Here is a 72,089-nt window from a genome sequence, read left to right on the forward strand (position 1 = left end):
ATTCATCAAATGAAACCTAATTTTCTCTGATTTTGAGTATACATTTGTGCCCCTTCCTGATTAATCTACTCTTTATCCTCTTAAGTCCCAATACCTCACGCTGATATCGGTCACATCTTTCCATTTGACATGGTTTTCCCTCAAGCTTCATACCGCCCCGAGATCATACAACTTTTTGTCCCCTCTCCACTGCTTCCTTGACAGCCATCTTGTCCTTTACCACACCACGCATCCCCAGTTCTTTACTCTCCAAGTGGAAAAGACCATAAATCCTGCTTTGTTTTGAGGCATGTATTTCTGTGTTGCCCCATCCACCAAACGCAATCCATCATTGACCAAATAACACAACATGTTAACAAATTTTTATTCTTTGAGAAAGAATAATCCATTGGAAACGATACCAGGATTCATAGAAGACCTGAGGTATCTCTGACAAAACACATTCCCAAAGAGAGAATTAAGTCTGCCCCTCAAAATCTGAGAATTTCACTTTAACAGATCTTCACCAAATCATAGACATAGATATGGAAGTCATTATCAAACTTGATGAAATACACAGAAGGTTTGTTGGGAACTTGGCAAATAATTTTACCTATCTCTTGGGTTCCATCTTTTTTGTTGTACTGCACTCTTTTGCCCTCCAAGGAATCCCTGCCTAATTCCAAAGTCACCTCTACTGGAGGACATTCAGGCGTGATGTGGAGGTTGCCTTCAATGGAATCATCATGATGGTGGTAAAGGTACAGGACCGGATCATTCTCGTTGACAATGTAGAAACAGGTCGTTATGGTCTGCACCTCACCTGGGACCACGCCACTCCACTCTTCCTTAGAGCCTGGCATGATGTGGAGGTTGCCTTCCAGGTAGTCATCCAGGAGGTGGTAAATGTACAAGACGGGATCTTTCTTGTAGGTAATATAAAACCAGGTCTTCATGATTGGCACCTCTTCTAGGACCATCCAGTTCTAGTCATTTTAGAGCCATTTGTGCCCATGAATGTATGTTTCACTGCTCTGCCAACTATGGTGTTTGAGAGATGAGTGTCTGTCACCTGAGGAAATGGCACATTATTAGGCAGGATCTTCAGGTTTAAAATCCTTTCATCACTATGAAGGCCAAGCCATAGACACAATCAATCCCATCATATTTCAACAAATAGAGAGAGGGATATGTTGGCAGTTGATCTAGAATGATGGCTTTCCAATGGGTGACTGGTTCATTGGCTTCCTTCCAGCCATGAGAAATTCTGCGGCCAACAATATTCTCCAGGGCCTCAAAAGGCTTACTAAGTTTTGCTTCTGGTGCGATGGCCCATTCTTCTTCTGGAGATGTGGCATGCAACTCATACTAAGAGGCATCTTCATCATGGCGGGAGACTTTCTGAGATAGGCCACAGCACTCCTGTTCCACTGTCTCTTGGCTCTGTTTCTGTGCTTGGGCTTCATAGCTGCCAATCTCTGCATAGGAAGAACTCTTCAGTTTAAATCAGACACAAAGTGGTTTCCTCCAGCATAAGTGCCTGCAAGGATAAGAAGGTGAGGATGTGAGGTCAAGGCTCTTTTTAGGAATAACTTTGGAGCAGGTGAAAAAGGCAGGGCTGAATAGATTTGGATACCTAAATGTAATATGTTCTTAAGAAATTAATAGGAAAATTATCAAACTCTTGTCTACAGCTCAGTATATGTGTATCAGAAACATATTCCTGCTGCAAAATGCAATTGACCTCTACTGAGAAACCTACTTCCTGACTTACTATATCAATGAGAGATGATGCTATGCCTATACCTAAAATGAGGAAGAAATATCTGAACAGATGGCAAAGAATTCAAAGAACAGCCACTCCTCTCCTTACCACTCAAGCTACTGGTTAGTTGGCTGATCTATAACCACCTGCCCAAGGTCATGGCATTCCAGTCCACTGGCTATCTCTATTGTGTCTCCTGATCCAGATCCAGGTTTATTACATAAAGATATTCTGTATCTTCATTAGAGAAGTGAGTACTGTGAGTCAAACTGCCAAAAGAAAGAAACATTAATCTGTGCAACAGCACCTATTAGAAATAATTATCTTTTAAAACACATATGGACAAAGAGGATCTTTGCCATTTAAGTGGACTGAGGAATTGGACATTTTTAGCAAAGATAGAGTGGGGAGAATACCTGACATTAACCGTCCCCCAGCTATCAAATATAGGAGCAGTTAACAACATAAATTTAGGACCCAGAGCAGATTTGAAAGAAACCTTTCTTTGACTACAGAGGTCCTAGTTGCTTCCTAAACATATTTACCAAAAGAAAATATCTTGGCTCTCTAGATTCCAACTTCTGGAAATTCGGTTGAACAGTTGTGGAGCCCAAGAGCTGAACTGACCTCCTCAGCCACCGTGAAGATAGTAAGCCCACCTTAACAGAAGACTAGTGCTTCATGTGGAACAGAGTTGCCACCCCCAACCAAAGCTTTGTGACAACATCAAGGCTCTACTTATGTCATAAAACTCCTCCTAGCCAGGTTTCTTCCCTACTAACCCACAGAAATATCCAGTATTCAGGTCCTAAAATGCTGCTCATACAGCCCCATGAAGACCCAAAATAAAAACCCCCATCTTCTTTCCAATTACTTGAGTCATATTTTCCAAGTAACTCAACCCCTTTATGTGTTTTTATTTTTTCTGTAAAATAATTTTTGGTCCGAATCAACATCTTCCATGAAGGTTTTTTTTGTCCTAGCTCCAATGTGCTCATTGGTTATTTTCTATTGATTTTTCCATTACTTCATAATAATAATTATCAAACTTTCCACTTCTCTTCCTCCTCCCACATTCTTCTTGCTCCTCAAATAAACCTCTCCACTCAAACACCAGTCCAAATAGAGGGCATGGTACTTTAAGCTGTGGGAAGTCCAAGCCCACCCTTCATCCATCCAGATTTAGCAAGGTATGCATCCACAAAAAATATGATCACAAAAAGCCAGTGTATGATATGCAGACAATTGCAAGTGCCATTATCTTTGGCTTCTCCGTCTGCCCCAATTGTCAGCCACATTCAGAGCTTCCAGTTTGATCCCATGTTTTTTCATTCCCAGGTCACTGGATTAGTTGAAATCCCCTTAGTTCAGGCACAGTGTCTCATAGTGTGGACCAAGCCCTTATATTCCTGACATCCTTGCTCTTTTTCTCCATCCATCTGCTCTTCCACTGGAGTTTGGAAGCTCCATCTAGTTTTCTGATTTTGACCCTGACTTGATCTCCATCATTTGCCAAACAAAAGTTCCATGGTGGTTTTCAAGATAGTCAGTCATCAGTCTGACTATGGGACAAGGCACACATAGTTCCTAGGGACATGTCACAGTGCGGTCAACTTCTCCTCTCTGCTTAAGTACCTAGAGAGGGTCACCCTATGGCCTTCTGAGAACCACTCGAGAGATATCGATCTTGACATCCCCAGAATGGCGCCATAAATTGAGATATCATCAGTGTATGTGCATTAACTTGTGTGTGTTTGTGTGTGTGTGTATTTAAATCACAATAACAAACGGATTGTAATATTGAAGTTTCTTCTCATCTTGAGAAGAATATTTGCTACAGAAACACTCTCACAGTAATAGTGAGAGTGTAAACTATCTAAGAAAGGAGAAATAACTGGAGGAATCCCCCAGGAGTTAGGCTCAGTGTCCCAGGAATTACGCCCAAGGAAAGTCAATGAACTCAGTGATGGAAGATAAAACCCAGCCTAAATAAAACCCTAAATCATTTAGGTAAAACATGAGATACTCTTACAACAGTTAGAAGAGGTCTAAAATGCCTGGACTCGAACAATGACGTGGAGCTGAGAGTGCATGGCAAAACTGATTGGATCTGGAAAAAATTATGTAAGCATACCAAGGAAACCACCAGTGGGACAAAACCCTAAGAAATCTGTATGACAACATATCATGTTGAACATAATGAGATTTATAGACAAAGGAAAGATCTTAATTATGTCACTGTCAAACAGGTGATGATGAACCAGTTCCATCGTAGAGTGACTCCCTGCTGTGTTTAAGATAACCTGTCAATTCTGTCTAGTCAGTTACAAGGAAATTTGCATTAATTGCACAGATTAACTATCAGCATCATTTACTGCACAATCAAAGGCAAGGCAAAGAAATCATAGACTTGTTGTTGAATGCTGATGATGTTATTGGGAGTTTTGATGGGTTTTTTTCTTAAAGGGAAATCATCGGTGACTCTCATGCATGAAGCAGATCCTTTCTCTGTGATGTTTCCTGAATAGTCACTGAGATACCAGCCCATTGAGTTGTGGTCTCTCTCTCTTTTAAAAAGCAACTTCTACCTTCAGCTTGATCTCTTGCTTGAGCTTCCCTTCCGGCTACTAGGCTCCTTTTCTGATCCTGCAGAGGGCTTTTGTAAGGGATTGTGATCTCTAAGTTTTTCCCCTTTCAAGAACTAATCATTCTTTTAATCACAATTCTAAACTGCTGTGGGAGTTTGTTTGTGACTTATGCCTTCACATGTGATACAAGCGACCTGTGTGTATAGGGTCTTCTCTCTGTTCATTTGGGGAAGGCATTGCAGCAGGAGTAGATGGCTGCTCATTCTCTGTAAGGAAATCAGTAAACAGTGGGGACCAAGTACAAGGATGTCCTGAAATATTAAGTCTTGTCCTTTCAAGGCCCCAAAGCCTCCAGCTAGGTTCAGGATCACGACAATCTCCAAAACCCACCGAGCATGAAGTATTCAGAACCAGAAGCCTGTGTGTGCCATATCACATAAATTCATCGTGAGTACACCAATATGTTTTTTTTTAATTCTAAATTATTTTGTCCCATCAGAATGATCTATATTACCAATTAACCAAATTTGCTGCATCTTTGGTGTCCTAGAATTGCTTTAAATTGATGCTGGGACAGTCTTACAAACCTTCCTGTGCTGTTATGAGACCTTAAGGGGACAGCACTTATTTCAGAAATCAAAGGCAGTTGGGTTCAATCCTATGGTTAGCTGTTAGCTAGACACTGGAAGGATGGATTTGACTAAGAAAGGGAGACAGCATACATGGAGGCATGTAACCTTTCCTTTGCAAAATGACCCATTTTGAGGCCTTATTTCAGGCTCTTCTCTTCTCCTAATCTTTGTTTCTTAATAGTTTAGGAGAAGAATTAAAACTCCATTTACAGTATCTGCGAACCCAAATGAGTTAAGTATGTGTGACCAACTTGATGTCTGCCTGTCTGTCAACAGGGCCAGAGTTCAGGGGCATCTGATGCATAGCACAGGGATGTCAGCCATCAATCTCTGGTCCACCTAACTCTACAGCATTAGAGTTGTCATGGTTGCTCATCTGATCTTCCTCATATGTTCTCCATCCACAGAGATGTCAGAAAAATCCTCCCCTGAGAGTGCAAGTTCTTTACAAATGAAAGATTATCCAACAGAAGACACATGGGAGATTTATATGGGCAAGCTGTTGAAAGGACAAAGTGACAGAAGAAGTTTATTGATTAATTAAAGAAAGAATCCGCTTCAGCTGATAGGTTAGAACATAGGAGGTGGAGTAAACAAAATAGAATGCCGGGAGGAAGAGGTAGTGAGCTCAGAGAAGCCATGCTCCCCTCGCCTCGGCAGATGCCATAGCTCTGCTCTCTGAGGCAGATGTCGATGCAGCCAGCCACCATGTCAGACATGCTGAATTTTTCCTGGTAAGTGCACCTCGTTATACTACACTGATTATTAGAAATGGGTTAAAATGCTGAATCTAATGGGCCAGCAGTGTTTAAAAGAATACAGTTTTTGTGTATTTATTTCAGGCATAACCTTCATGCGGCCGTGGTGCTGGGGACACAGCCTCGCTGCTCAAATAACTACAGAATGGCTTGCAGCCTTGTGGACAACTGAATCCACTGAAAGCCTGAGAAAGCTTGGGAAAGAGTAAAGCATGTTTTCTTGGTAGCAGCGATTTCTCGGTCTGCTCTGCTTGCTAGAAGAAAGCAAGGGCTCTCATCTAAAAGAGGCTTGCTGACTCAGCTTCAGCTGCAAAACCCTGCAGCCCTTAAGAGGTCCTGCCACAAAACATTTAAATGGGGTTGATAAAAGCCAACTGAATGCTTGTATGTTTTCAGCAGTAGCAGGAAAAAAAACTGTGTTGTTTTAAAATGCCGGGTTTCTGGGCCATCCTGCCTGGGCAAACTCTGACTGTTTGAGGAAGGAGGGCCAGCTACAGAAAGAGGGCTTGAGTGTTGTCTGTTGCAGCCTCTTTGATGGCACGGACCTTGAAACACTGTAGACTTGTGGCACTGAATGCGGCTCTGTTCGGTACCTCAGCCACAAGATTGGAATGGCAGAAAGCTAAGGAATGGGCTACATCTGGCCAGCAAAGCCACGGCTTTAGTCATACTGAGATTGCTTGGTAAATGAAAGACTCATGTGGTCAGAAAAACAGAGAGAGACATAGAGTAAAGAGAGATTCAAAGACAAAGAAAATTTTTAAATGATTTACAGTGTGTTAAAAATATGTGCAGGCTAAAATTTGAAGTTCTTAAAGTTAAAAAAAGGAAGAGAGTTGTTGGGTGTGGTAGTACACACCTGAAAACCCAACACATGGGAGGCAGAGGGAGATTGACCTCTGTACCTTCAAGGAGAGGTAGCACACGCCTTTAATCCCAGTGCCTTGAAGGCAGAGACAAACAGATCTTTGTGAGTTCAATGTGTAGTAGCATTCACCTTTAATCCCAATGCCTGAAAGACAGAGAGAGGCAGATCTCTGAGACTTCAAGGACAGACAGGTATACAGAGTTATTCCAGGTCAAAGATACAGATAACCTGTCTCAAAAGGCAAAAAATAAAAAGGAAAAATAAACAAAATAGAGGTTAAATTGAAGCGCACAAAGGTGGAAAATTCACAGCGAATTTTGATATTGTATGCTATTATGCTCTTTTTGAATCCTTTGAATTTTGAGTCAGTAGCAATAGCTGCTAAAAGATGTTTCTTTGTAAAAGCTGCTGAAATAATCCAACATAGATATTTTTAAAATGCCTTGACTTTGAAATTTGGATCTAAGGACATGATGCTTTGGAAAGGAGTTTCTATTTTGTTTTCACAGAGGGTGATAGTCTGTGGATGCCTCTATCCTAATATGGTAGGATGGACCACGCCCTACTTAAAGGTTGCTGTGAACACCTTTAAAAAATTGCTTCGCTCAACTGCCAACTGAGATAAATCAATAATCATGCCACCATTCAGCAGGAAGCATTTTGGAGAGAAGAAACTGCACCCATGTTCCCAATATGGCTTATAAACATTCTTTTACATTTAAAGTGGGTTGTGATATAGATATTAATATTTGCATTAGTATAGATTTTGCTTTACTGATAGAGATTTTAGGTCAATTTTGTTATATGTATATGCATTTTTGATCTTCATTAAGGTATTGTGATTGTGTAGTTCATTTAAAAATTTAATGTATATAGGTTATTAATGGATAATCATTAATAATAGTCAAGTTTGTAGTCATGTTAGTTAGATTTTCTAGCTACATAGATATATATATTTCAGTTAGATAGGCATTATTCATATCTCTCTAGACTACAAAATAGGCTATTTAATGTTTTAGTACCTTAGGGTTTTTCATGACAGTGAGACACTCTACTCTTGGCAGCACATATCTACTTCAGGAAGAAGATGGGCATCAAAGAGGATCCTTATGGAGTTTGATAGCCATTTGGGGAAGAAACTGCTCTTGCCTGGATTGTTGCATAAACTGTACACAGAAAACACTCAGAGAGAGGACTACTGAACTTGCCTAAAGGCGAGATGATCTTTTCGTGTTCCTGATTCAGGAAAGGGTCAGCAAAACATTCTTCAAGACAAGCAGATAGTGACTGGCTTTGAAATTTCCTGCTGCTTGGAAATGTCTGCTGGAAACTATGGGCCTGTAGGCTGAGGATGGAAACACCAACGGTACAGAGGAACTTTGGGTGACTGTCCAGGCAGCGAGATGTCTCTGTCATTTCTAGAGTTTGAAAATGGCTTACTTTTTGTTTGCTTATGTAATACTGTATTATTCTGGAGTCTCTGATGGAGTTGAAGGATAGATAGATAGTTATAGTTTTCCATTGTTATGATTAAAGATAAAATAGATATAAATATTGTAACTGTAATTCTTGCTTGATAACTGTTTTGTTATATGTAATTTTGCTATGTTAAAGTTAAAGATTCCGTTCTTGTTTAAACAGAAATAGGAGTAATGATGGAGTATATGTCATTGGTTAATTAAATAAAGAAACTGTTTGGCCTGAAAGGGTAGAACATAGGTGGGTGGAATAAACATAAGAGAATGCTGGGAGGAATAGGAATTGAGCTTAGAGATGCCATGCACCTCTCCCATGGGCAGAAATGGTAGCTCTGCACTCTGAGGCAGATGGCGATACAGCCAGCCACCAGGTCAGACATGCTAAATCTTTCCTTCTAAGCGCACCTCGTGCTGCAACATACATTATTAGACATGGGTTAAGAGGCTGAAAATAATGGGGCAGGCAGTGTTGAAATGAATAGTTTTGTGTTGTTATTTCGGAGCATAACCTTACAAGGCGGCCCAATGGGGATGCAGCCCTGCTGCTCAAATTTCTACATTCAAGGGAGAAATGGAAGAAGGGAAGAAAGAAGAGAGAGAGACAAGGAAGAATGGATGAATTCAATCATTCCTTGGAAAAATGAGTGAACCAATGAATGAGGAGACCTAGTAGGAAAAAATGTGCTGCATTCCCTCAGAGAGTCAGGTCAAATTAAGGATTGACAAGGTTTTCCACTAAGGAAGAGGCTTATTCCATTTTACCTTCTTTGTGCTCCAGGCCCACCCACAAGAGTGATGGTGAGGACAGGGAGAAGAAGAGGAGAGGGTGTACCAGAATTCCCTGGTACAATTTCTCACCCAAATTGTAGCCAAATCACCTGACCTGGGACAGCTGATCTACATGCTGGACCCTAACTCCCAGTTTGACAACTCTCACATTTTAACCAAGTTTGTGAAGATGAAGGAACCAAAAATAGCCCAGTTACAGGATGGCAGGTTCCTTACAGGATGGGAGTCAGACATCAGTACCATACTGGTATTTGGTGGTTTGATGGGTGTGTGGGGTCTTTGCCAGACTCCACCTAGCATCATGGATTCCCTACTTTACTGATATTATGGAGTTCGGTGCATTCATCATATGTGTGCATGTCACACACTAGTGGGCATCATATGTATATGTTTATCCTGTGTGTGGGTGAGTGTGTTCATGAGTTTTATAGCCCAAGTACTACAGAACATGATCAATGAAAGGGAACACTGTTTTCCAGATATGGCAGGGCAATTATTTAAATGAACTGACAAGGGTTGGATGGCATGGATAAGACCTATGAGAGTTCAAGGCATACCGAATCCAGGCATGACAAAGTAGGTGGCAGACAGAATTCTGGCAAAACTAAGTAGGTAGCTTGATGTCCAACTTACTGGAAAAGAGCAACTGAGCGGTGACACTTTTCACTAAGCAACATGCTCTAGTGGAGATCAAACATCCTTTGACTTACAGCCAGTACGAATTAAACCATTCATCAAATGAAACCTAATTTTCTCTGATTTTGAGTATACATTGTGTCCCTTCCTGATTAATCTACTCTTTATCCTCTTAAGTCCCAATACCTCACGCTGATATCGGTCACATCTTTCCATTTGACATGGTTTTCCCTCAAGCTTCATACGGCCCCGAGATCATACAACTTTTTGTCCCCTCTCCACTGCTTCCTTGACAGCCATCTTGTCCTTTACCACACCACGCATGCCCAGTCCTTTACTCTCCAAGAGGAAAAGACCATAAATCCTGCTTTGTTTTGAGGCATGTATTTCTGTGATGCCCCATCCACCAAACACAATCCATCATTGACCAAATAACACAACATGTTAACAAATTTTTATTTTTTGAGAAAGAATAATCCATTGGAAAAGATATCAGCATTCATAGAAGACCTGAGGTATCTCTGAAAAAACCTATTCCCACAGAGAGCATTAAGTCTGCCCCTCAAAATTTGAGAATTTCACTTTAACAGATCTTCACCAAATCATAGACATAGATATGGAAGTCATTATCAAACTTGATGAAATACACAGAAGGTTTGTTGGGAACTTGGCAAATAATTTTACCTATCTCTTGGGTTCCATCTTTTTTGTTGTACTGCACTCTTTTGCCCTCCAAGGAATCCCTGCCTAATTCCAAAGTCACCTCTACTGGAGGACATTCAGGCGTGATGTGGAGGTTGCCTTCAATGGAATCATCATGATGGTGGTAAAGGTACAGGACCGGATCATTCTCGTTGACAATGTAGAAACAGGTCGTTATGGTCTGCACCTCATCTGGGACCATGCCACTCCACTCTTCCTTAGAGCCTGGCATGATGTGGAGGTTGCCTTCCAGGTAGTCATCCAGGAGGTGGTAAATGTACAAGACCGGATCTTTCTTGTAGGTAATATAAAACCAGGTCTTCATGATTGGCACCTCTTCTAGGACCATCCCGTTCCAGTCATTCTTAGAGCCATTTGTGCCCATGAATGTATGTTTCACTGCTCTGCCAACTATGGTGTTTGAGAGATGAGTGTCTGTCAACTGAGGAAATGGCACATTATTAGGCAGGATCTTCAGGTTTAAAATCCTTTCATCACTATGAAGCTCCAAGCCATAGACACAATCAACCCCATCATATTTCAACAAATAGAGAGAGGGATATGTTGGCAGTTGATCTAGAATGATGGCTTTCCAATGGGTGACTGGTTCATTGGCTTCCTTCCAGCCATGAGAAATTCTTCGGCCAACAATATTCTCCAGGGCCTCAAAAGGCTTACTAAGTTTTTGCTTCTGGAGCGATGGCCCATTCTTCTTCTGGAGAGGTGGCATGCCACTCATACAAAGAGGCATCTTCATCATGGCGGGAGACTTTCTGAGATAGGCCACAGCACTCCTGTTCCACTGTCTCTTGGCTCTGTTTCTGTGCTTGGGCTTCATAGCTGCCAATCTCTGCATAGGAAGAACTCTTCAGTTTAAATCAGACACAAAGTGGTTTCCTCCACCATAAGTGCCTGCAAGGATAAGAAGGTGAGGATGTGAGGTCAAGGCTCTTTTTAGGAATAACTTTGGAGCAGGTGAAAAAGGCAGGGCTGAATAGATTTGGATATCTAAATGGAATATGTTCTTAAGAAATTAATAGGAAAATTATCAAACTCTTGTCTACAGCTCAGTATATGGGTATCAGAGACATATTCCTGCTGCAAAATGCAATTGACCTCTACTGAGAAACCTACTTCCTGACTTACTATATCAATGAGAGAGGAAGCTATGCCTATACCTAAAGTGAGAAAGAAATATCTGAACAGATGGCAAAGAATTCAAAGAACAGCCACTCCTCTCCTTACCACTCAAGCTACTGGTTAGTTGGCTGATCTATAACCACCTGCCCAAGGTCATGGCACTCCAGTCCACTGGCTCTCTCTGTTGTGTCTCCTGATCCAGATACAGGTTGATTACATAAAGATATTCTGTATCTTCATTAGAGAAGTGAGTACTGTGAGTCAAACTGCCAAAAGAAAGAAACATTAATCTGTGCACCAGCACCTATTAGAAATAATTATCTTTAAAAACACATATGGACAAAGAGGATCTTTGCCATTTAAGTGGACTAAGGAATTGGACATTTTTAGCAAAGATAGAGTGGGGAGAATACCTTACATTAACCGTCCCCCAGCTATCAAATATAGGAGCTGTTAACGACATAAATTTTGGACACAGAGCAGATTTGAAAGAAACCTTTCTTTGACTACAGAGGTCCTAGTTGCTTCCTAAACATATTTACCAAAAGAAAATATCTTGGCTCTCTAGATTCCAACTTCTGGAAATTCGGTTGAACAGTTGTGGAGCCCAAGAGCTGAACTGACCTCCTCAGCCACCATGAAGATAGTAAGCCCACCTTCAAAGAAGACCAGTGCTTCATGTGGAACAGAGTTGCCACCCCCAACCAAAGCTTTGTGACATCATCAAGGCTCTTCTTATGTCATAAAACTCCTCCTAGCCAGGTTTCTTCCCTACTAACCCCCAGAAATATCCAGCATACAGGTCCTAAAATGCTGCTCATACAGCCCCATGAAGACCCAAAATAAAAACCCCAATCTTCTTCCCAATTACTTGAGTCATATTTTCCAAGTAACTCAACCCCTTTATGTGTTTTTTTTTTTTCTGTAAAATAATTTTTGGTCTGAGTCAACAACTCACATGAATGTTTATTTTCCCTAGCTCCAATGTCCTCATTGGTTATTTTCTATTGATTTTTCCATTACTTCATAATAATAATTATCAAACTTTCCACTTCTCTTCCTCCTCCCACATTCTTCTTGCTCCGCAAATAAACCTCTCCACTCAAACACCAGTCCAAATAGAGGGCAGGGTACTTTGAGCTGTGGGAAGTCCAAGCCCACCCTTCATCCATCCAGATTTAGCAAGGTATGCATCCACAAAAAATATGATTACAAAAAGCCAGTGTATGATATGCAGACAATTGCAAGTGCCATTATCTTTGGCTTCTCCGTCTGCGCCAATTGTCAGCCACATTCAGAGCTTCCAGTTTGATCCCATGTTCTTTCATTCCCAGGTCACTGGATTAGTTGAAATCCCCTTAGTTCAGGCACAGTGTCTCATAGTGTGGACCAAGCCCTTATATTCCTGACATCCTTGCTCTTTTTCTCCATCCATCTGCTCTTCCACTGGAGCTTGGAAGCTCCATCTAGTTTTCTGATTTTGACCCTGACTTGATCTCCATCATTTGCCAAACAAAAGTTCCATGGTGGTTTTCAAGATAGTCAGTCATCAGTCTGACTATGGGACAAGGCACACATAGTTCCTAGGGACATGTCACAGTGCGGTTAACTTCTGCTCCCTGCTTAAGTACCTAGAGACGGTCACCCTATGGCCTTCTGAGAACCACTCGACAGATATCGATCTTGACATCCCCAGAATGGCCCCATAAATTGAGATATCATCAGTGTATGTGCATTAACTTGTGTGTGTTTGTGTGTGTGTATTTAAATCACAATAACAAATGGATTGTAATATTGAAATTTCTTCTCATCTTGAGAAGAATATTTGCTACAGAAACACTCTCAAAGTAATAGTGAGAGTTTACACTATCCAAGAAAGGAGAAATAACTGGAGGAATCCCCCAGGAGTTAGGCTCAGTGTCCCAGGAATTACGCCTAAGGAAAGTCAATGAACTCAGTTATGGAAGAAAAAACCCAGCCTAAATAAAACCCTAAATCATTTAGGTGGAACATGAGATACTCTTACAACAGTTACAAGAGGTCTAAAATGCCTGGACTGGAACATAAGGGGAACACAATGACGTGGAGCTGAGAGTGCATGGCAAAACTGATTGGATCTGGCAAAAATTATGTAAGCATACCAAGGAAACCACCAGTGGGACAAAACCCTAAGAAATCTGTATGACAACATATCATGTTGATCATAATGAGAAATTTAGACAAAGGAAAGATCTTAATTATGTCACTGTCACACAGGTGATGATGAACCAGTTCCATCGTAGAGTGACTCCCTGCTGTGTTTAAGGTAACCTGTCAATTCTGTCTAGTCAGTTACAAGGAAATTTGCATTAATTGCACAGATTAACTATCAGCATCATTTACTGCACAATCAAAGGCAAGGCAAAGAAATCATAGACATGTTGTTGAATGCTGATGATGTTATTGGGAGTTTTGATGGGTTTTTTTCTTAAAGGGTGACTCTCATCGGTGACTCTCATGCATGAAGCAGATCCTTTCTCTGTGATGTTTCCTGAATAGTCACTGAGATACCAGCCCATTGAGTTGTGGTCTCTCTCTCTTTTAAAAAGCAACTTCTACCTTCAGCTTGATCTCTTGCTTGAGCTTCCCTTCCGGCTACTAGGCTCCTTTTCTGATGCTGCAGAGGGCTTTTGTAAGGGATTGTGATCTCTAAGTTTTTCCCCTTTCAAGAACTAATCATTCTATTAATCACAATTCTAAACTGCTGTGGGAGTTTGTTTGTGACTTATGCCTTCACATGTGATACAAGCGACCTGTGTGTATAGGGTCTTCTCTCTGTTCATGTGGGGAAGTCATGGCAGCAGGAGTAGATGGCTGCTCATTCTCTGTAAGGAAATCAGTAAACAGTGGGGACCAAGTACAAGGATGTCCTGAAATATTAAGTCTTGTCCTTTCAAGGCCCCAAAGCCTCCAGCTAGGTTCAGGGTCACGACAATCTCCAAAACCCACCGAGCATGAAGTATTCAGAACCAGAAGCCTGTGTGTGCCATATCACTTTAATTCATCGTGAGTACACCAATCTGGTTTTTTTCAATTCTAAATTATTTTGTCCCATCAGAACGATCTATATTACCAATAAACCAAATTTGCTGCATCTTTGGTGTCCTAGAATTGCTTTAAATTGTTGCTGGGACAGTCTTACAAACCTTCCTGTGCTGTTATGAGACCTTAAGGGGACAGCACTTATTTCAGAAATCAAAGGCAGTTGGGTTCAATCCTATGGTTAGCTGTTAGCTAGACACTGGAAGGATGGATTTGACTAAGAAAGGGAGACAGCATACATGAAGGCAGGTAACCTTTCCTTTGCAAAATGACCCATTTTGAGGCCTTATTTCAGGCTCTTCTCTTCTCATAATCTTGGGTTTTTTATTAGTTTAGGAGAAGAATTAAAACTCCATTTACAGTATCTGTGAACCCGAATGAGTTAAGTATATGTGACCAACTTGATGTCTGCCTGTCTGTCAACAGGGCCAGAGTTCAGGGGCATCTGATGCATAGCACAGGAATGTCAGCCATCAATCTCTGTTCCACCTAACTCCACAGCATTAGAGTGGTCATGGTTGCTCATCTGATCTTCCTCATATGATCTCCATCCACAGAGATGTCAGAAAAATCCTCCCCTGAGAGTGCAAGTTCTTTACAAATGAAAGATTATACAACAGAAGACACATGGGAGATTTATATGGGCAAGCTGTTGAAAGGATAAAGTGACAGAAGAAGTTTATTGATTAATTAAAGAAAGAATCCGCTTCAGCTGATAGGTTAGAACATAGGTAGGTGGAGTAAACAAAATAGAATGCCGGGAGGAAGAGGTAGTGAGCTCAGAGAAGCCATGCTCCCCTCTCCCCGGCAGATGCCATAGCTCTGCTCTCTGAGGCAGATGTCGATGCAGCCAGCCACCATGTCAGACATGCTGAATTTTTCCTGGTAAGTGCACCTCATTATACTACACTGATTATTAGAAATGGGTTAAAATGCTGAATCTAATGGGCCAGCAGTGTTTAAAAGAATACAGTTTTTGTGTATTTATTTCAGGCATAACCTTCATGCAGCCATGGTGCTAGGGACACAGCCTCGCTGCTCAAATAACTACAGAATGGCTTACAGCCTTGTGGACAACTGAATCCACTGAAAGCCTGAGAATGCTTGGGAAAGTGTAAAGCATGTTTTCTTGGTAGCAGCGATTTCTCGGTCTGCTCTGCTTGCTAGAAGAAAGCAAGGGCTCTCATCTAAAAGAGGCTTGCTGACTCAGCTTCAGCTGCAAAACCCTGCAGCCCTTAAGAGGTCCTGCCACAAAACAGTTAAATATTGTTGATAAAAGCCAACTGAATGCTTGTATGTTTTCAGCAGTAGCAGGAAAAAAAACTGTGTTGTATTAAAATGCCGGCTTTCTGGGCCATCCTGCCTGGGCAAACTCTGACTGTTTGAGGAAGGAGGGCCAGCTACAGAAAGAGGGCTTGAGTGTTGTCTGTTGCAGCCTCTTTGATGGCAGGACCTTGAAACACTGTAGACTTGTGGCACTGAATGCAGCTATGTTCGGTACCTCAACCACAAGGTTGGAATGGCAGAAAGCTAAGGAATGGGCTACATCTGGCCAGCAAAGCCACGGCTTTAGTCCTACTGAGATTGCTTGGTAAATGAAAGACTCATGTGGTCAGAAAAACAGAGAGAGAAATAGAGTAAAGAGAGATTCAAAGACAAAGAAAATTTTTAAATGATTTACACTGTGTTAAAAATATGTGCAGGCTAAAATTTGAAGTTCTTAAAGTTAAAAAAAGGAAGAGAGTTGTTGGGTGTGGTAGTACACACCTGTAAACCCAACACATGGGAGGCAGAGGGAGATTGACCTCTGTACCTTCACGGTGAGGTAGCACATGCCTTTAATCCCAGTGCCTTGAAGGTAGAGACAAACAGATCTTTGTGAGTTCAATGTGTAGTAGCATACACCTTTAATCCCAATGCCTGAAAGGCAGAGAGAGGCAGATCTCTGAGACTTCAAGGACAGACAGGTATACAGAGTTATTCCAGGTCAAAGATACAGAGAACCTGTCTCAAAAGGCAAAAAATAAAAAGGAAAAGTAAACAAAATAGAGGATAAATTGAAGCGCACAAAGATGGAAAATTCACAGCGAATTTTGATATTGTATGCTATTATGCTCTTTTTGAATCATTTGAATTTTGAGGCAGTAGCAATAGCTGCTAAAAGATGTTTCTTTATAAAAGCTGCTGAAATAATCCAACATAGATATTTTGAAAATGCCTTGACTTTGAAATTTGGAACTAAGGACATGATGCTTTGGAAAGGAGTTTCTATTTTGTTTTAACAGAGGGTGATAGTCTGTGGATGCCTCTATCCTAATATGGTAGGATGGACCGCGCCCTACTTAAAGGTTGCTGTGAACACCTTTAAAAAATTGCTTCGCTCAACTGCCAACTGAGATAAATCAATAATGATGCCACCATTCAGCAGGAAGCATTTTAGAGTGAAAAAACTGCACTCACGTTCCCAAATATGGCTTATAAACGTTCTTTTACATTTAAAGGGGGTTGTTATATAGATATGAATATTTGCATTAGTATAGATTTTGCTTTACTGATAGAGATTTTAGGTCAATTTTGTTATATGTATGTGCATTTTTGATCTTCGTTAAGGTATTGTGATTGTGTAGTTCATTTAAAAATATAATGTATATAGGTTATTAATGGATAATCATTAATAATAGTCAAGTTTGTAGTCATGTTAGTTAGATTTTCTAGCTACATAGATATATATATTTCAGTTAGATAGGCATTATTCATATCTCTCTAGACTAAAAATTAGGCTATTTAATGTTTTATTACCTTAGGGTTTTTCATGACAGTGAGACACTCTACTCTTGGCAGCACATATCTACTTCAGGAAGAAGATGGGCATCAAAGAGGATCCTTATGGAGTTTGATAGCCACTTGGGGAAGAAACTGCTCTTGCCTGGATTGTTGCATAAACTGTACACAGAAAACACTCAGAGAGAGGACTACTGAACTTGCCTAAAGGTGAGTTGACCTTTTCGTGTTGCTGATTCAGGAAAGGGTCAGCAAAACATTCTTCAAGACAAGCAGATAGTGACTGCCTTTGAAATTTCCTGCTTCATGGAAATGTCTGCTGGAAACTATGGGCCTGTAGACTGAGGATGGAAACACCAACGGTACAGAGGAACTTTGGGTGACTGTCCAGGCAGCGAGATGTCTCTGTCATTTCTAGAGATTGAAAATGGCTTACTTTTGGTTTGCTTAGGTAATACTGTATTATTTTGGAGTCTCTGATGGAGTTGAAGAAGAGATAGATAGTTATAGTTTTCCATTGTTATGATAAAAGATAAAATAGATATAAATATTGTAACTGTAATTCTTGCTTGATAACTGTTTTGTTATATGTAATTTTGCTATGTTAAAGTTAAAGATTCCGTTCTTATTTAAACAGAAATAGGAGTAATGATGGAGTATAGGTCATTGGTTAATTAAATAAAGAAACTGTTTGGCCTGAAAGGTTAGAACATAGGTGGGTGGAATAAACATAAGAGAATGCTGGGAGGAATAGGAATTGAGCTTAGAGATGCCATGCACCTCTCCCATGGGCAGAAATGGTAGCTCTGCACTCTGAGGCAGATGGCGATACAGCCAGCCACCAGGTCAGACATGCTAAATCTTTCCTTCTAAGTGCACCTCGTGCTGCAACATACATTATTAGACATGGGTTAAGAGGCTGAAAATAATGGGGCAGGCAGTGTTGAAATGAATAGTTTTGTGTTGTTATTTCAGAGCATAACCTTACAAGGCAGCCCCGTGGGGATGCAGCCCTGCTGCTCAAATTTCTACAATCAAGGGGGAAATGGAAGAAGGGAAGAAAGAAGAGAGAGAGACAAGGAAGAATGGATGAATTCAATCATTCATTGGAAAAATGAGTGAACCAATGAATGAGGAGACCTAGTAGGAAAAAATGTGCTGCATTCCCTCAGAGAGTCAGGTCAAATTAAGGATTGACAAGGTTTCCCACTAAGGAGGAGGCTTATTCCATTTTACCTTCTTTGTGCTCCAGGCCCACCCACAAGAGTGATGATGAGGACAGGGAGAAGAAGAGGAGAGGGTGTACCAGAATTCCCTGGTACAATTTCTCACCCAAATTGTAGCCAAATCACCTGACCTGGGACAGCTGATCTACATGCTGGACCCTAACTCCCAGTTTGACAACTCTAACATTTTAACCAAGTTTGTGAAGATGAAGGAACCAAAAATAGCCCAGTTACAGGATGGCAGGTTCCTTACAGGATGGGAATCAGACATCAGTACCATACTGGTGTTAGGCGGTTTGATGGGTGTGTGGGGTCTTTGCCAGACTCCACCTAGCATCATGGATTCCCTACTTTACTGATATTATGGAGTTGGGTGCATTCATCATATGTGTGCATGTCACACACTAGTGGGCATCATATGTACATGTTTATCCTGTGTGTGGGTGAGTGTGTTCATGAGTTTTATAGCCCAAGTACTACAGAACATGATCAATGAAAGGGAACACTGTTTTCCAGATATGGCAGGGCAATTATTTAAATGAACTGACAAGGGTTGGATGGCATGGATAAGACCTATGAGAGTTCAAGGCATACCGAATCCAGGCATGACAAAGTAGGTGGCAGACAGAATTCTGGCAAAACTAAGTAGGTAGCTTGATGTCCAACTTACTGGAGAAGAGCAACTGAGCGGAGACACTTTTCACTAACCAACATGCTCTAGTGGAGATCAAACATCCTTTGACTTACAGCCAGTACGAATTAAACCATTCATCAAATGAAACCTAATTTTCTCTGATTTTGAGTATACATTTGTGTCCCTTCCTGATTAATCTACTCTATATCCTCTTAAGTCCCAATACCTCACGCTGATATCGGTCACATCTTTCCATTTGACATGGTTTTCCCTCAAGCTTCATACCGCCCCGAGATCATACAACTTTTTGTCCCCTCTCCACTGCTTCCTTGACAGCCATCTTGTCCTTTACCACACCACGCATCCCCAGTCCTTTACTCTCCAAGGGTAAAGACCATAAATCCTGCTTTGTTTTGAGGCATGTATTTCTGTGATGCCCCATCCACCAAACACAATCCATCATTGACCAAATAACACAACATGTTAACAAATTTTTTATTCTTTGAGAAAGAATAATCCATTGGAAAAGATACCAGGATTCATAGAAGACCTGTGGTATCTCTGAAAAATCACATTCCCACAGAGAGAATTAAGTCTGCCCCTCAAAATTTGAGAATTTCACTTTAACAGATCTTCACCAAATCATAGACATAGATATGGAAGTCATTATCAAACTTGATGAAATACACAGAAGGTTTGTTGGGAACTTGGCAAATAATTTTACCTATCTCTTGGGTTCCATCTTTTTTGTTGTACTGCACTCTTTTGCCCTCCAAGGAATCCCTGCCTAATTCCAAAGTCACCTGTACTGGAGGACATTCAGGCGTGATGTGGAGGTTGCCTTCAATGGAATCATCATGATGGTGGTAAAGGTACAGGACCGGATCATTCTCGTTAACAATGTAGAAACAGGTCGTTATGGTCTGCACCTCATCTGGGACCACGCCACTCCACTCTTCCTTAGAGCCTGGCATGATGTGGAGTTTGCCTTCCAGGTAGTCATCCAGGAGGTGGTAAATGTACAAGACCGGATCTTTCTTGTAGGTAATATAAAACCAGGTCTTCATGATTGGCACCTCTTCTAGGACCATCCCGTTCCAGTCATTCTTAGAGCCATTTGTGTCCATGAATGTATGTTTCACTGCTCTGCCAACTATGGTGTTTGAGAGATGAGTGTCTGTCACCTGAGGAAATGGCACATTATTAGGCAGGATATTCAGGTTTAAAATCCTTTCATCACTATGAAGCTCCAAGCCATAGACACAATCAATCCCATCATATTTCAACAAATAGAGAGAGGGATATGTTGGCAGTTGATCTAGAATGATGGCTTTCCAATGGGTGACTGGTTCATTGGCTTCCTTCCAGCCATGAGAAATTCTGCGGCCAACAATATTCTCCAGGGCCTCAAAAGGCTTACTAAGTTTTTGCTTCTGGAGCGATGGCCCATTCTTCTTCTGGAGAGGTGGCATGCAACTCATACTAAGAGGCATCTTCATCATGGCGGGAGACTTTCTGAGATAGGCCACAGCACTCCTGTTCCACTGTCTCTTGGCTCTGTTTCTGTGCTTGGGCTTCATAGCTGCCGATCTCTGCATAGGAAGAACTCTTCTGTTTAAATCAGACACAAAGTGGTTTCCTCCACCATAAGTGCCTGCAAGGATAAGAAGGTGAGGATGTGAGGTCAAGGCTCTTTTTAGGAATAACTTTGGAGCAGGTGAAAAAGGCAGGGCTGAATAGATTTGGATACCTAAATGGAATATGTTCTTAAGAAATTAATAGGAAAATTATCAAACTCTTGTCTACAGCTCAGTATATGTGTATCAGAGACATATTCCTGCTGCAAAATGCAATTGACCTCTACTGAGAAACCTACTTCCTGACTTACTACATCAATGAGAGAGGAAGCTATGCCTATACCTAAAGTGAGAAATAAATATCTGAACAGATGGCAAAGAATTCAAAGAACAGCCACTCCTCTCCTTACCACTCAAGCTACTGGTTAGTTGGCTGATCTATAACCACCTGCCCAAGGTCATGGCACTCCAGTCCACTGGCTCTCTCTATTGTGTCTCCTGATCCAGATCCAGGTTGATTACATAAAGATATTCTGTATCTTCATTAGAGAAGTGAGTACTGTGAGTCAAACTGCCAAAAGAAAGAAACATTAATCTGTGCAACAGCACCTATTAGAAATAATTATCTTTTAAAACACATATGGACAAAGAGGATCTTTGCCATTTAAGTGGACTGAGGAATTGGACATTTTTAGCAAAGATAGAGTGGGGAGAATACCTGACATTAATCGTCCCCCAGCTATCAAATATAGGAGCTGTTAACGACATAAATTTTGGACCCAGAGCAGATTTGAAAGAAACCTTTCTTTGACTTCAGAGGTCCTAGTTGCTTCCTAAACATATTTACCAAAAGAAAATATCTTGGCTCTCTAGATTCCAACTTCTGGAAATTCGGTTGAACAGTTGTGGAGCCCAAGAGCTGAACTGACCTCCTCAGCCACCGTGAAGATAGTAAGCCCACCTCACAGAAGACTAGTGCTTCATGTGGAACAGAGTTGCCACCCCAACCAAAGCTTTGTGACATCATCAAGGCTCTACTTATGTCATAAAACACCTACTAACCAGGTTTCTTCCCTACTAACCCCCAGAAATATCCAGCATACAGGTCCTAAAATGCTGCTCATACAGCCCCATGAAGACCCAAAATAAAAACCCCAATCTTCTTCCCAATTACTTGAGTCATATTTTCCAAGAAACTCAACCTTTTTATGTGTGTTTTTTTTTCTGTATAATAATTTTTGGTCTGAGTCAACAACTCACATGAATGTTTTTTTTTCCTAGCTCCAATGTCCTCAGTGGTTATTTTCTATTGATTTTTCCATTACTTCATAATAATAATTATCAAACTTTCCACTTCTCTTCCTCCTCCCACATTCTTCTTGCTCCGCAAATAAACCTCTCCACTCAAACACCAGTCCAAATAGAGGGCAGGGTACTTTGAGCTGTGGGAAGTCCAAGCCCACCCTTCATCCATCCACATTTAGCAAGGTATGCATCCACAAAAAATATGATCACAAAAAGCCAGTGTATGATATGCACACAATTGCAAGTGCCATTACCTTTGGCTTCTCCTTCTGCCCCAATTGTCAGCCACATTCAGAGCTTCCAGATTGATCCCATGTTCTTTCATTCCCAGGTCACTGGATTAGTTGAAATCCCCTTAGTTCAGGCACAGTGTCTCATAGTGTGGACCAAGCCCTTATATTCCTGACATCCTTGCTCTTTTTCTCCATCCATCTGCTCTTCCACTGGAGCTTGGAAGCTCCATCTAGGTTTCTGATTTTGACCCTGACTTGATCTCCATCATTTGCCAAACAAAAGTTCCATGGTGGTTTTCAAGATAGTCTGTCATCAGTCTGACTATGGGACAAGGCACACATCGTTCCTAGAGACATGTCACAGTACGTTCAAATTCTCCTCCCTGCTTAAGTACCTAGAGTGGGTTACCCTATGGCCTTCTGAGAACCACTCGAGAGATATCGATCTTGACATCCCCAGAATGGCCCCATAAATTGAGATATCATCAGTGTATGTGCATTAACTTGTGTGTGTTTGTGTGTGTGTATTTAAATCACAATAACAAATGGATTGTAATATTGAAGTTTCTTCTCATCTTGAGAAGAATATTTGCTACAGAAACACTCTCACAGTAATAGTGAGAGTGTAACCTATCTAAGAAAGGAGAAATAACTGGAGGAATCCTCCAGGAGTTAGGCTCAGTGTCCCAGGAATTACGCCCAAGGAAAGTCAATGAACTCAGTGATGGAAGATAAAACCCAGCCTAAATAAAACCCTAAATCATTTAGGTGGAACATGAGATACTCTTACAACAGTTACAAGAGGTCTAAAATACCTGGACTGGAACATAAGGGGAACACAATGACGTGGAGCTGAGAGTGCATGGCAAAACTGATTGGATCTGGCAAAAATTATGTAAGCATACCAAGGAAACCACCAGTGGGACAAAACCCTAAGAAATCTGTATGACAACATATCATGTTGAACATAATGAGATTTATAGACAAAGGAAAGATCTTAATTATGTCAATGTCACACAGGTGATGATGAACCAGTTCCATCGTAGAGTGACTCCCTGCTGTGTTAAAGATAACCTGTCAATTCTGACTAGTCAGTTACAAGGAAATTTGCATTAATTGGACAGATTAACTATCAGCATCATTTACTGCACAATCAAAGGCAAGGCAAAGAAATCATAGATATGTTGTTGAATGCTGATGATGTTATTGGGAGTTTTGATGGTTTTTTTTTCTTAAAGGGAAATCATCGGTGACTCTCATGCATGAAGCAGATCCTTTCTCTGTGATGTTTGCTGAATAGCCACTGAGATACCAGCCCATTGAGTTGTGGTCTCTCTCTCTTTTAAAAAGCAACTTCTACCTTCAGCTTGATCTCTTGCTTGAGCTTCCCTTCCGGCTACTAGGCTCCTTTTCTGATGCTGCAGAGGGCTTTTGTAAGGGATTGTGATCTCTAAGTTTTTCCCCTTTCAAGAACTAATCATTCTATTAATCACAATTCTAAACTGCTGTGGGAGTTTGTTTGTGACTTATGCCTTCACATGTGATACAAGCGACCTGTGTGTATAGGGTCTTCTCTCTGTTCATGTGGGGAAGTCATGGCAGCAGGAGTAGATGGCTGCTCATTCTCTGTAAGGAAATCAGTAAACAGTGGGGACCAAGTACAAGGATGTCCTGAAATATTAAGTCTTGTCCTTTCAAGGCCCCAAAGCCTCCAGCTAGGTTCAGGGTCACGACAATCTCCAAAACCCACCGAGCATGAAGTATTCAGAACCAGAAGCCTGTGTGTGCCATATCACTTTAATTCATCGTGAGTACACCAATCTGTTTTTTTTTTAATTCTAAATTATTTTGTCCCATCAGAACGATCTATATTACCAATTAACCAAATTTGCTGCATCTTTGGTGTCCTAGAATTGCTTTAAATTGTTGCTGGGACAGTCTTACAAACCTTCCTGTGCTGTTATGAGACCTTAAGGGGACAGCATTTATTTCAGAAATCAAAGGCAGTTGGGTTCAATCCTATGGTTAGCTGTTAGCTAGACACTGGAAGAATGGATTTGACTAAGAAAGGGAGACAGCATACATGGAGGCAGGTAACCTTTCCTTTGCAAAATGACCCATTTTGAGGCCTTACTCAGGCTCTTCTCTTCTCCTAATCTTGGGTTTTTTATTAGTTTAGGAGAAGAATTAAAACTCCATTTACAGTATCTGTGAACCTGAATGAGTTAAGTATGTGTGACCAACTTGATGTCTGCCTGTCTGTCAACAGGGCCAGAGTTCAGGGGCATCTGATGCATAGCACAGGAATGTCAGCCATCAATCTCTGGTCCACCTAACTCTATAGCATTAGAGTTGTCATGGTTGCTCATCTGATCTTCCTCATATGATCTCCATCCACAGAGATGTCAGAAAAATCCTCCCCTGAGAGTGCAAGTTCTTTACAAATGAAAGATTATACAACAGAAGACACATGGGAGATTTATATGGGCAAGCTGTTGAAAGGATAAAGTGACAGAAGAAGTTTATTGATTAATTAAAGAAAGAATCCGCTTCAGCTGATAGGTTAGAACATAGGTAGGTGGAGTAAACAAAATAGAATGCCGGGAGGAAGAGGTAGTGAGCTCAGATAAGCCATGTTTCCCTCTCCCCGGCAGATGCCATAGCTCTGCTCTCTGAGGCAGATGTCGATGCAGCCAGCCCCCATTTAGACATGCTGAATTTTTCCTGGTAAGTGCACCTCGTTATATTATACTGATTATTAGAAATGGGTTAAAATGCTGAATCTAATGGGCCAGCAGTGTTTAAAAGAATACAGTTTTTGTGTATTTATTTCAGGCATAACCTTCATGTGGCCGTGGTGCGGGGGACACAGTCTCGCTGCTCAAATAACTACAGAATGGCTTGCAGCCTTTTGGACAATTGAATCCACTGAAAGCCTGAGAAAGCCTGAGTAAAGCTGTTTTCTTGGTAGCAGCGATTTCTCGGTCTGTTCTGCTTGCTAGAAGAAAGCAAGGGCTCTCATCTAAAAGAGGCTTGCTGACTCAGCTTCCGCTGCAAAACCCTGCAGCCCTTAAGAGGTCCTGCCACAAAACATTTAAATGGTGTTGATAAAAGCCAACTGAATGCTTGTATGTTTTCAGCAGTAGCAGGAAAAAAACTGCGTTGTTTTAAAATGCCGGGTTTCTGGGCCATCCTGCCTGGGCAAACTCTGACTGTTTGATGAAGGAGGGACAACTACAGAAAGAGGGCTTGAGTGTTGTCTGTTGCAGCCTCTTTGATGGCAAGGACCTAAAAACACTGTAGACTTGTGGCACTGAATGCGGCTCTGTTCGGTACCTCAGCCACAAGTTTGGAATGGCAGAAAGCTAAAGAATGGGCTACATCTGGCCAGCAAAGCCACGGCTTTAGTCCTACTGAGATTGCTTGGTAAATGAAAGACTCATGTGGTCAGAAAAACAGAGAGAGAAATAGAGTAAAGAGAGATTCAAAGACAAAGAAAATTTTTAAATGATTTACAGTGTGTTAAAAATATGTGCAGGCTAAAATTTGAAGTTCTTAAAGTTAAAAAAGGAAGAGAGTTGTTGGGTGTGGTAGGACACACCTGTAAACCCAACACATGGGAGGCAGAGGGAGATTGACCTCTGTACCTTCAAGGTGAGGTAGCACACGCCTTTAATCCCAGTGCCTTGAAGGCAGAGACAAACAGATCTTTGTGAGTTCAATGTGTAGTAGCATACACCTTTAATCCCAATGCCTGAAAGGCAGAGAGAGGCAGATCTCTGAGACTTCAAGGACAGACAGGTATACAGAGTTATTCCAGGTCAAAGATACAGAGAACCTGTCTCAAAAGGCAAAAAATAAAAAGGAAAAATAAACAAAATAGAGGTTAAATTGAAGCGCACAAAGATAAAAAATTCACAGCGAATTTTGATATTGTATGCTATTATGCTCTTTTTGAATCATTTGAATTTTGAGGCAGTAGCAATAGCTGCTAAAAGATGTTTCTTTATAAAAGCTGCTGAAATAATCCAACATAGATATTTTGAAAATGCCTTGACTTTGAAATTTGGATCTAAGGACATGATGCTTGGGAAAGGAGTTTCTATTTTGTTTTCACAGAGGGTGATAGTCTGTGGATGCCTCTATCCTAATATGGTAGGATGGACCACGCCCTACTTAAAGGTTGCTGTGAACACCTTTAAAAAATTGCTTCGCTCAACTGCCAACTGAGATAAATCAATAATGATGCCACCATTCAGCAGGAAGCATTTTGGAGAGAAAAAACTGCACCCACGTTCCCAATATGGCTTATAAACGTTCTTTTACATTTAAAGTGGGATGTGATATAGATATGAATATTTGCATTAGTATAGATTTTGCTTTACTGATAGAGATTTTAGGTCAATTTTGTTATATGTATATGCATTTTTGATCTTCATTAAGGTATTGTGATTGTGTAGTTCATTTAAAAATATAATGTATATAGGTTATTAATGGATAATCATTAATAATAGTCAAGTTTGTAGTCATGTTAGTTAGAGTTTCTAGCTACATAGATATATATATTTCAGTTAGATAGGCATTATTCATATCTCTCTAGACTACAAAATAGGCTATTTAATGTTTTAGTACCTTAGGGTTTTTCATGACAGTGAGACACTCTACTCTTGGCAGCACATATCTACTTCAGGAAGAAGATGGGCATCAAAGAGGATCCTTATGGAGTTTGATAGCCATTTGGGGAAGAAACTGCTCTTGCCTGGATTATTGCATAAACTGTACACAGAAAACACTCAGAGAGAGGACTACTGAACTTGCCTAAAGGTGAGATGATCTTTTCGTGTTCCTGATTCAGGAAAGGGTCAGCAAAACATTCTTCAAGACAAGCAGATAGTGACTGCCTTTGAAATTTCCTGCTTCATGGAAATGTCTGCTGGAAACTATGGCCTGTCGGCTGAGGGTGGAAACACCAACAGTACAGAGGAACTTTGGGTGACTGTCCAGGCAGCGAGATGTCTCTGTCATTTCTAGAGTTTGAAAATGGCTTACTTTTTGTTTGCTTAGGTAATACTGTATTATCTTGGAGTTTCTGATGGAGTTGAAGAATAGATAGATAGTTATAGTTTTCCATTGTTATGATAAAAGATAAAATAGATATAAATATTGTAACTGTAATTCTTGCTTGATAACTGTTTTGTTATATGTAATTGGCTATGTTAAATTTAAAGATTCCATTCTTGTTTAAACAGAAATAGGAGTAATGATGGAGTATAGGTCATTGGTTAATTAAATAAAGAAAATGTTTGGCCTGAATAGTTAGTACATAGGTGGGTGGAATAAACATAAGAGAATGCTGGGAGGAATAGGAATTGAGCTTAGAGATGCCATGCACCCCTCCCATGGGCAGAAATGGTAGCTCTGCACTCTGAGGCAGATGGCGATACAGCCAGCCACCAGCTCAGACATGCTAAATCTTTCCTTCTAAGCGCACCTCATGCTGCAACATACATTATTAGACATGGGTTAAGAGGCTGAAAATAATGGGGCAGGCAGTGTTTAAATGAATAGTTTTGTGTTGTTATTTCGGAGCATAACCTTACAAGGCGGCCCCATGGGGATGCAGCCCTGCTGCTCAAATTTCTACAATCAAGGGGGAAATGGAAGAAGGGAAGAAAGAAGAGAGAGAGACAAGGAAGAATGGATGGATTCAATCATTCATTGGAAAAATGAGTGAACCAATGAATGAGGAGACCTAGTAGGAAAAAATGTGCTGCATTCCCTCAGAGAGTCAGGTCAAATTAAGGATTGACAAGGTTTTCCACTAAGGAGGAGGCTTATTCCATTTTACCTTCTTTGTGCTCCAGGCCCACCCACAAGAGTGATGATGAGGACAGGGAGAAGAAGAGGAGAGGGTGTACCAGAATTCCCTGGTACAATTTCTCACCCAAATTGTAGCCAAATCACCTGACCTGGGACAGCTGATCTACATGCTGGACCCTAACTCCCAGTTTGACAACTCTAACATTTTAACCAAGTTTGTGAAGATGAAGGAACCAAAAATAGCCCAGTTACAGGATGGCAGGTTCCTTACAGGATGGGAGTCAGACATCAGTACCATACTGGTATTTGGCGGTTTGATGGGTGTGTGGGGTCTTTGCCAGACTCCACCTAGCATCATGGATTCCCTACTTTACTGATATTATGGAGTTGGGTGCATTCATCATATGTGTGCATGTCACACACTAGTGGGCATCATATGTACATGTTTATCCTGTGTGTGGGTGAGTGTGTTCATGAGTTTTATAGCCCAAGTACTACAGAACATGATCAATGAAAGGGAACACTGTTTTCCAGATATGGCAGGGCAATTATTTAAATGAACTGACAAGGGTTGGATGGCATTGATAAGACCTATGAGAGTTCAAGGCATACCGAACCTAGGCATGACAAAGTAGGTGGCAGACAGAATTCTGGCAAAACTAAGTAGGCAGCTTGATGTCCAACTTACTGGAGAACAGCAACTGAGCGGAGACACATTTCACTAAGCAACATGCTATAGTGGAGATCAAACATCCTTTGACTTTCAGCCAGTATGAATTAAACCATTCACAAAATGAAACCTAATTTTCTCTGATTTTGAGTATACATTTGTGTCCCTTCCTGATTAATCTACTCTTTATACTCTTAAGTCCCAATACCTCACGCTGATATCGGTCACATCTTTCCATTTGACATGGTTTTCCCTCAAGATTCATACTGCCCCGAGATCATACAAATTTTGTCCCCTCTCCACTGCTTCCTTGAAAGCCATCTTGTCCTTTACCACACCACGCATCCCCAGTCCTTTACTCTCCAAGGGGAAAAGACCATAAATCCTGCTTTGTTTTGAGGCATGTATTTCTGTGATGCCCCATACACCAAACACAATCCATCATTGACCAAATAACACAACATGTTAACAAATTTTTATTCTTTGAGAAAGAATAATCCATTGGAAAAGATACCAGGATTCATAGAAGACCTGAGGTATCTCTGAAAAAACACATTCCCAAAGAGAGAATTAAGTCTGCCCCTCAAAATTTGAGAATTTCACTTTAACAGATCTTCACCAAATCATAGACATAGATATGGAAGTCATTATCAAACTTGATGAAATACACAGAAGGTTTGTTGTGAACTTGGCAAATAATTTTACCTATCTCTTGGGTTCCATCTTTATTGTTGTACTGCACTCTTTTGCCCTCCAAGGAATCCCTGCCTAATTCCAAAGTCACCTCTACAGGAGAACATTCAGGCGTGATGTGGAGGTTGCCTTCAATGGAATCATCATGATGGTGGTAAAGGTACAGGACCGGATCATTCTCGTTGACAATGTAGAAACTGGTCGTTATGGCCTGCACCTCATCTGTGACCATGCCACTCCACTCTTCCTTAGAGCCTGGCATGATGTGGAGGTTGCCTTCCAGGTAGTCATCCAGGAGGTGGTAAATGTACAAGACCGGATCTTTCTTGTAGGTAATATAAAACCAGGTCTTCATGATTGGCACCTCTTCTAGGACCATCCCGTTCCAGTCTTTCTTAGAGCCATTTGTGCCCATGAATGTATGTTTCACTGCTCTGCCAACTATGGTATTTGAGAGATGAGTGTCTGTCACCTGAGGAAATGGCACATTATTAGGCAGGATCTTCAGGTTTAAAATCCTTTCATCACTATGAAGCTCCAAGCCATAGACACAATCAATCCCATCATATTTCAACAAATAGAGAGAGGGATATGTTGGCAGTTGATCTAGAATGATGGCTTTCCAATGGGTGACTGGTTCATTGGCTTCCTTCCAGCCATGAGAAATTCTGCGGCCAACAATATTCTCCAGGGCCTCAAAAGGCTTACTAAGTTTTTGCTTCTGGAGCGATGGCCCATTCTTCTTCTGGAGATGTGGCATGCAACTCATACTAAGAGGCATCTTCATCATGGTGGGAAACTTTCTGAGATAGGCCACAGCACTCCTGTTCCACTGTCTCTTGGCTCTGTTTCTGTGCTTGGGCTTCATAGCTGCCAATCTCTGCATAGGAAGAACTCTTCAGTTTAAATCAGACACAAAGTGGTTTCCTCCACCATAAGTGCCTGCAAGGATAAGAAGGTGAGGATGTGAGGTCAAGGCTCTTTTTAGGAATAACTTTGGAGCAAGTGAAAAAGGCAGGGCTGAATAGATTTGGATAACTAAATGGAATGTGTTCTTAAGAAATTAATAGGAAAAGTATCAAACTCTTGTCTACAGCTCAGTATATGTGTATCAGAGACATATTCCTGCTGCAAAATGCAATTGACCTCTACTGAGAAACCTACTTCCTGACTTACTATATCAATGAGAGAGGAAGCTATGCCTATACCTAAAGTGAGAAAGAAATATCTGAACAGATGGCAAAGAATTCAAAGAACAGCCACTCCTCTCCTTACCAATCAAGCTACTGGTTAGTTGGCTGATCTATAACCACCTGCCCAAGGTCATGGCACTCCAGTCCACTGGCTCTCTCTATTGTGTCTCCTGATCCAGATCCAGGTTGATTACATAAAGATATTCTGTATCTTCATTAGAGAAGTGAGTACTGTGAGTCAAACTGCCAAAAGAAAGAAACATTAATCTGTGCAACAGCACCTATTAGAAATAATTATCTTTCAAAACACATATGGACAAAGAGGATCTTTGCCATTTAAGTGGACTGAGGAATTGGACATTTTTAGCAAAGATAGAGTGGGGAGAATACCTGACATTAACCGTCCCCCAGCTATCAAATATAGGAGCTGTTAACGACATAAATTTTGACCCAGAGCAGATTTGAAAGAAACCTTTCTTTGACTACAGAGGTCCTAGTTGCTTCCTAAACATATTTACCAAAAGAAAATATCTTGGCTCTCTAGATTCCAACTTCTGGAAATTCGGTTGAACAGTTGTGGAGCCCAAGAGCTGAACTGACCTCCTCAGCCACCGTGAAGATAGTAAGCCCACCTTCACAGAAGACTAGTGCTTCATGTGGAACAGAGTTGCCACGCCCAACCAAGGCTTTGTGACATCATCAAGGCTCTACTTATGTCATATAACTCCTCCTAGCCAGGTTTCTTCCCTACTAACCCCCAGAAATATCCAGCATACAGGTCCTAAAATGCTGCTCATACAGCCCCATGAAGACCCAAAATAAAAACCCCAATCTTCTTCCCAATTACTTGAGTCATATTTTCCAAGCAACTCAACCCCTTTATGTGTTTTTTTTTTCTGTAAAATAATTTTTGGTCTGAGTCAACAACTCACATGAATGTTTTTTTTCCTAGCTCCAATGTCCTCATTGGTTATTTTCTATTGATTTTTCCATTACTTCATAATAATAATTATCAAACTTTCCACTTCTCTTGCCCCTCCCACATTCTTCTTGCTCCGCAAATAAACCTCTCCACTCAAACACCAGTCCAAATAGAGGGCAGGGTACTTTAGCTGTGGGAAGTCCAAGCCCACCCTTCATCCATCCAGATTTAGCAAGGTATGCATCCACAAAAAATATGATCACAAAAAGCCAGTGTATGATATGCAGACAATTGCAAGTGCCATTATCTTTGGCTTCTCCGTCTGCCACAATTGTCAGCCACATTCAGAGCTTCCAGTTTGATCCCATGTTCTTTCATTCCCAGGTCACTGGATTAGTTGAAATCCCCTTAGTTCAGGCACAGTGTCTCATAGTGTGAACCAAGCCCTTATATTCCTGACATCCTTGCTCTTTTTCTCCATCCATCTGCTCTTCCACTGGAGCTTGGAAGCTCCATCTAGTTTTCTGATTTTGACCCTGACTTGATCTCCATCATTTGCCAAACAAATTTCCATGGTGGTTTTCAAGATAGTCAGTCATCAGTCTGACTATGGGACAAGGCACACATAGTTCCTAGGGACATGTCACAGTGCGGACAACTTCTCCTCCCTGTTTAAGTACCTAGAGAGGGTCACCCTATGGCCTTATGAGAACCACTCGAGAGATATCGCTCTTGACATCCCCAGAATGGCCCCATAAATTGAGATATCATCAGTGTATATGCATTAACTTGTGTGTGTTTGTGTGTGTGTATTTAAATCACAATAACAAATGGATTGTAATATTGAAGTTTCTTCTCATCTTGAGAAGAATATTTGCTACAGAAACACTCTCACAGTAATAGTGAGAGTGTAAACTATCTAAGAAAGGAGAAATAACTGGAGGAATCCCCCAGGAGTTAGGCTCAGTGTCCCAGGAATTACGCCCAAAGAAAGTCAATGAACTCAGTGATGGAAGGTAAAACCCAGCCTAAATAAAACCCTAAATCATTTAGGTGGAACATGAGATACTCTTACAACAGTTACAAGAGGTCTAAAATGCCTGGACTGGAACATAAGGGGAACACAATGACGTGGAGCTGAGAGTGCATGGAAAAACTGATTGGATCTGGCAAAAATTATGTAAGCATACCAAGGAAACCACCAGTGGGACAAAACCCTAAGAAATCTGTATGACAACATATCATGTTGAACATAATGAGATTTATAGACAAAGGAAAGATCTTAATTATGTCACTGTCACACAGGTGATGATGAACCAGTTCCATCGTAGAGTGACTCCTTGCTGTGTTTAAGATAACCTGTCAATTCTGTCTAGTCAGTTACAAGGAAATTTGCATTAATTGCACAGATTAACTATCAGCATCATTTACTGCACAATCAAAGGCAAGGCAAAGAAATCATAGACATGTTGTTGAATGCTGATGATGTTATTGGGAGTTTTGATGGGTTTTTTTCTTAAAGGGAAGTCATCGGTGACTCTCATGCATGAAGCAGATCCTTTCTCTGTGATGTTTCCTGAATAGCCACTGAGATACCAGCCCATTGAGTTGTGGTCTCTCTCTCTTTTACAAAGCAACTTCTACCTTCAGCTTGATCTCTTGCTTGAGCTTCCCTTCTGGCTACCAGGCTCCTTTTCTGATGCTGCAGAGGGCTTTTGTAAGGGATTGTGATCTGTAAGTTTTTCCCCTTTCAAGAACTAATCATTCTATTAATCACAATTCTAAACTGCTGTGGGAGTTTGTTTGTGACTTATGCCTTCACATGTGATACAAGCGACCTGTGTGTATAGGGTCTTCTCTCTGTTCATGTGGGGAAGGCATGGCAGCAGGAGTAGATGGCTGCTCATTCTCTGTAAGGAAATCAGTAAACAGTGGGGACCAAGTACAAGGATGTCCTGAAATATTAAGTCTTGTCCTCTCAAGGCCCCAAAGCCTTCAGCTAGGTTCAGGGTCACGACAATCTCCAAAACCCACCGAGCATGAAGTAATCAGAACCAGAAGCCTGTGTGTGCCATATCACCTAAATTCATCATCAGTACACCAATCTGTTTTTTTTTTTTGAATTCTAAATTATTTTGTCCCATCAGAACGATCTATATTACCAATTAACCAAATTTGCTTCATCTTTGGTGTCCTAGAATTGCTTTAAATTGTTGCTGGGACAGTCTTACAAACCTTCCTGTGCTGTTATGAGACCTTAAGGGGACAGCACTTATTTCAGAAATCAAAGGCAGTTGGGTTCAATCCTATGGTTAGCTGTTAGATAGACACTGGAAGGATGGATTTGACTAAGAAAGGGAGACAGCATACATGGAGGCAGGTAAACTTTCCTTTCCAAAATGACCCATTTTGAGGCCTTACTTCAGGCTCTTCTCTTCTCCTAATCTTGGTTTTTTTTATTAGTTTAGGAGAAGAATTAAAACTCCATTTACAGTATCTGTGAACCTGAATGAGTTAAGTATGTGTGACCAACTTGATGTCTGCCTGTCTGTCAACAGGGCCAGAGTTCAGAGGCATCTGATGCATAGCACAGGAATGTCAGCCATCAATCTCTGGTCCACCTAACTCTACAGCATTAGAGTTGTCATGGTTGCTCATCTGATCTTCCTCATATGATCTCCATCCACAGAGATGTCAGAAAAATCCTCCCCTGAGAGTGCAAGTTCTTTACAAATGAAAGATTATACAACAGAAGACACATGGGAGATTTATATGGGCAAGCTGTTGAAAGGATAAAGTGACAGAAGAAGTTTATTGATTAATTAAAGAAAGAATCCGCTTCAGCTGATAGGTTAGAACATAGGTAGGTGGAGTAAACAAAATAGAATGCCGGGAGGAAGAGGTAGTGAGCTCAGAGAAGCCATGCTCCCCTCTCCCCGGCAGATGCCATAGCTCTGCTCTCTGAGGCAGATGTCGATGCAGCCAGCCACCATGTCAGACATGCTGAATTTTTCCTGGTAAGTGCACCTCGTTATACTACACTGATTATTAGAAATGGGTTAAAATGCTGAATCTAATGGGCCAGCAGTGTTTAAAAGAATACAGTTTTTGTGTATTTATTTCAGGCATAACCTTCATGCGGCCGTGGTGCTGGGGACACAGCCTCGCTGCTCAAATAACTACAGAATGGCTTGCAGCCTTGTGGACAACTGAATCCACTGAAAGCCTGAGAAAGCTTGGGAAAGAGTAAAGCATGTTTTCTTGGTAGCAGCGATTTCTCGGTCTGCTCTGCTTGCTAGAAGAAAGCAAGGGCTCTCATCTAAAAGAGGCTTGCTGACTCAGCTTCAGCTGCAAAACCCTGCAGCCCTTAAGAGGTCCTGCCACAAAACATTTAAATGGTGTTGATAAAAGCCAACTGAATGCTTGTATGTTTTCAGCAGTAGCAGGAAAAAAAAACTGTGTTGTTTTAAAATGCCGGCTTTCTGGGCCATCCTGCCTGGGCAAACTCTGACTGTTTGAGGAAGGAGGGCCAGCTACAGAAAGAGGGCTTGAGTGTTGTCTGTTGCAGCCTCTTTGATGGCAAGGACCTTGAAACACTGTAGACTTGTGGCACTGAATGCGGCTCTGTTCGGTACCTCAGCCACAAGGTTGGAATGGCAGAAAGCTAAGGAATGGGCTACATCTGGCCAGCAAAGCCACGGCTTTAGTCCTACTGAGATTGCTTGATAAATGAAAGACTCATGTGGTCAGAAAAACAGAGAGAGAAATAGAGTAAAGAGAGATTCAAAGACAAAGAAAATTTTTAAATGATTTACAGTGTGTTAAAAATATGTGCAGGCTAAAATTTGAAGTTCTTAAAGTTAAAAAAGGAAGAGAGTTGTTGGGTGTGGTAGGACACACCTTTAAACCCAACACATGGGAGGCAGAGGGAGATTGACCTCTGTACCCTCAAGGTGAGGTAGCACACGCCTTTAATCCCAGTGCCTTGAAGGCAGAGACAAACAGATCTTTGTGAGTTCAATGTGTAGTAGCATACACCTTTAATCCCAATGCCTGAAAGGCAGAGAGAGGCTGATCTCTGAGACTTCAAGGACAGACAGGTATACAGAGTTATTCCAGGTCAAAGATACAGAGAACCTGTCTCAAAAGGCAAAAAATAAAAAGGAAAAATAAACAAAATAGAGGTTAAATTGAAGCGCACAAAGATGGAAAATTCACAGCGAATTTTGATATTGTATGCTATTATGCTCTTTTTGAATCATTTGAATTTTGAGGCAGTAGCAATAGCTGCTAAAAGATGTTTCTTTATAAAAGCTGCTGAAATAATCCAACATAGATATTTTGAAAATGCCTTGACTTTGAAATTTGGATCTAAGGACATGATGCTTTGGAAAGGAGTTTCTATTTTGTTTTCACAGAGGGTGATAGTCTGTGGATACCTCTATCCTAATATGGTAGGATGGACCACACCCTACTTAAAGGTTGCTGTGAACACCTTTAAAAAATTGCTTCACTCAACTTCCAACTGAGATAAATCAATAATGATGCCACCATTCAGCAGGAAGCATTTTGGAGAGAAAAAACTGCACCCACGTTCCCAACATGGCTTATAAATGTTCTTTTACATTTAAAGTGGGATGTGATATAGATATGAATATTTGCATTAGTATAGATTTTGCTTTACTGATAGAGATTTTAGGTCAATTTTATTATATGTTTATGCATTTTTGATCTTAATTAAGGTATTGTGATTGTGTAGTTCATTTAAAAATATAATGTATATATATCATTAATAATAGTCAAGTTTGTAGTCATGTTAGTTAGATTTTCTAGCTACATAGATATATATATTTCAGTCAGATAGGCATTATTCATATCTCTCTAGACTACAAAATAGGCTATTTAATGTTTTATTACCTTAGGGTTTTTCTTGACAGTGAGACACTCTACTCTTGGCAGCACATATCTACTTCAGGAAGAAGATGGGCATCACAGAGGATCCTTATGGAGTTTGATAGCCATTTGGGGAAGAAACTGCTCTTGCCTGGATTGTTGCATAAACTGTACACAGAAAACACTCAGAGAGAGGACTACTGAACTTGCCTAAGGGTGAGATGATTTTTTCGTGTTCCTGATTCAGGAAAGGGTCAGCAAAACATTCTTCAAGACAAGAAGATAGTGACTGCCTTTGAAATTTCCTGCTTCATGGAAATGTCTGCTGGAAACTATGGGCCTGTAGGCTGAGGATGGAAACACCAACGGTACAGAGGAACTTTGGGTGACTGTCGAGGCAGCGAGATGTCTCTGTCATTTCTAGAGTTTGAAAATGGCTTACTTTTTGTTTGCTTAGGTAATACTGTATTATTCTGGAGTCTCTGATGGAGTTGAAGAATAGATAGATTGTTATAGTTTTCCATTGTTATGATAAAAGATAAAATAGATATAAATATTGTAACTGTAATTCTTGCTTGATAACTGTTTTGTTATATGTAATTTTGCTATGTTAAAGTTAAAGATTCCGTTCTTGTTTAAACAGAAATAGGAGTAATGATGGAGTATAGGTCATTGGTTAATTAAATAAAGAAACTGTTTGGCCTGAAAGGTTAGAACATAGGTGGGTGGAATAAACATAAGAGAATGCTGGGAGGAATAGGAATTGAGCTTAGAGATGCCATGCACCTCTCCCATGGGCAGAAATGGTAGCTCTGCACTCTGAGGCAGATGGCGATACAACCAGCCACCAGGTCAGACATGCTAAATCTTTCCTTCTAAGCGCACCTCGTGCTGCAACATACATTATTAGACATGGGTTAAGAGGCTGAAAATAATGGGGCAGGCAGTGTTGAAATGAATAGTTTTGTGTTGTTATTTCGGAGCATAACCTTACAAGGCGGCCCCATGGGGATGCAGTCCTGCTGCTCAAATTTCTACAATCAAGGGGGAAATGGAAGAAGGGAAGAAAGAAGAGAGAGAGACAAGGAAGAATTGATGAATTCAATCATTCCTTGGAAAAATGAGTGAACCAATGAATGAGGAGACCTAGTAGGAAAAAATGTGCTGCATTCCCTCAGAGAGTCAGGTCAAATTAAGGATTGACAAGGTTTCCCACTAAGGAGGAGGCTTATTCCATTTTACCTTCTTTGTGCTCCAGGCCCACCCACAAGAGTGATGATGAGGACAGGGAGAAGAAGAGGAGAGGGTGTACCAGAATTCCCTGGTACAATTTCTCACCCAAATTGTAGCCAAATCACCTGACCTGGGACAGCTGATCTACATGCTGGACCCTAACTCCCAGTTTGACAACTCTAACATTTTAACCAAGTTTGTGAAGATGAAGGAACCAAAAATAGCCCAGTTACAGGATGGCAGGTTCCTTACAGGTGGGAGTCAGACATCAGTACCATACTGGTATTTGGCGGTTTGATGGGTGTGTGGGGTCTTTACCAGACACCACCTAGCATCATGGATTCCCTACTTTACTGATATTATGGTTTTCGGTTCATTCATCATATGTGTGTATGTCACACACTAGTGGGCATCATATGTACATGTTTATCCTGTGTGTGGGTGAGTGTGTTCATGAGTTTTATAGCCCAAGTACTACAGAACATGATCAATGAATGGGAACACTGTTTTCCAGATATGGCAGGGCAATTATTTAAATGAACTTACAAAGGTTGGATGGCATGGATAAGACCTATGAGAGTTCAAGGCATACCGAATCCAGGCATGACAAAGTAGATGGCAGACATAATTCTGGCAAAACTAAGTAGGTAGCTTGATGTCCAACTTACTGGAGAAGAGCAACTTAGCGGAGACACTTTAAACTAGGCAACATGCTCTAGTGGAGATCAAACATCCTTTGACTTACAGCCAGTACGAATTAAACCATTCATCAAATGAAACCTAATTTTCTCTGATTTTGAGTATACATTTGTGTCCCTTCCTGATTAATCTACTCTTTATCCTCTTAAGTCCCAATACCTCACGCTGATATCGGTCACATCTTTCCATTTGACATGGTTTTCCCTCAAGCTTCATACCGCCCCGAGATCATACAACTTTTTGTCCCCTCTCCACTGCTTCCTTGACAGCCATCTTGTCCTTTACCACACCACGCATCCCCAGTCCTTTACTCTCCAAGGGGAAAAGACCATAAATCCTGCTTTGTTTTGAGGCATGTATTTCTGTGATGCCCCATCCACCAAACACAATCCATCCTTGACCAAATAACACAACATGTTAACAAATTTTTATTCTTTGAGAAAGAATAATCCATTGGAAAAGATACCAGGATTCATAGAAGACCTGAGGTATCTCTGAAAAAACACATTCCCACAGAGAGAATTAAGTCTGCCCCTCAAAATTTGAGAATTTCACTTTAACAGATCTTCACCAAATCATAGACATAGATGTGGAAGTCATTATCAAACTTGATGAAATACACAGAAGGTTTGTTGGGAACTTGGCAAATAATTTTACCTATCTCTTGGGTTCCATCTTTTTTGTTGTACTGCACTCTTTTGCCCTCCAAGGAATCCCTGCCTAATTCCAAAGTCACCTCTACTGGAGGACATTCAGGCGTGATGTGGAGGTTGCCTTCAATGGAATCATCATGATGGTGGTAAAGGTACAGGACCGGATCATTCTCGTTGACAATGTAGAAACAGGTCGTTATGGTCTGCACCTCATCTGGGACCACGCCACTCCACTCTTCCTTAGAGCCTGGCATGATGTGGAGGTTGCCTTCCAGGTAGTCATCCAGGAGGTGGTAAATGTACAAGACCGGATCTTTCCTGTAGGTAATATTAAACCAGGTCTTCATGATTGGCACCTCTTCTAGGACCATCCCGTTCCAGTCATTCTTAGAGCCATTTGTGCCCATGAATGTATGTTTCACTGCTCTGCCAACTATGGTGTTTGAGAGATGAGTGTCTGTCACCTGAGGAAATGGCACATTATTAGGCAGGATCTTCAGGTTTAAAATCCTTTTATCACTATGAAGCTCCAAGCCATAGACACAATCAATCCCATCATATTTCAACAAATAGAGAGAGGGATATGTTGGCAGTTGATCTAGAATGATGGCTTTCCAATGGGTGACTGGTTCATTGGCTTCCTTCCAGCCATGAGAAATTCTGCGGCCAACAATATTCTCCAGGGCCTCAAAAGGCTTACTAAGTTTTTGCTTCTGGAGCGATGGCCCATTCTTCTTCTGGAGATGTGGCATGCAACTCTTACTAAGAGGCATCTTCATCATGGCGGGAGACTTTCTGAGATAGGCCACAGCACTCCTGTTCCACTGTCTCTTGGCTCTGTTTCTGTGCTTGGGCTTCATAGCTGCCAATCTCTGCATAGGAAGAACTCTTCAGTTTAAATCAGACACAAAGTGGTTTCCTCCACCATAAGTGCCTGCAAGGATAAGAAGGTGAGGATGTGAGGTCGAGGCTTTTTTAGGAATAACTTTGGAGCAGGTGAAAAACGCAGGGCTGAATAGATTTGGATACCTAAATGGAATATGTTCTTAAGAAATTAATAGGAAAATTATCAAACTCTTGTCTACAGCTCAGTATATGTGTATCAGAGACATATTCCTGCTGCAAAATGCAATTGACCTCTACTGAGAAACCTACTTCCTGACTTACTATATCAATGAGAGACGAAGCTATGCCTATACCTAAAGTGAGAAAGAAATATCTGAACAGATGGCAAAGAATTCAAAGAACACCCACTCCTCTCCTTACCACTCAAGCTACTGGTTAGTTGGCTGATCTATAACCACCTGCCCAAGGTCATGGCACTCCAGTCCACTGGCTCTCTGTATTGTGTCTCCTGATCCAGATCCAGGTTGATTACATAAAGATATTCTGTATCTTCATTAGAGAAGTGAGTACTGTGAGTCAAACTGCCAAAAGAAAGAAACATTATCTGCAAATAACGAAAGCTTAACTTCTTCCTTTCCAATACAAATCCCCTTGATCTCCTTATGTTGTCTTATTGCTATTGCTAGAACTTCAAGCACTATATTGAAGAGGTATGGAGAGAGTGGACATCCTTGTCGTGTTCCTGATTTTAGTGGGATGGCTTTGAGTTTTTCTCCATTCAATTTAATGTTAGCTGTTGGCTTGCTGTAAATAGCTTTTATTATATTTAGGTAGGATCCTTGCATCCCTATTCTCTCCAAGACCTTTATCATGAAGGGGTGTTGAACTTTGTCAAATGCTTTTTCAGCATCTAATGAAATGATCATATGATTTTTTTCTTTCAGTTTATTTATATGGTGGATTACATTGATAGATTTTCATATGTTGAACCAGCCCTGCATCTCTGGGATGAAGCCTACTTGATCATAATGGATAATTTTTCTAATGTGTTCTTGGATTCGGTTTGCCAGTATTTTGTTGAGGATTTTTGCGTCGATGTTCATGAGTGAGATTGGCCTGTAATTCTCCTTCCTGGTTGAGTCTTTGTGTGGTTTTGGTATCAAAGTAACTGTAGCTTCATAGAAGGAGACAAAAGTATATGCTCAACTATGTTCATGGCAGCATTGTTTGTAATAGCCAGAACCTGGAAACAACCTAGATGCCCTTCAACGGAAGAATGGATGAAGAAAGTATGGAATATATACATATTAAAGTATTACTCAGCAGTAAAAAACAAGGACTTCTTGAATTTTGCATACAAATGGATGGAAATAGAAAACACTATCCTGAGTGAGGTAAGCCAGACCCAAAAAGAGAAACATGGGATGTACTCACTCATATTTGGTTTCTAGCCATAAATAAAGGACATTGGGCTTATAATGCATGTTCCTAGAGAAGCTAAGTAAAGAGGTGAACCCAAAGACAAACACATAGGCATCCTCATGAATATTAACCTTCATCAGGTAATGAAAGGAGACAGAGACAGAGGAGCACGGGACAAAAATCTCAAGGTCCAAAACAGGAGCAGAAGGAGATGGAGCACGAGCAAGGAACTCAGGACACGAGCGGTGCACCCACACACTGAGACAATGGGGATGTTATATCGGGAACTCACCAAGGCCAGCTGGCCTGGGTCTGAAAAAGCAGGGGATAAATCCGGACTGGCTGAACATAGAGGACAATGAGGAATACAGAGAACTCAAGAACAATCGCAGAGGGTTTTTGATCCTACTGCAGGTACTGGCTTTGGGGGAGCCTAGGCAGTATGGATGCTCACCTTAGGAGACCTGGATAGAGGTGGGCGGTCCTTAGGCTTCCACAGGTCAGGGAACCCTAATTGCTCTTCGAGCAGATGAGGGAAGGTGACTTGATCGGGGGAGGGAGAGGGAAATGAGAGGCGGTTGCGGGGAGGAGGCAGAAATCCTTAATAAATAAATAAATTAAATAAAAATAAATAAATAATATACCACTATAATTCTTCCCCTATTGTTCTTGTAACACTGAAAAATAAATAAATAATGGAAATCAAAAAAAAAAGAAAAGAAAGAAACATTAATCTGTGCAACAGCATCTATTAGAAATAATTATCTTTTAAAACACATATGGACAAAGAGGATCTTTGCCATTTAAGTGGACTGAGGAATTGGACAATTTTAGCAAAGATAGAGTGGGGAGAATACCTGACATTAACCGTCCCCCAGCTATCAAATATAGGAGCTGTTAACGACATAAATTTTGGACCCAGAGCAGATTTGAAAGAAACCTTTCTTTGCCTACAGAGGTCCTAGTTGCTTCCTAAACATATTTACCAAAAGAAAATATCTTGGCTCTCTAGATTCCAACTTCTGGAAATTCGGTTGAACAGTTGTGGAGCCCAAGAGCTGAACTGACCTCCTCAGCCATCGTGAAGATAGTAAGCCCACCTTCACAGAAGACCAGTGCTTCATGTGGAACAGAGTTGCCACCCCCAACCAGAGCTTTGTGACATCATCAAGGCTCTACTTATGTCATAAAACTCCTCCTAGCCAGGTTTCTTCCCTACTAACCCCCAGAAATATCCAGCATACAGGTCCTAAAATGCTGCTCATACAGCCCCATGAAGACCCAAAATAAAAACCCCAATCTTCTTCCCAATTACTTGAGTCATATTTTCCAAGTAACTCAACCCCTTTATGTGTTTTTTTTTTTTTTCTGTAAAATAATTTTTGGTCTGAGTCAACAACTCACATGAATGTTTTTTTTTTCCTAGCTCCAATGTCCTCATTGGTTATTTTCTATTGATTTTTCCATTACTTCATAATAATAATTATCAAACTTTCCACTTCTCTTGCTCCTCCCACATTCTCCTTGTCCGCAAATAAACCTCTCCACTCAAACACCAGTCCAAATAGAGGGCAGGGTACTTTGAGCTGTGGGAAGTCCAAGCCCACCCTTCATCCATCCAGATTTAGCAAGGTATGCATCCACAAAAAATATGATCACAAAAAGCCAGTGTATGATATGCAGACAATTGCAAGTGCCATTATCTTTGGCTTCTCCGTCTGCCCCAATTGTCAGCCACATTCAGAGCTTCCAGTTTGATCCCATGTTCTTTCATTCCCAGGTCACTGGATTAGTTGAAATCCCCTTAGTTCAGGCACAGTGTCTCATAGTGTGGACCAAGCCCTTATATTCCTGACATCCTTGCTCTTTTTCTCCATCCATCTGCTCTTCCACTGGAGCTTGGAAGCTCCATCTAGTTTTCTGATTTTGACCCTGACTTGATCTCCATCATTTGCCAAACAAAAGTTCCATGGTGGTTTTCTAGATAGTCAGTCATCAGTCTGACTATGGGACAAGGCACACAAGTTCCTAGGGACATGTCACAGGGCGGTCAACTTCTCCTCCCTGCTTAAGTACCTAGAGAGTGTCACCCTATGGCCTTCTGAAAACCACTCGAGAGATATCGATCTTGACATCACCAGAATGGCCCCATAAATTGAGATATCATCAGTGTATGTGCATTAACTTGTCTGTGTTTGTGTGTGTGTATTTAAATCACAATAACAAATGGATTGTAACATTGAGGTTTCTTCTCATCTTGAGAAGAATATTTGCTACAGAAACACTCTCACAGTAATAGTGAGAGTGTAAACTATCTAAGAAAGGAGAAATAACTGGAGGAATCCCCCAGGAGTTAGGCTCAGTGTCCCAGGAATTACGTCCAAGGAAATTCAATGAACTCAGTGATGGAAGATAAAACCCAGCCTAAATAAAACCCTAAATCATTTAGGTGGAACATGAGATACTCTTACAACAGTTACAAGAGGTCTAAAATGCCTGGAATGGAACATAAGGGGAACACAATGACGTGGAGCTGAGAGTGCATGGCAAAACTGATTGGATCTGGCAAAAATTATGTAAGCATACCAAGGAAACCACCAGTGGGACAAAACCCTAAGAAATCTGTATGACAACATATCATGATGAACATAATGTGATTCATAGACAAAGATATGATCTTAATTATGTCACTGTCACACAGGTGATGATGAACCAGTTCCATCGTAGAGTGACTCCCTGCTGTGTTTAAGATAACCTGTCAATTCTGTCTAGTCAGTTACAAGGAAATTTGCATTAATTGCACAGATTAACTATCAGCATCATTTACTGCACAATCAAAGGCAAGGCAAAGAAATCATAGACATGTTGTTGAATGCTGATGATGTTATTGGGAGTTTTGATGGTTTTTTTTCTTAAAGGGAAATCATCGGTGATTCTCATGCATGAAGCAGATCCTTTCTCTGTGATGTTTCCTGAATAGCCACTGAGATACCAGCGCATTGAGTTGTGGTCTCTCTCTCTTTTAAAAAGCAACTTCTACCTTCAGCTTGATCTCTTGCTTGAACTTCCCTTCCGGCTACTAGGCTCCTTTTCTGATGCTGCAGAGGGCTTTTGTCAGGGATTGTGATCTCTAAGTTTTTCCCCTTTCAAGAACTAATCATTCAATTAATCACAATTCTAAACTGCTGTGGGAGTTTCTTTGTGACTTATGCCTTCACATGTGATACAAGCGACCTGTGTGTATAGGGTCTTCTCTCTGTTCATGTGGGGAAGGCATTGCAGCAGGAGTAGATGGCTGCTCATTCTCTGTGAGGAAATCAGTAAACAGTGGGCACCAAGTACAAGGATGTCCTGAAATATTAAGTCTTGTCCTTTCAAGGCCCCAAAGCCTCCAGCTAGGTTCAGGGTCACGACAATCTCCAAAACCCACCGAGCATGAAGTATTCAGAACCAGAAGCCTGTGTGTGCCATATCACATAAATTCATCGTGAGTACACCAATCTGTTTTTTTTAATTCTAAATTATTTTGTCCCATCAGAACGATCTATATTACCAATTAACCAAATTTGCTGCATCTTTGGTGTCCTAGAATTGCTTTAAATTGTTGCTGGGACAGTCTTACAAACCTTCCTGTGCTGTTATGAGACCTTAAGGGGACAGCACTTATTTCAGAAATCAAAGGCAGTTGGGTTCAATCCTATGGTTAGCTGTTAGCTAGACACTGGAAGGATGGATTTGACTAAGAAAGGGAGACAGCATACATGGAGGCAGGTAACCTTTCCTTTGCAAAATGACCCATTTTGAGGCCTTACTTCAGGCTCTTCTCTTCTCCTAATCTTGGTTTTTTTATTAGTTTAGGAGAAGAATTAAAACTCCATTTACAGTATCTGTGAACCCAAATGAGTTAAGTATGTGTGACCAACTTGATGTCTGCCTGTCTGTCAACAGGGCCTGAGTTCAGGGGCATCTGATGCATAGCACAGGAATGTCAGCCATCAATCTCTGGTCCACCTAACTCTACAGCATTAGAGTTGTCATGGTTGCTCATCTGATCTTCCTCATATGATCTCCATCCACAGAGATGTCAGAAAAATCCTCCCCTGAGAGTGCAAGTTCTTTACAAATGAAAGATTATACAACAGAAGACACATGGGAGATTTATATGTGCAAGCTGTTGAAAGGATAAAGTGACAGAAGAAGTTTATTGATTAATTAAAGAAAGAATCCGCTTCAGCTGATAGGTTAGAACATAGGTAGGTGGAGTAAACAAAATAGAATGCCGGGAGGAATTGGTAGTGAGCTCAGAGAAGCCATGCTCCCCTCTCCCCGGCAGATGCCATAGCTCTGCTCTCTGAGGCAGATGTCGATGCAGCCAGCCACCATGTCAGACATGCTGAATTTTTCCTGGTAAGTGCACCTCGTTATACTACACTGATTATTAGAAATGGGTTAAAATGCTGAATCTAATGGGCCAGCAGTGTTTAAAAGAATACAGTTTTTGTGTATTTATTTCAGGCATAACCTTCATGCGGCCGTGGTGCTGGGGACACAGCCTCGCTGCTCAAATAACTACAGAATGGCTTGCAGCCTTGTGGACAACTGAATCCACTGAAAGCCTGAGAAAGCTTGGGAAAGAGTAAAGCATGTTTTCTTGGTAGCAGCGATTTCTCGGTCTGCTCTGCTTTCTAGAAGAAAGCAAGGGCTCTCATCTAAAAGAGGCTTGCTGACTCAGCTTCAGCTGCAAAACCCTGCAGCCCTTAAGAGGTCCTGCCACAAAACATTTAAATGGGGTTGATAAAAGCCAACTGAATGCTTGTATGTTTTCAGCAGTAGCAGGAAAAAAAAACTGTGTTGTTTTAAAATGCCGGGTTTCTGGGCCATCCTGCCTGGGCAAACTCTGACTGTTTGAGGAAGGAGGGCCAGCTACAGAAAGAGGGCTTGAGTGTTGTCTGTTGCAGCCTCTTTGATGGCAAGGACTTGAAACACTGTAGACTTGTGGCACTGAATGCGGCTCTGTTCGGTACCTCAGCCACAAGGTTGGAATGGCAGAAAGCTAAGGAATGGGCTACATCTGGCCAGCAAAGCCACGGCTTTAGTCCTACTGAGATTGCTTGGTAAATGAAAGACTCATGTGGTCAGAAAAACAGAGAGAGAAATAGAGTAAAGAGAGATTCAAAGACAAAGAAAATTTTTAAATGATTTACAGTGTGTTAAAAATATGTGCAGGCTAAAATTTGAAGTTCTTAAGGTTAAAAAAAGGAAGAGAGTTGTTGGGTGTGGTAGTACACACCTGTAAACCCAACACATGGGAGGCAGAGGGAGATTGACCTCTGTACCTTCAGGGTGAGGTAGCACACGCCTTTAATCCCAGTGCCTTGAAGGCAGAGACAAACAGATCTTTGTGAGTTCAATGTGTAGTAGCATACACCTTTAATCCCAATGCCTGAAAGGCAGAGAGAGGCAGATCTCTGAGACTTCAAGGACAGACAGGTATACAGAGTTATTCCAGGTCAAAGATACAGAGAACCTGTCTCAAAAGGTAAAAAATAAAAAGGAAAAGTAAACAAAATAGAGGTTAAATTGAAGCGCACAAAGATGGAAAATTCACAGCGAATTTTGATATTGTATGCTATTATGCTCTTTTTGAATCATTTGAATTTTGAGGCAGTAGCAATAGCTGTTAAAAGATGTTTCTTTATAAAAGCTGCTGAAATAATCCAACATAGATATTTTGAAAATGCCTTGACTTTGAAATTTTGATCTAAGGACATGATGCTTTGGAAAGGAGTTTCTATTTTGTTTTCACAGAGGGTGATAGTCTGTGGATGCCTCTATCCTAATATGGTAGGATGGACCACGCCCTACTTAAAGGTTGCTGTGAACACCTTTAAAAAATTGCTTCGCTCAACTGCCAACTGAGATAAATCAATAATGATGCCACCATTCAGCAGGAAGCATTTTGGAGAGAAAAAAATGCACCCACGTTCCCAATATGGCTTATAAACGTTCTTTTACTTTTAAAGTGGGATGTGATATAGCTATGAATATTTGCATTAGTATAGATTTTGCTTTACTGATAGAGATTTTAGGTCAATTTTATTATATGTTTATGCATTTTTGATCTTAATTAAGGTATTGTGATTGTGTAGTTCATTTAAAAATATAATGTATATAGGTTATTAATGGATAATCATTAATAATAGTCAAGTTTGTAGTCATGTTAGTAAGATTTTGTAGCTACATAGATATATATATTTCAGTTAGATAGGCATTATTCATATCTCTCTAGACTACAAAATAGGCTATTTAATGTTTTAGTACCTTAGGGTTTTTCATGACAGTGAGACACTCTACTCTTGGCAGCACATATCTACTTCAGGAAGAAGATGGGCATCAAAGAGGATCCTTATGGAGTTTGATAGCCATTTGGGGAAGAAACTGCTCTTGCCTGGATTGTTGCATAAACTGTACACAGAAAACACTCAGAGAGAGGACTACTGAACTTGCCTAAAGTGAGATGATCTTTTCATGTTCCTGATTCAGGAAAGGGTCAGCAAAACATTCTTCAAGACAAGCAGATAGTGACTGCCTTTGAAATTTCCTGCTTCATGGAAATGTCTGCTGGAAACTATGGGCCTGTAGGCTGAGGATGGAAACACCAATGGTACAGAGGAACTTTGGGTGACTGTCCAGGCAGCGAGATGTCTCTGTCATTTCTAGAGTTTGAAAATGGCTTACTTTTTGTTTGCTTAGGTAATACTGTATTATTCTGGAGTCTCTGATGGAGTTGAAGAATAGATAGATAGTTATAGTTTTCCATTGTTATGATAAAAGATAAAATAGATATAAATATTGTAACTGTAATTCTTGCTTGATAACTGTTTTGTTATATGTAATTTTGCTATGTTAAAGTTAAAGATTCCGTTCTTGTTTAAAGAGAAATAGGAGTAATGATGGAGTATAGGTCATTGGTTAATTAAATAAAGAAACTGTTTGGCCTGAAAGGTTAGAACATAGGTGGGTGGAATAAGCATAAAAGAATACTGGGAGGTATAGGAATTGAGCTTAGAGATGCCATGCACCTCTCCCATGGGCAGAAATGGTAGCTCTGCACTCTGAGGCAGATGGCGATACAGCCAGCCACCAGGTCAGACATGCTAAATCTTTCCTTCTAAGCGCACCTCGTGCTGCAACATACATTATTAGACATGGGTTAAGAGGCTGAAAATAATGGGGCAGGCAGTGTTGAAATGAATAGTTTTGTGTTGTTATTTCAGAGCATAACCTTACAAGGCGGCCTCATGGGGATGCAGCCCTGCTGCTCAAATTTCTACAATCAAGGGGGAAATGGAAGAAGGGAAGAAAGAAGAGAGAAAGACAAGGAAGAATGGATGGATTCAATCATTCATTGGAAAAATGAGTGAACCAATGAATGAGGAGACCTAGTAGGAAAAAATGTGCTGCATTCCCTCAGAGAGTCAGGTCAAATTAAGGATTGACAAGGTTTTCCACTAAGGAGGAGGCTTATTCCATTTTACCTTCTTTGTGCTCCAGGCCCACCCACAAGAGTGATGATGAGGACAGGGAGAAGAAGAGGAGAGGGTGTACCAGAATTCCCTGGTACAATTTCTCACCCAAATTGTAGCCAAATCACCTGACCTGGGACAGCTGATCTACATGCTGGACCCTAACTCCCAGTTTGACAACTCTAACATTTTAACCAAGTTTGTGAAGATGAAGGAACCAAAAATAGCCCAGTTACAGGATGGCAGGTTCCTTACAGGATGGGAGTCAGACATCAGTACCATACTGGTATTTGGCGGTTTGATGGGTGTGTGGGGTCTTTGCCAGACTCCACCTAGCATCATGGATTCCCTACTTTACTGATATTATGGAGTTCGGTGCATTCATCATATGTGTGCATGTCACACACTAGTGGGCATCATATGTACATGTTTATCCTGTGTGTGGGTGAGTGTGTTCATGAGTTTTATAGCCCAAGTACTACAGAACATGATCAATGAAAGGGAACACTGTTTTCCAGATATGGCAGGGTAATTATTTAAATGAACTGACAAGGGTTGGATGGCATGGATAAGACCTATGAGAGTTCAAGGCATACCGAATCCAGGCATGACAAAGTAGGTGGCAGACAGAATCCTGGCAAAACTAAGTAGGTAGCTTGATGTCCAACTTACTGGAGAAGAGCAACTGAGCGGAGACACTTTTCACTAAGCAACATGCTCTAGTGGAGATCAAACATCCTTTGACTTACATCCAGTACGATTTAAACCATTCATCAAATGAAACCTAATTTTCTCTGATTTTGAGTATACATTTGTGTCCCTTCCTGATTAATCTACTCTTTATCCTCTTAAGTCCCAATACCTCACGCTGAGATCGGTCACATCTTTCCATTTGACATGGTTTTCCCTCAAGCTTCATACCACCCCGAGATCATACAACTTTTTGTCCCCTCTCCACTGCTTCCTTGACAGCCATCTTGTCCTTTACCACACCACGCATCCCCAGTCCTTTACTCCCCAAGGGGAAAAGACCATAAATCCTGCTTTGTTTTGAGGCATGTATTTCTGTGATGCCCCATCCACCAAACACAATCCATCATTGACCAAATAACACAACATGTTAACAAATTTTTATTTTTTGAGAAAGAATAATCCATTGGAAAAGATACCAGCATTCATAGAAGACCTGAAGTATCTTGAAAAAACACATTCCCAAGGAGAGAATTAAGTCTGCCCCTCAAAATTTGAGAATTTCACTTTAACAGATCTTCACCAAATCATAGACATAGATATGGAAGTCATTATCAAACTTGATGAAATACACAGAAGGTTTGTTGGGAACTTGGCAAATAATTTTACCTATCTCTTGGGTTCCATCTTTTTTGTTGTACTGCACTCTTTTGCCCTCCAAGGAATCCCTGCCTAATTCCAAAGTCACCTGTACTGGAGGACATTCAGGCGTGATGTGGAGGTTGCCTTCAATGGAATCATCATGATGGTGGTAAAGGTACAGGACCGGATCATTCTCGTTGACAATGTAGAAACAGGTCGTTATGGTCTGCACCTCATCTGGGACCACGCCACTCCACTCTTCCTTAGAGCCTGGCATGATGTGGAGGTTGCCTTCCAGGTAGTCATCCAGGAGGTGGTAAATGTACAAGACCGGATCTTTCTTGTAGGTAATATAAAACCAGGTCTTCATGATTGGCACCTCTTCTAGGACCATCCCGTTCCAGTCATTCTTAGAGCCATTTGTGCCCATGAATGTATGTTTCACTGCTCTGCCAACTATGGTGTTTGAGAGATGAGTGTCTGTCACCTGAGGAAATGGCACATTATTAGGCAAGATCTTCAGGTTTAAAATCCTTTCATCACTATGAAGCTCCAAGCCATAGACACAATCAATCCCATCATATTTCAACAAATAGAGAGAGGGATATGTTGGCAGTTGATCTAGAATGATGGCTTTCCAATGGGTGACTGGTTCATTGGCTTCCTTCCAGCCATGAGAAATTCTGCGGCCAACAATATTCTCCAGGGCCTCAAAAGGCTTACTAAGTTTTTGCTTCTGGAGCGATGGCCCATTCTTCTTCTGGAGATGTGGCATGCAACTCATACTAAGAGGCATCTTCTTCATGGCGGGAGACTTTCTGAGATAGGCCACAGCACTCCTGTTCCACTGTCTCTTGGCTCTGTTTCTGTGCTTGGGCTTCATAGCTGCCAATCTCTGCATAGGAAGAACTCTTCAGTTTAAATGAGACACAAAGTGGTTTCCTCCACCATAAGTGCCTGCAAGGATAAGAAGGTGAGGATGTGAGGTCAAGGCTCTTTTTAGGAATAACTTTGGAGCAGGTGAAAAAGGCAGGGCTGAATAGATTTGGATACCTAAATGGAATATGTTCTTAAGAAATTAATAGGAAAAGTATCAAACTCTTGTCTACAGCTCAGTATATGTGTATCAGAGACATATTCCTGCTGCAAAATGCAATTGACCTCTACTGAGAAACCTACTTCCTGACTTACTATATCAATGAGAGACGAAGCTATGCCTATACCTAAAGTGAGAAAGAAATATCTGACCAGATGGCAAAGAATTCAAAGAATAGCCACTCCTCTCCTTACCACTCAAGCTACTGGTTATTTGGCTGATCTATAACCACCTGCCCAAGGTCATGGCACTCCAGTCCACTGGCTCTCTCTATTGTGTCTCCTGATCCAGATCCAGGTTGATTACATAAAGATATTCTGTATCTTCATTAGAGAAGTGAGTACTGTGAGTCAAACTGCCAAAAGAAAGAAACATTATCTGCAAATAACGAAAGCTTAACTTCTTCCTTTCCAATACAAATCCCCTTGATCTCCTTATGTTGTCTTATTGCTATTGCTAGAACTTCAAGCACTATATTGAAGAGTTATGGAGAGAGTGGACATCCTTGTCGTGTTCCTGATTTTAGTGGGATGGCTTTGAGTTTTTCTCCATTCAATTTAATGTTAGCTGTTGGCTTGCTGTAAATAGCTTTTATTATATTTAGGTAGGATCCTTGCATCCCTATTCTCTCCAAGACCTTTATCATGAAGGGGTGTTGAACTTTGTCAAATGCTTTTTCAGCATCTAATGAAATGATCATATGATTTTTTTCTTTCAGTTTATTTATATGGTGGATTACATTGATAGATTTTCATATGTTGAACCAGCCCTGCATCTCTGGGATGAAGCCTACTTGATCATAATGGATAATTTTTCTAATGTGTTCTTGGATTCGGTTTGCCAGTATTTTGTTGAGGATTTTTGCGTCGATGTTCATGAGTGAGATTGGCCTGTAATTCTCCTTCCTGGTTGAGTCTTTGTGTGGTTTTGGTATCAAAGTAACTGTAGCTTCATAGAAGGAGACAAAAGTATATGCTCAACTATGTTCATGGCAGCATTGTTTGTAATAGCCAGAACCTGGAAACAACCTAGATGCCCTTCAACGGAAGAATGGATGAAGAAAGTATGGAATATATACATATTAAAGTATTACTCAGCAGTAAAAAACAAGGACTTCTTGAATTTTGCATACAAATGGATGGAAATAGAAAACACTATCCTGAGTGAGGTAAGCCAGACCCAAAAAGAGAAACATGGGATGTACTCACTCATATTTGGTTTCTAGCCATAAATAAAGGACATTGGGCTTATAATGCATGTTACTAGAGAAGCTAAGTAAGAAGGTGAACCCAAAGACAAACACATAGGCATCCTCATGAATATTAACCTTCATCAGGCGATGAAAGGAGACAGAGACAGAGGAGCACGGGACAAAAATCTCAAGGTCCAAAACAGGAGCAGAAGGAGATGGAGCACGAGCAAGGAACTCAGGACACGAGCGGTGCACCCACACACTGAGACAATGGGGATGTTATATCGGGAACTCACCAAGGCCAGCTGGCCTGGGTCTGAAAAAGCAGGGGATAAATCCGGACAGGCTGAACATAGAGGACAATGAGGAATACTGAGAACTCAAGAACAATCGCAGAGGGTTTTTGATCCTATTGCACGTACTGGCTTTGGGGGAGCCTAGGCAGTATGGATGCTCACCTTAGGAGACCTGGATAGAGGAGGGCGGTCCTTAGGCTTCCCACAGGTCAGGGAACCCTAATTGCTCTTCGAGCAGATGAGGGAAGGTGACTTGATCGGGGGAGGGAGAGGGAAATGAGAGGCGGTTGCGGGGAGGAGGCAGAAATCCTTAATAAATAAATAAATTAAATAAAAAAAAATAAATAATATACCACTATAATTCTTCCCCTATTGTTCTTGTAACACTGAAAAAAAAATAAATAATGGAAATCAAAAAAAAAAGAAAAGAAAGAAACATTAATCTGTGTTTACAGATTAATCTACTGAGAAACCTACTTCCTGACTTAATATATCAATGAGAGACGAAGCTATGCCTATACCTAAAGTGAGAAAGAAATATCTGAAGAGATGGCAAAGAACTCAAAGAACAGCCACTCCTCTCCTTACCACTCAAGCTACTTGTTAGTTGGCTGATCTATAACCACCTGCCCAAGGTCATGGCACTCCAGTCCACTGGCTCTCTCTATTGTGTCTCCTGATCCAGATCCAGGTTGATTACATAAAGATATTCTGTATCTTCATTAGAGAAGTGAGTACTGTGAGTCAAACTGCCAAAAGAAAGAAACATTAATCTGTGCAACAGCACCTATTAGAAATAATTATCTTTTAAAACACATATGGACAAAGAGGATCTTTGCCATTTAAGTGGACTGAGGAATTGGACATTTTTAGCAAAGATAGAGTGGGGAGAATACCTGACATTAACTGTCCCCCAGCTATCAAATATTAGGAGCTGTTAACGACATAAATTTTGGACCCAGAGCTGATTTGAAAGAAACCTTTCTTGGACTACAGAGGTCCTAGTTGCTTCCTAAACATATTTACCAAAAGAAAATATCTTGGCTCTCTAGATTCCAACTTCTGGAAATTCAGTTGAACAGATGTGGAGCCCAAGAGCTGAACTGACCTCCTCAGCCACCGTGAAGATAGTAAGCCCACCTTCACAGAAGACTAGTGCTTCATGTGGAACAGAGTTGCCACCCCCAAACAAAGCTTTGTGACATCATCAAGGCTCTACTTATGTCATAAAACTCCTCCTAGCCAGGTTTCTTCCCTACTAACCCCCAGAAATATCCAGCATACAGGTCCTAAAATGCTGCTCATACAGCCCCATGAAGACCCAAAATAAAAACCCCAATCTTCTTCCCAATTACTTGAGTCATATTTTCCAAGTAACTCAACGCCTTTATGTGTTTTTTTTTCTGTAAAATAATTTTTGGTCTGAGTCAACAACTCACATGAATGTTTTTTTTCCTACCTCCAATGTCCTCATTGGTTATTTTCTATTGATTTTTCCATTACTTCATAATAATAATTATCAAACTGTCCAATTCTCTTCTTCCTCCCACATTCTTCTTGCTCCGCAAATAATCCTCTCCACTCAAACACCAGTCCAAATAGAGGGCAGAGTACTTTGAGCTGTGGGAAGTCCAAGCCCACCCTTCATCCATCCAGATTTAGCAAGGTATGCATCCACAAAAAATATGATCACAAAAAGCCAGTGTATGATATCAGACAATTGCAAGTGCCATTATCTTTGGCTTCTCCGTCTGCCCCAATTGTCAGCCACATTCAGAGCTTCCAGTTTGATCCCATGTTCTTTCATTCCCAGGTCACTGGATTAGTTGAAATCCCCTTAGTTCAGGCACAGTGTCTCATAGTGTGGACCAAGCCCTTATATTCCTGACATCCTTGCTCTTTTTCTCCATCCATCTGCTCTTCCACTGGAGCTTGGAAGCTCCATCTAGTTTTCTGATTTTGACCCTGACTTGATCTCCATCATTTGCCAAACAAAAGTTCCATGGTGGTTTTCTAGATAGTCAGTCATCAGTCTGACTATGGGACAAGGCACACATAGTTCCTAGGGACATGTCACAGTGCGGTCAACTTCTCCTCCCTGCTTAAGTACCTAGAGAGTGTCACCCTATGGCCTTCTGAAAACCACTCGAGAGATATCGATCTTGACATCCCCAGAATGGCCCCATAAATTGAGATATCATCAGTGTATGTGCATTAACTTGTCTGTGTTTGTGTGTGTGTATTTAAATCACAATAACAAATGGATTGTAACATTGAGGTTTCTTCTCATCTTGAGAAGAATATTTGCTACAGAAACACTCTCACAGTAATAGTGAGAGTGTAAACTATCTAAGAAAGGAGAAATAACTGGAGGAATCCCCCAGGAGTTAGGCTCAGTGTCCCAGGAATTACGCCCAAGGAAAGTCAATGAACTCAGTGATGGAAGATAAAACCCAGCCTAAATAAAACCCTAAATCATTTAGGTGGAACATGAGATACTCTTACAACAGTTACAAGAGGTCTAAAATGCCTGGACTGGAACATAAGGGGAACACAATGATGTGGCGCTGAGAGTGCATGGCAAAACTGATTGGATCTGGCAAAAAATATGTAAGCATACCAAGGAAACCACCAGGGGGACAAAACCCTAAGAAATCTGTATGACAACATATCATGTTGAACATAATGAGATTTATAGACAAAGGAAAGATCTTAATTATGTCACTGACACACAGGTGATGATGAACCAGTTCCATCGTAGAGTGACTCCCTGCTGTGTTTAAGATAACCTGTCAATTCTGTCTAGTCAGTTACAAGGAAATTTGCATTAATTGCACAGATTAACTATCAGCATCATTTACTGCACAATCAAAGGCAAGGCAAAGAAATCATAGACATGTTGTTGAATGCTGATGATGTTATTGGGAGTTTTGATGGGTTTTTTTCTTAAAGGGAAATCATCGGTGACTCTCATGCATGAAGCAGATCCTTTCTCTGTGATGTTTCCTGAATAGCCACTGAGATACCAGCCCATTGAGTTGTGGTCTCTCTCTCTTTTAAAAAGCAACTTCTACCTTCAGCTTGATCTCTTGCTTGAGCTTCCCTTCCGGCTACTAGGCTCCTTTTCTTATCCTGCAGAGGGCTTTTGTAAGGGATTGTGATCTCTAAGTTTTTCCCCTTTCAAGAACTAATCATTCTATTAATCACAATTCTAAACTGCTGTGGGAGTTTGTTTGTGACTTATGCCTTCACATGTGATACAACCGACCTGTGTGTATAGGGTCTTCTCTCTGTTCATGTGGGGAAGGCATGGCAGCAGGAGTAGATGGCTGCTCATTCTCTGAAAGGAAATCAGTAAACAGTGGGGACCAAGTACAAGGATGTCCTGAAATATTAAGTCTTGTCCTTTCAAGGCCCCAAAGCCTCCAGCTAGGTTCAGGGTCACGACAATCTCCAAAACCCACCGAGCATGAAGTATTCAGAACCAGAAGCCTGTGTGTGCCATATCACATAAATTCATCGTGAGTACACCAATCTGTTTTTTTTCAATTCTAAATTATTTTGTCCCATCAGAACGATCCATATTACCAATTAACCAAATTTGCTGCATCTTTGGTGTCCTAGAATTGCTTTAAATTTTTGCTGGGACAGTCTTACAAAACTTCCTGTGCTGTTAGGAGACCTTAAGGGAACAGCACTTATTTCAGAAATCAAAGGCAGTTGGGTTCAATCCTATGGTTAGCTGTTAGCTAGACACTGGAAGGATGGATTTGACTAAGAAAGGGAGACAGCATACATGGAGGCAGGTAACCTTTCCTTTGCAAAATGACCCATTTAGAGGCCTTACTTCAGGCTCTTCTCCTAATCTTGGTTTTTTTATTAGTTTAGGAGAAGAATTAAAACTCCATTTACAGTATCTGTGAACCTGAATGAGTTAAGTATGTGTGACCAACTGGTTGTCTGCCTGTCTGTCAACAGGGCCAGAGTTCAGGGGCATCTGATGCATAGCACAGCAATGTCAGCCATCAATCTCTGGTCCACCTAACTCTACAGCATTAGAGTTGTCATGGTTGCTCATCTGATCTTCCTCATATGATCTCCATCCACAGAGATGTCAGAAAAATCCTCCCCTGAGAGTGCAAGTTCTTTACAAATGAAAGATTATACAACAGAAGACACATGGGAGATTTATATGGGCAAGCTGTTGAAAGGATAAAGTGACAGAAGAAGTTTATTGATTAATTAAAGAAAGTATCCGATTCAGCTGATACGTTAGAACATAGGTAGGTGGAGTAAACAAAATAGAATGCCGGGAGGAAGAGGTAGTGAGCTCAGAGAAGCCATGCTCCCCTCTCCCCGGCAGATGCCATAGCTCTGCTCTCTGAGGCAGATGTCGATGCAGCCAGCCACCATGTCAGACATGCTGAATTTTTCCTGGTAAGTGCACCTCGTTATACTACACTGATTATTAGAAATGGGTTAAAATGCTGAATCTAATGGGCCAGCAGTGTTTAAAAGAATACAGTTTTTGTGTATTTATTTCAGGCATAACCTTCATGCGGCCGTGGTGCTGGGGACACAGCCTCGCTGCTCAAATAACTACAGAATGGCTTGCAGCCTTGTGGACAACTGAATCCACTGAAAGCCTGAGAAAGCTTGGGAAAGAATAAAGCATGTTTTCTTGGTAGCAGCGATTTCTCGGTCTGCTCTGCTTGCTAGAAGAAAGCAAGGGCTCTCATCTAAAAGAGGCTTGCTGACTCAGCTTCAGCTGCAAAACCCTGCAGCCCTTAAGAGGTCCTGCCTCAAAACATTAAAATGGGGTTGATAAAAGCCAACTGAATGCTTGTATGTTTTCAGCAGTAGCAGGAAAAAAAACTGTGTTGTTTTAAAATGCCGGGTTTCTGAGCCATCCTGCCTGGGCAAACTCTGACTGTTTGAGGAAGGAGGGCCAGCTACAGAAAGAGGGCTTGAGTGTTGTCTGTTGCAGCCTCTTTGATGGCAAGGACCTTGAAACACTGTAGACTTGTGGCACTGAATGCGGCTCTGTTCGGTACCTCAGCCACAAGGTTGGAATAGCAGAAAGCTAAGAAATGGGCTACATCTGGCCAGCAAAGCCACGGCTTTAGTCCTACTGAGATTGCTTGGTAAATGAAAAACTCATGTGGTCAGAAAAACAGAGAGAGAAATAGAGTAAAGAGAGATTCAAAGACAAAGAAATTTTTTAAATAATTTACAGTGTGTTAAAACTATGTGCAGGCTAAAATTTGAAGTTCTTAAAGTTAAAAAAAGGAAGCGAGTTGTTGGGTGTGGTAGTACACACCTGTAAACCCAACACATGGGAGGCAGAGGGAGATTGACCTCTGTACCTTCAAGGTGACGTAGCACACGCCTTTAATCCCAGTGCCTTGAAGGCAGAGACAAACAGATCTTTGTGAGTTCAATGTGTAGTAGCAAAAACCTTTAATCCCAATGCCTGAAAGGCAGAGAGAGGCAGATCTCTGAGACTTCAAGGACAGACAGGTATACAGAGTTATTCCAGGTCAAAGATACAGAGAACCTGTCTCAAAAGGCAAAAAATAAAAAGGAAAAATAAACAAAATAGAGGTTAAATTGAAGCGCACAAAGATGGAAAATTCACAGCAAATTTTGATATTGTATGCTATTATGCTCTTTTTGAATCATTTGAATTTTGAGGCAGTAGCAATAGCTGCTAAAAGATGTTTCTTTATAAAAGCTGCTGAAATAATCCAACATAGATATTTTGAAAATGCCTTGACTTTGAAATTTGGATCTAAGGCCATGATGCTTTGGAAAGGAGTTTCTATTTTGTTTTCACAGAGGGTGATAGTCTGTGGATGCCTCTATCCTAATATGGTAGGATGGACCACGCCCTACTTAACGGTTGCTGTGAACACCTTTAAAATATTGCTTCGCTCAACTGCCAACTGATATAAATCAATAATGATGCCACCATTCAGCCGGAAGCATTTTGGAGAAAAATCCTGCACCCACGTTCCCAAATATGGCTTATAAACGTTCTTTTACATTTAAAGTGGGATGTGATATAGATATGAATATTTGCATTAGTATAGATTTTGCTATACTGATAGAGATTTTAGGTCAATTGTTTTATATGTATATGCATTTTTGATCTTAATTAAGGTATTGTGATTGTGTAGTTCATTTAAAATATAATGTATATAGGTTATTAATGGATAATCATTAATAATAGTCAAGTTTGTAGTCATGTTAGTTAGATTTTCTAGCTACATAGATATATATATTTCAGTTACATAGGCATTATTCATATCTCTCTAGACTACAAAATAGGCTATTTAATGTTTTAGTACCTTAGGGTTTTTCATGACAGTGAGACACTCTACTCTTGGCAGCACATATCTACTTCAGGAAGAAGATGGGCATCAAAGAGGATCCTTATGAAGTTTGATAGCCAATGGGGAAGAAACTGCTCTTGCCTGGATTGTTGCATAAACTGTACACAGAAAACACTCAGAGAGAGGACTACTGAACTTGCCTAAAGGTGAGATGATCTTTTCGTGTTCCTGATTCAGGAAAGGGTCAGCAAAACATTCTTCAAGACAAGCAGATAGTGACTGCCTTTGAAATTTCCTGCTTCATGGAAATGTCTGCTGGAAACTATGGGCCTGTAGGCTGAGGATGGAAACACCAACGGTACAGAGGAACTTTGGGTGACTGTCCAGGCAGCGAGATGTCTCTGTCATTTCTAGAGTTTGAAAATGGCTTACTTTTTGTTTGCTTAGGTAATACTGTATTATTCTGGAGTCTCTGATGGAGTTGAAGAATAGATAGATAGTTATAGTTTTCCATTGTTATGATAAAAGATAAAATAGATATAAATATTGTAACTGTAATTCTTGCTTGATAACTGTTTTGTTATATGTAATTTTGCTATGTTAAAGTTAAAGATTCCGTTCTTGTTTAAACAGAAATAGGAGTAATGATGGAGTATAGGTCATTGGTTAATTAAATAAAGAAACTGTTTGGCCTGAAAGGTTAGAACATAGGTGGGTGGAATAAACATTAGAGAACGCTGGGAGGAATAGGAATTGAGCTTAGAGATGCCATGCACCTCTCCCATGGGCAGAAATGGTAGCTCTGCACTCTGAGGCAGATGGCGATAGAGCCAGCCACCAGGTCAGACATGCTAAATCTTTCCTTCTAAGCGCACCTCGTGCTGCAACATACATTATAAGACATGGGTTAAGAGGCTGATAATAATGGGGCAGGCAGTGTTGAAATGAATAGTTTTGTGTTGTTATTTCGGAGCATCACCTTACAAGGCGGCCCCATGGGGATGCAGCCCTGCTGCTCAAATTTCTACAATCAAGGGGGAAATGGAAGAAGGGAAAAAAGAAGAGAGAGAGACAAGGAAGAATGGATGAATTCAATCATTCCTTGGAAAAATGAGTGAACCAATGAATGAGGAGACCTAGTAGGAAAAAATGTGCTGCATTCCCTCAGAGAGTCAGGTCAAATTAAGGATTGACAAGGTTTTCCACTAAGGAGGAGGCTTATTCCATTTTACCTTCTTTGTGCTCCAGGCCCACCCACAAGAGTGATGATGAGGACAGGGAGAAGAAGAGGAGAGGGTGTACCAGAATTCCCTGGTACAATTTCTCACCCAAATTGTAGCCAAATCACCTGACCTGGGACAGCTGATCTACATGCTGGACCCTAACTCCCAGTTTGACAACTCTAACATTTTAACCAAGTTTGTGAAGATGAAGGAACCAAAAATAGCCCAGTTACAGGATGGCAGGTTCCTTACAGGATGGGAGTCAGACATCAGTACCATACTGGTATTTGGCGGTTTGATGGGTGTGTGGGGTCTTTGCCAGACTCCACCTAGCATCATGGATTCCCTACTTTACTGATATTATGGAGTTCGGTGCATTCATCATATGTGTGCATGTCACACACTAGTGGGCATCATATGTACATGTTTATCCTGTGTGTGGGTGAGTGTGTTCATGAGTTTTATAGCCCAAGTACTACAGAACATGATCAATGAAAGGGAACACTGTTTTCCAGATATGGCAGGGTAATTATTTAAATGAACTGACAAGGGTTGGATGGCATGGATAAGACCTATGAGAGTTCAAGGCATACCGAATCCAGGCATGACAAAGTAGGTGGCAGACAGAATCCTGGCAAAACTAAGTAGGTAGCTTGATGTCCAACTTACTGGAGAAGAGCAACTGAGCGGAGACACTTTTCACTAAGCAACATGCTCTAGTGGAGATCAAACATCCTTTGACTTACATCCAGTACGATTTAAACCATTCATCAAATGAAACCTAATTTTCTCTGATTTTGAGTATACATTTGTGTCCCTTCCTGATTAATCTACTCTTTATCCTCTTAAGTCCCAATACCTCACGCTGAGATCGGTCACATCTTTCCATTTGACATGGTTTTCCCTCAAGCTTCATACCACCCCGAGATCATACAACTTTTTGTCCCCTCTCCACTGCTTCCTTGACAGCCATCTTGTCCTTTACCACACCACGCATCCCCAGTCCTTTACTCCCCAAGGGGAAAAGACCATAAATCCTGCTTTGTTTTGAGGCATGTATTTCTGTGATGCCCCATCCACCAAACACAATCCATCATTGACCAAATAACACAACATGTTAACAAATTTTTATTTTTTGAGAAAGAATAATCCATTGGAAAAGATACCAGCATTCATAGAAGACCTGAAGTATCTTGAAAAAACACATTCCCAAGGAGAGAATTAAGTCTGCCCCTCAAAATTTGAGAATTTCACTTTAACAGATCTTCACCAAATCATAGACATAGATATGGAAGTCATTATCAAACTTGATGAAATACACAGAAGGTTTGTTGGGAACTTGGCAAATAATTTTACCTATCTCTTGGGTTCCATCTTTTTTGTTGTACTGCACTCTTTTGCCCTCCAAGGAATCCCTGCCTAATTCCAAAGTCACCTCTACTGGAGGACATTCAGGCGTGATGTGGAGGTTGCCTTCAATGGAATCATCATGATGGTGGTAAAGGTACAGGACCGGATCATTCTCGTTGACAATGTAGAAACAGGTCGTTATGGTCTGCACCTCATCTGGGACCACGCCACTCCACTCTTCCTTAGAGCCTGGCATGATGTGGAGGTTGCCTTCCAGGTAGTCATCCAGGAGGTGGTAAATGTACAAGACCGGATCTTTCTTGTAGGTAATATAAAACCAGGTCTTCATGATTGGCACCTCTTCTAGGACCATCCCGTTCCAGTCATTCTTAGAGCCATTTGTGCCCATGAATGTATGTTTCACTGCTCTGCCAACTATGGTGTTTGAGAGATGAGTGTCTGTCACCTGAGGAAATGGCACATTATTAGGCAAGATCTTCAGGTTTAAAATCCTTTCATCACTATGAAGCTCCAAGCCATAGACACAATCAATCCCATCATATTTCAACAAATAGAGAGAGGGATATGTTGGCAGTTGATCTAGAATGATGGCTTTCCAATGGGTGACTGGTTCATTGGCTTCCTTCCAGCCATGAGAAATTCTGCGGCCAACAATATTCTCCAGGGCCTCAAAAGGCTTACTAAGTTTTTGCTTCTGGAGCGATGGCCCATTCTTCTTCTGGAGATGTGGCATGCAACTCATACTAAGAGGCATCTTCTTCATGGCGGGAGACTTTCTGAGATAGGCCACAGCACTCCTGTTCCACTGTCTCTTGGCTCTGTTTCTGTGCTTGGGCTTCATAGCTGCCAATCTCTGCATAGGAAGAACTCTTCAGTTTAAATGAGACACAAAGTGGTTTCCTCCACCATAAGTGCCTGCAAGGATAAGAAGGTGAGGATGTGAGGTCAAGGCTCTTTTTAGGAATAACTTTGGAGCAGGTGAAAAAGGCAGGGCTGAATAGATTTGGATACCTAAATGGAATATGTTCTTAAGAAATTAATAGGAAAAGTATCAAACTCTTGTCTACAGCTCAGTATATGTGTATCAGAGACATATTCCTGCTGCAAAATGCAATTGACCTCTACTGAGAAACCTACTTCCTGACTTACTATATCAATGAGAGACGAAGCTATGCCTATACCTAAAGTGAGAAAGAAATATCTGACCAGATGGCAAAGAATTCAAAGAATAGCCACTCCTCTCCTTACCACTCAAGCTACTGGTTATTTGGCTGATCTATAACCACCTGCCCAAGGTCATGGCACTCCAGTCCACTGGCTCTCTCTATTGTGTCTCCTGATCCAGATCCAGGTTGATTACATAAAGATATTCTGTATCTTCATTAGAGAAGTGAGTACTGTGAGTCAAACTGCCAAAAGAAAGAAACATTATCTGCAAATAACGAAAGCTTAACTTCTTCCTTTCCAATACAAATCCCCTTGATCTCCTTATGTTGTCTTATTGCTATTGCTAGAACTTCAAGCACTATATTGAAGAGTTATGGAGAGAGTGGACATCCTTGTCGTGTTCCTGATTTTAGTGGGATGGCTTTGAGTTTTTCTCCATTCAATTTAATGTTAGCTGTTGGCTTGCTGTAAATAGCTTTTATTATATTTAGGTAGGATCCTTGCATCCCTATTCTCTCCAAGACCTTTATCATGAAGGGGTGTTGAACTTTGTCAAATGCTTTTTCAGCATCTAATGAAATGATCATATGATTTTTTTCTTTCAGTTTATTTATATGGTGGATTACATTGATAGATTTTCATATGTTGAACCAGCCCTGCATCTCTGGGATGAAGCCTACTTGATCATAATGGATAATTTTTCTAATGTGTTCTTGGATTCGGTTTGCCAGTATTTTGTTGAGGATTTTTGCGTCGATGTTCATGAGTGAGATTGGCCTGTAATTCTCCTTCCTGGTTGAGTCTTTGTGTGGTTTTGGTATCAAAGTAACTGTAGCTTCATAGAAGGAGACAAAAGTATATGCTCAACTATGTTCATGGCAGCATTGTTTGTAATAGCCAGAACCTGGAAACAACCTAGATGCCCTTCAACGGAAGAATGGATGAAGAAAGTATGGAATATATACATATTAAAGTATTACTCAGCAGTAAAAAACAAGGACTTCTTGAATTTTGCATACAAATGGATGGAAATAGAAAACACTATCCTGAGTGAGGTAAGCCAGACCCAAAAAGAGAAACATGGGATGTACTCACTCATATTTGGTTTCTAGCCATAAATAAAGGACATTGGGCTTATAATGCATGTTACTAGAGAAGCTAAGTAAGAAGGTGAACCCAAAGACAAACACATAGGCATCCTCATGAATATTAACCTTCATCAGGCGATGAAAGGAGACAGAGACAGAGGAGCACGGGACAAAAATCTCAAGGTCCAAAACAGGAGCAGAAGGAGATGGAGCACGAGCAAGGAACTCAGGACACGAGCGGTGCACCCACACACTGAGACAATGGGGATGTTATATCGGGAACTCACCAAGGCCAGCTGGCCTGGGTCTGAAAAAGCAGGGGATAAATCCGGACAGGCTGAACATAGAGGACAATGAGGAATACTGAGAACTCAAGAACAATCGCAGAGGGTTTTTGATCCTATTGCACGTACTGGCTTTGGGGGAGCCTAGGCAGTATGGATGCTCACCTTAGGAGACCTGGATAGAGGAGGGCGGTCCTTAGGCTTCCCACAGGTCAGGGAACCCTAATTGCTCTTCGAGCAGATGAGGGAAGGTGACTTGATCGGGGGAGGGAGAGGGAAATGAGAGGCGGTTGCGGGGAGGAGGCAGAAATCCTTAATAAATAAATAAATTAAATAAAAAAAAATAAATAATATACCACTATAATTCTTCCCCTATTGTTCTTGTAACACTGAAAAAAAAATAAATAATGGAAATCAAAAAAAAAAGAAAAGAAAGAAACATTAATCTGTGTTTACAGATTAATCTACTGAGAAACCTACTTCCTGACTTAATATATCAATGAGAGACGAAGCTATGCCTATACCTAAAGTGAGAAAGAAATATCTGAAGAGATGGCAAAGAACTCAAAGAACAGCCACTCCTCTCCTTACCACTCAAGCTACTTGTTAGTTGGCTGATCTATAACCACCTGCCCAAGGTCATGGCACTCCAGTCCACTGGCTCTCTCTATTGTGTCTCCTGATCCAGATCCAGGTTGATTACATAAAGATATTCTGTATCTTCATTAGAGAAGTGAGTACTGTGAGTCAAACTGCCAAAAGAAAGAAACATTAATCTGTGCAACAGCACCTATTAGAAATAATTATCTTTTAAAACACATATGGACAAAGAGGATCTTTGCCATTTAAGTGGACTGAGGAATTGGACATTTTTAGCAAAGATAGAGTGGGGAGAATACCTGACATTAACTGTCCCCCAGCTATCAAATATTAGGAGCTGTTAACGACATAAATTTTGGACCCAGAGCTGATTTGAAAGAAACCTTTCTTGGACTACAGAGGTCCTAGTTGCTTCCTAAACATATTTACCAAAAGAAAATATCTTGGCTCTCTAGATTCCAACTTCTGGAAATTCAGTTGAACAGATGTGGAGCCCAAGAGCTGAACTGACCTCCTCAGCCACCGTGAAGATAGTAAGCCCACCTTCACAGAAGACTAGTGCTTCATGTGGAACAGAGTTGCCACCCCCAAACAAAGCTTTGTGACATCATCAAGGCTCTACTTATGTCATAAAACTCCTCCTAGCCAGGTTTCTTCCCTACTAACCCCCAGAAATATCCAGCATACAGGTCCTAAAATGCTGCTCATACAGCCCCATGAAGACCCAAAATAAAAACCCCAATCTTCTTCCCAATTACTTGAGTCATATTTTCCAAGTAACTCAACGCCTTTATGTGTTTTTTTTTCTGTAAAATAATTTTTGGTCTGAGTCAACAACTCACATGAATGTTTTTTTTCCTACCTCCAATATCCTCATTGGTTATTTTCTATTGATTTTTCCATTACTTCATAATAATAATTATCAAACTGTCCAATTCTCTTCTTCCTCCCACATTCTTCTTGCTCCGCAAATAATCCTCTCCACTCAAACACCAGTCCAAATAGAGGGCAGAGTACTTTGAGCTGTGGGAAGTCCAAGCCCACCCTTCATCCATCCAGATTTAGCAAGGTATGCATCCACAAAAAATATGATCACAAAAAGCCAGTGTATGATATCAGACAATTGCAAGTGCCATTATCTTTGGCTTCTCCGTCTGCCCCAATTGTCAGCCACATTCAGAGCTTCCAGTTTGATCCCATGTTCTTTCATTCCCAGGTCACTGGATTAGTTGAAATCCCCTTAGTTCAGGCACAGTGTCTCATAGTGTGGACCAAGCCCTTATATTCCTGACATCCTTGCTCTTTTTCTCCATCCATCTGCTCTTCCACTGGAGCTTGGAAGCTCCATCTAGTTTTCTGATTTTGACCCTGACTTGATCTCCATCATTTGCCAAACAAAAGTTCCATGGTGGTTTTCTAGATAGTCAGTCATCAGTCTGACTATGGGACAAGGCACACATAGTTCCTAGGGACATGTCACAGTGCGGTCAACTTCTCCTCCCTGCTTAAGTACCTAGAGAGTGTCACCCTATGGCCTTCTGAAAACCACTCGAGAGATATCGATCTTGACATCCCCAGAATGGCCCCATAAATTGAGATATCATCAGTGTATGTGCATTAACTTGTCTGTGTTTGTGTGTGTGTATTTAAATCACAATAACAAATGGATTGTAACATTGAGGTTTCTTCTCATCTTGAGAAGAATATTTGCTACAGAAACACTCTCACAGTAATAGTGAGAGTGTAAACTATCTAAGAAAGGAGAAATAACTGGAGGAATCCCCCAGGAGTTAGGCTCAGTGTCCCAGGAATTACGCCCAAGGAAAGTCAATGAACTCAGTGATGGAAGATAAAACCCAGCCTAAATAAAACCCTAAATCATTTAGGTGGAACATGAGATACTCTTACAACAGTTACAAGAGGTCTAAAATGCCTGGACTGGAACATAAGGGGAACACAATGATGTGGCGCTGAGAGTGCATGGCAAAACTGATTGGATCTGGCAAAAAATATGTAAGCATACCAAGGAAACCACCAGGGGGACAAAACCCTAAGAAATCTGTATGACAACATATCATGTTGAACATAATGAGATTTATAGACAAAGGAAAGATCTTAATTATGTCACTGACACACAGGTGATGATGAACCAGTTCCATCGTAGAGTGACTCCCTGCTGTGTTTAAGATAACCTGTCAATTCTGTCTAGTCAGTTACAAGGAAATTTGCATTAATTGCACAGATTAACTATCAGCATCATTTACTGCACAATCAAAGGCAAGGCAAAGAAATCATAGACATGTTGTTGAATGCTGATGATGTTATTGGGAGTTTTGATGGGTTTTTTTCTTAAAGGGAAATCATCGGTGACTCTCATGCATGAAGCAGATCCTTTCTCTGTGATGTTTCCTGAATAGCCACTGAGATACCAGCCCATTGAGTTGTGGTCTCTCTCTCTTTTAAAAAGCAACTTCTACCTTCAGCTTGATCTCTTGCTTGAGCTTCCCTTCCGGCTACTAGGCTCCTTTTCTTATCCTGCAGAGGGCTTTTGTAAGGGATTGTGATCTCTAAGTTTTTCCCCTTTCAAGAACTAATCATTCTATTAATCACAATTCTAAACTGCTGTGGGAGTTTGTTTGTGACTTATGCCTTCACATGTGATACAACCGACCTGTGTGTATAGGGTCTTCTCTCTGTTCATGTGGGGAAGGCATGGCAGCAGGAGTAGATGGCTGCTCATTCTCTGAAAGGAAATCAGTAAACAGTGGGGACCAAGTACAAGGATGTCCTGAAATATTAAGTCTTGTCCTTTCAAGGCCCCAAAGCCTCCAGCTAGGTTCAGGGTCACGACAATCTCCAAAACCCACCGAGCATGAAGTATTCAGAACCAGAAGCCTGTGTGTGCCATATCACATAAATTCATCGTGAGTACACCAATCTGTTTTTTTTCAATTCTAAATTATTTTGTCCCATCAGAACGATCCATATTACCAATTAACCAAATTTGCTGCATCTTTGGTGTCCTAGAATTGCTTTAAATTTTTGCTGGGACAGTCTTACAAAACTTCCTGTGCTGTTAGGAGACCTTAAGGGAACAGCACTTATTTCAGAAATCAAAGGCAGTTGGGTTCAATCCTATGGTTAGCTGTTAGCTAGACACTGGAAGGATGGATTTGACTAAGAAAGGGAGACAGCATACATGGAGGCAGGTAACCTTTCCTTTGCAAAATGACCCATTTAGAGGCCTTACTTCAGGCTCTTCTCCTAATCTTGGTTTTTTTATTAGTTTAGGAGAAGAATTAAAACTCCATTTACAGTATCTGTGAACCTGAATGAGTTAAGTATGTGTGACCAACTGGTTGTCTGCCTGTCTGTCAACAGGGCCAGAGTTCAGGGGCATCTGATGCATAGCACAGCAATGTCAGCCATCAATCTCTGGTCCACCTAACTCTACAGCATTAGAGTTGTCATGGTTGCTCATCTGATCTTCCTCATATGATCTCCATCCACAGAGATGTCAGAAAAATCCTCCCCTGAGAGTGCAAGTTCTTTACAAATGAAAGATTATACAACAGAAGACACATGGGAGATTTATATGGGCAAGCTGTTGAAAGGATAAAGTGACAGAAGAAGTTTATTGATTAATTAAAGAAAGTATCCGATTCAGCTGATACGTTAGAACATAGGTAGGTGGAGTAAACAAAATAGAATGCCGGGAGGAAGAGGTAGTGAGCTCAGAGAAGCCATGCTCCCCTCTCCCCGGCAGATGCCATAGCTCTGCTCTCTGAGGCAGATGTCGATGCAGCCAGCCACCATGTCAGACATGCTGAATTTTTCCTGGTAAGTGCACCTCGTTATACTACACTGATTATTAGAAATGGGTTAAAATGCTGAATCTAATGGGCCAGCAGTGTTTAAAAGAATACAGTTTTTGTGTATTTATTTCAGGCATAACCTTCATGCGGCCGTGGTGCTGGGGACACAGCCTCGCTGCTCAAATAACTACAGAATGGCTTGCAGCCTTGTGGACAACTGAATCCACTGAAAGCCTGAGAAAGCTTGGGAAAGAATAAAGCATGTTTTCTTGGTAGCAGCGATTTCTCGGTCTGCTCTGCTTGCTAGAAGAAAGCAAGGGCTCTCATCTAAAAGAGGCTTGCTGACTCAGCTTCAGCTGCAAAACCCTGCAGCCCTTAAGAGGTCCTGCCTCAAAACATTAAAATGGGGTTGATAAAAGCCAACTGAATGCTTGTATGTTTTCAGCAGTAGCAGGAAAAAAAACTGTGTTGTTTTAAAATGCCGGGTTTCTGAGCCATCCTGCCTGGGCAAACTCTGACTGTTTGAGGAAGGAGGGCCAGCTACAGAAAGAGGGCTTGAGTGTTGTCTGTTGCAGCCTCTTTGATGGCAAGGACCTTGAAACACTGTAGACTTGTGGCACTGAATGCGGCTCTGTTCGGTACCTCAGCCACAAGGTTGGAATAGCAGAAAGCTAAGAAATGGGCTACATCTGGCCAGCAAAGCCACGGCTTTAGTCCTACTGAGATTGCTTGGTAAATGAAAAACTCATGTGGTCAGAAAAACAGAGAGAGAAATAGAGTAAAGAGAGATTCAAAGACAAAGAAATTTTTTAAATAATTTACAGTGTGTTAAAACTATGTGCAGGCTAAAATTTGAAGTTCTTAAAGTTAAAAAAAGGAAGCGAGTTGTTGGGTGTGGTAGTACACACCTGTAAACCCAACACATGGGAGGCAGAGGGAGATTGACCTCTGTACCTTCAAGGTGACGTAGCACACGCCTTTAATCCCAGTGCCTTGAAGGCAGAGACAAACAGATCTTTGTGAGTTCAATGTGTAGTAGCAAAAACCTTTAATCCCAATGCCTGAAAGGCAGAGAGAGGCAGATCTCTGAGACTTCAAGGACAGACAGGTATACAGAGTTATTCCAGGTCAAAGATACAGAGAACCTGTCTCAAAAGGCAAAAAATAAAAAGGAAAAATAAACAAAATAGAGGTTAAATTGAAGCGCACAAAGATGGAAAATTCACAGCAAATTTTGATATTGTATGCTATTATGCTCTTTTTGAATCATTTGAATTTTGAGGCAGTAGCAATAGCTGCTAAAAGATGTTTCTTTATAAAAGCTGCTGAAATAATCCAACATAGATATTTTGAAAATGCCTTGACTTTGAAATTTGGATCTAAGGCCATGATGCTTTGGAAAGGAGTTTCTATTTTGTTTTCACAGAGGGTGATAGTCTGTGGATGCCTCTATCCTAATATGGTAGGATGGACCACGCCCTACTTAACGGTTGCTGTGAACACCTTTAAAATATTGCTTCGCTCAACTGCCAACTGATATAAATCAATAATGATGCCACCATTCAGCCGGAAGCATTTTGGAGAAAAATCCTGCACCCACGTTCCCAAATATGGCTTATAAACGTTCTTTTACATTTAAAGTGGGATGTGATATAGATATGAATATTTGCATTAGTATAGATTTTGCTATACTGATAGAGATTTTAGGTCAATTGTTTTATATGTATATGCATTTTTGATCTTAATTAAGGTATTGTGATTGTGTAGTTCATTTAAAATATAATGTATATAGGTTATTAATGGATAATCATTAATAATAGTCAAGTTTGTAGTCATGTTAGTTAGATTTTCTAGCTACATAGATATATATATTTCAGTTACATAGGCATTATTCATATCTCTCTAGACTACAAAATAGGCTATTTAATGTTTTAGTACCTTAGGGTTTTTCATGACAGTGAGACACTCTACTCTTGGCAGCACATATCTACTTCAGGAAGAAGATGGGCATCAAAGAGGATCCTTATGAAGTTTGATAGCCAATGGGGAAGAAACTGCTCTTGCCTGGATTGTTGCATAAACTGTACACAGAAAACACTCAGAGAGAGGACTACTGAACTTGCCTAAAGGTGAGATGATCTTTTCGTGTTCCTGATTCAGGAAAGGGTCAGCAAAACATTCTTCAAGACAAGCAGATAGTGACTGCCTTTGAAATTTCCTGCTTCATGGAAATGTCTGCTGGAAACTATGGGCCTGTAGGCTGAGGATGGAAACACCAACGGTACAGAGGAACTTTGGGTGACTGTCCAGGCAGCGAGATGTCTCTGTCATTTCTAGAGTTTGAAAATGGCTTACTTTTTGTTTGCTTAGGTAATACTGTATTATTCTGGAGTCTCTGATGGAGTTGAAGAATAGATAGATAGTTATAGTTTTCCATTGTTATGATAAAAGATAAAATAGATATAAATATTGTAACTGTAATTCTTGCTTGATAACTGTTTTGTTATATGTAATTTTGCTATGTTAAAGTTAAAGATTCCGTTCTTGTTTAAACAGAAATAGGAGTAATGATGGAGTATAGGTCATTGGTTAATTAAATAAAGAAACTGTTTGGCCTGAAAGGTTAGAACATAGGTGGGTGGAATAAACATTAGAGAACGCTGGGAGGAATAGGAATTGAGCTTAGAGATGCCATGCACCTCTCCCATGGGCAGAAATGGTAGCTCTGCACTCTGAGGCAGATGGCGATAGAGCCAGCCACCAGGTCAGACATGCTAAATCTTTCCTTCTAAGCGCACCTCGTGCTGCAACATACATTATAAGACATGGGTTAAGAGGCTGATAATAATGGGGCAGGCAGTGTTGAAATGAATAGTTTTGTGTTGTTATTTCGGAGCATCACCTTACAAGGCGGCCCCATGGGGATGCAGCCCTGCTGCTCAAATTTCTACAATCAAGGGGGAAATGGAAGAAGGGAAAAAAGAAGAGAGAGAGACAAGGAAGAATGGATGAATTCAATCATTCCTTGGAAAAATGAGTGAACCAATGAATGAGGAGACCTAGTAGGAAAAAAATGTGCTGCATTCCCTCAGAGAGTCAGGTCAAATTAAGGATTGACAAGGTTTTCCACTAAGGAGGAGGCTTATTCCATTTTACCTTCTTTGTGCTCCAGGCCCACCCACAAGAGTGATGATGAGGACAGGGAGAAGAAGAGGAGAGGGTGTACCAGAATTCCCTGGTACAATTTCTCACCCAAATTGTAGCCAAATCACCTGACCTGGGACAGCTGATCTACATGCTGGACCCTAACTCCCAGTTTGACAACTCTAACATTTTAACCAAGTTTGTGAAGATGAAGGAACCAAAAATAGCCCAGTTACAGGATGGCAGGTTCCTTACAGGATGGGAGTCAGACATCAGTACCATACTGGTATTTGGCAGTTTGATGGGTGTGTGGGGTCTTTGCCAGACTCCACCTAGCATCATGGATTCCCTACTTTACTGATATTATGGACTTCGGTGCATTCATCATATGTGTGCATGTCACA

The sequence above is a fragment of the Microtus pennsylvanicus genome, chromosome Y (genome assembly GCF_037038515.1).
Source record: "Microtus pennsylvanicus isolate mMicPen1 chromosome Y, mMicPen1.hap1, whole genome shotgun sequence".
Taxonomy (NCBI): domain Eukaryota; kingdom Metazoa; phylum Chordata; class Mammalia; order Rodentia; family Cricetidae; genus Microtus; species Microtus pennsylvanicus.